Source organism: Rhinoderma darwinii, chromosome 3 (assembly GCF_050947455.1).
Source record: "Rhinoderma darwinii isolate aRhiDar2 chromosome 3, aRhiDar2.hap1, whole genome shotgun sequence".
NCBI classification, from domain to species: Eukaryota; Metazoa; Chordata; class Amphibia; order Anura; family Rhinodermatidae; genus Rhinoderma; species Rhinoderma darwinii.
Window position 1 is genome coordinate 302328298 of NC_134689.1, and position 72089 is coordinate 302400386.

Here is a 72089-nt window from a genome sequence, read left to right on the forward strand (position 1 = left end):
AAATTTCACAGTCTAGCTCTCCGGTCTCTTATATAATCTTATTTAGACTCTCCGGCTTCGCTGGAAATATTAAAATCCCAGTCGATAACTCTCCGGTCTCTTATATAATCTTATTTAGACTCTCCGGCTTCGCTGGAAATATTAAAATCCCAGTCGATAACTCTCCGGTCTCTTATATAATCTTTTATCTAGTCCCTAATTACCCAGAGGATGGTTAGCCGGGCGCGACTAAGGTCTCACAGGTTTTTTTACCCTCACAGCGGAAAATATCACCTCTGTCGCCTGAGATAATCCAGGAAATCAACAAAAGGGTTCTACAGATCGCCACAAGACTGTCCACTAACACAGATAAGACGAAGATTTATAAAATCAATTAGCTTACCGTGTTATTGCGGAGGTGATCAAATTCCTTCAGTGGGCAACTTTGAGTCCTCTGTTTCACCCTGTGATTGTCGGTTGTCCGGATTTTGATATTTCCTCGAGTGAGGTCCTGTTCGGGCGCCAAATGTCAGGTCCGTATATCAGGGAAGCTCCTTTCTCCCTGTCATTTCACACCGAATAAGCACCTCTGTAAATTGAAAGCTGAGGGCATGCCTGGAAAGAAGTGAACGAATCAGAAATGTTCGCTACACACTTTCCCTTCATCAGAAAAGAGGAGAACTGAACTTTATTCAGAACAAAGAAACAGACAGAGGAGACACATGCCCCTCCCTCGAGATGTGGGACTTGCTTAAGTCCCATTGGCTCCTCTGTTGTAAGTTTTCCTGTACATTCTTCTGCACACTCCTCTTTGCATTCCAGGGGGCGGTGTCTTCCATAGGCGTGTTATGCAGGCTCTTTGTGCTCCATGAATCCAATCTCTTTGTGTAATATACTGAAAATATATATATATATATATATATATATGTAAGGATAATATTTTTCAAACAATATACATGGTAATGATCCCTGACACTACTTTGCAGGCGGATCTTACTGGCCCCTTCCCAGGGGGGTTTTCACGGAATAGGGTCAGTTCTAGGGACTGTAGTGTCAGGGAGGGTACTTGTACTGTTTGCGCTTCTCCTGCCTTGTCTCATTTTTCTTCCGCAGTTAAGGTGAGGGAGCATTCCAGACAGGGGAAGAAACGTCGTTCTGGAAAGCATCATCGCCATGGCCATCGCAGACGTCGCAGGTCCGGTAGAGAGAGGAGGCATGGTCAGCGGTCTTCTTCTTCGTCCAGAGATGTGCTCTCCTCCTCGTCATCATCATTCTGCTCATCGGAGTCGCAGCGGGGTTCTTCGCGACAATCGTCATGGACGCAGAGACGCAGTCGACGTTGGGAGGCGCATCACTCGTCTGCAGAGCGTGATCAGCTGTACCAGGTTGTTCCTCCAGCCGGTTTGGTCGGTGAGGTCCAGGCCGTGGTTCCGGTGCCTCTGCAAGTGGGTGAATTACCCTCTGGACTCGGCGGGACCTCTGGGAAAGGTGAGTCGGCATGCGGTGACGTATGGCTTAAAAAATCTGTGTTATCCGGTGATGATTTGATTTCTGTTTTAAAAGCCGTGGTGGCTGGTTCACGGTGGCGCAGCCTGCTGGCGCTACTACGAAAAATGTTATCGTCGTTTGGCTTTGTCGTCTGATATTAGTTGGGCGTCAAAGGCAACTGATGTTTGGTTACAGCTCATTTCAGCGCAAGGTAATAGACAGCACCTCCCCTTTCCTAGTGCGGCCGCGGGGGCTGGGACCCATTCCCGGAGCTGCGGCTGCTCGACCCACGGGAGCCTGTTGGCTCTACAACGAGGGTCATTGTCGGTTCTTTGTCACATGCAAATTCCGACATGAATGATCCATCTTTGGGGGCGCTCATTCGGCGCTCAGGTGTTTCCGGAGAGGTAAGCAGCCTACCAAGGCACCTTCTTCGCCACAACGAAGAACGCCAGTGAGCGTTCTCGAGATTGGGCCGTGGTTAGAGCGTTACCACAGGAGGCAGAGGTGCTCACTAGTGGTTTTTCATATGGTTTTGTTATTCCGTTTGAGTATTCCGTAACCTTGTTATTGGCCGACAATTTGAAGTCGATCAATGAGAATGTTGACGTCGCACGTATGAAATTAGCAAAGGCAGTTGAGTTGGGGAGAATGGCAGGTCCATTCAGCGAGCCGCCTTATCCTAATCTGAGAGTCTCCCCCCTTGGCCTAGTTCCTAAAAAAGAGCGGGGGAAGTTTAGGCTTATTCACCACCTTTCTTTTCCCCGTGGGGGATCGGTCAACAATGGGATCTCCAGGGAGGATGCAGCGGTTTCGTAAACTTCTTTTGTTGTTGCGGTTAGGTTAGTGCAGGCAGCAGGCCAGGGCAAAGTCTGATATAGAGGCTGCGTTCCAATTGTTGCCGGTGCATCTGGAACGTTTTCACTTGCTAGGTTGTTGTTTAGACGGTTCCTTTTATGTTGACATGTGCCTTCCCATTGGATGTTCTATATCTTGCAGTTATTTAGAAATGTTTGGTTCATTTTTAGAATGGGTAGTTCGTTTTGAGTCTGGGTTTTCCTCGGTCATTCATTATTTGGATGATTTCCTGTTTGTAGGCCCTAGGGGCTCTGGTTTGTGCAGTGCGTTGCTGTGGGTTTTTCGCCAGATAATGGCTCGTTTTGGGGTACCTATTTCATTAGAAAAGACTGAAGGCCCGGTGACTGTTTTGTCCTTTTTGGGTATTGAAATAGATACCGTAGAGATGATTTTTCGTTTGCCCGATGATAAGTTGGCGAGTTTGGTGGCCCAAATCGACCATGTAATGGGGTCCAAAAAAGTGACTTTGAAGTAGTTACAGTCGTTATTGGGCTTATTGGAGTTTGCCTGTCGTATCATTCCCATGGGTCGTGTTTTTTCTCGGCATTTGTCTTTAGCTACTAGGGGAATACAGAGACCGGATCATTTTATTCGGGTTTAGTCTTGTATGAAGAAGGATTTATTTGTATGACATTCCTTTTTGAATTTGTTCAATGTGCGGTCGGTTTGTCAGGACACTGAGGTCTCAAATGTTGATTTGCAACTATTCACTGATGCGGCTGGGAGCGATGGGTTTGGAGCAATTTTGGGCCAGAGTTGGTGTAGATCCCCTTGGCCCTCTCATTGGAGTGATTTGGGGTTAGTACGTAATTTGACGTTGTTAGAGTTGTTTCCAATCATAGTTGCTATAGATTTGTGGGGACACAGGATGGGGAATAAGTGGATTATATTCTGGATGGACAATATGGTGGTTGTGAATGCCGTGAACGGTTTGTCGTCTAGATCCTTACCTGTGCTAGCATTATTACGTTTCTTGGTTTTGAAATGTTTGCAACTGAACGTATGGTTTAGTGCGAAACATCTTCCGGGGGTTTGTAATGTGATGGCTATAATGAGTTTGATTTTCTTTTTAATCAGGGTCTTGCCGCCCCCAGATATGGATCTTGGGGCACTCCTACGTGCATTCGACGGCTGTCCTTGCTGTATGGAGGCCTCTTGGCCGAATTTAGGCCTTTCCCAGGCCGACGTCCACTGCAAAGGTGTCCGGGGACTACGGTGGGTGCAGTTGCTGCCAAAAGTAGTGGCGGTTACAAGGCACACTGATGGACCTGTTGTCCTGATTATACATGCGGGGGGAAATTACATCGGTCAGGTTAAAATGCCTGAGTTATTGTCATTAATTTGGACCAATTTAGCGCGTTTCCAGCAGCTGTTTTCACGTTGTGTGGTGGTATGGTCCGAGATCGTGGCACGTACAGTTTGGCGGGGTGCCAGGAACTTGGCGGCATTGGACAGAGTGCACAGGCTGCTGAATGTTCGGGTGACGCGCTATATTCGCTCCATAGGCGGAGTGGGACTGTGGCATCAGTCCTTGGAAGGGGATAACGCGGATTTGCTTGCGACAGATGGGGTACATTTGAACAATATCGGGCTTGATATCTTCCTTTTGGACTTATTGGATGGTGCCGAGAAAGGACTGGCGTTGCTTTGTGGGGGTGGTCGGGGGACTGAATAGGTTTCTCAGTTCCCCTCCTTGGCGGAAATTAGGGCTATGAAGGCGGATTTAGAACCCTACATGCCTGATGGATTACAGCGAGCATCGGCATTACAGGAAGAGGAGGAAGGAGATAAAGATGTCTTCATGCCGATTTGTATATAATTAATAAAGTTGTGGCCACTTCCACATTTCCACAAAGAAGCTGTCTGCGTTTTATTATAAATTAAGTGATGGTGTAAGGTCCTGGGCAAGTAAGGTTTGGTAATGGGTCCTTGCAGTCCAGAATGACTATCTTCACAGCCCCAACAGACTTCCTAGAGATACCACTCCGGCAATGTAAAATACTCTGCCACCTGCACCGCTTCAGCAATAGCACGATAGTACTCTCCTCCATGGTCTTCCTCTCTTCATACTAGTCTATATGTGTAGTCTGAGGTTACTATCTGCTCCGTGACTCCGGCCTTCTACAGAACTCTGCACCACCGCAGTCTCTGCCTCAGTTCTGCACAGGCCTGTGTCACCCTCCATGCGGTTCTCCCGCTCTCTCCCTCTTTTAGGGGTCAAACCACCTGTATAACTTCTTGAACCCACTGACTATCTTCCCAGTGGCTGGATCCAAAGCTACTTTTTCTCTCAGCCACAGACTGCTGCACCTTTAGCGTTCAGTCTTTTTTATAACATAATACAACAGAGCCATCTAGTGGCACCAACACAAACTGCAACAAAACTTATATCTGTATACACATAGGCACATTCCTGTGTTCAGCTGTAGCAGCTTGTCATGGCGACACTGCAGAGCATCGTGATCCACCCTCCAGGCAACCTGCAAAGCAAAAGGGAGAAAGACCACACATATACAACAAATATATATATATATATATATATATATATATATATATATATATATATATAAAAGCACTTGCACATCTAACCCGTGCTTTCCCTGAATTGTAATCTAGTGCACTAATAAAGCCTATATATTTTTTATGGATGTGCCGAGTAATTCTGTTTTCGTTTTCTCTTCTACTAAATTTTCTTGCCAGCCTGCAAGCTCACTCTTCGTTGCCCTCCGGTGAGGAATCACAGACATCAGAAAGACTTATTTGGTGATCACACTGTGGCTTATTGCTGCTATTACCTATTTTTATTTACCTATTGTGGAGATAGCATGGCCTAGAAATACATAATGTCTATACACAAGGCAACAACTAGATGGGCATGAAAAATGTTGCAACTTTGCCTGACAGTCAGTTGTTGCAAAGGCAAAATATCTGCATAAAAATAATTCAATGGCATAAGAATGTTAATGGGAAGAAAAGAGGTTGATCCAGCGCTGTTGTGGTGTTTAAAAAGGAATCACGTTCCTATATTTATTGAATATCAAAATGTTAAAATCGAACATATGAACAGACGTGGCAGTAAGGCAGTTTCCAGTAGGTATTTAAAGCCTACGCGTTTCGAACACTTGCAGTGTTCTTAGTCATGGCTATCATTCAATCAGATCAACCTCTTTTCTTCCCATTTGCTGCTTACCGTGGACCATCACGGAGATCCGAGCGAAGCTGGAGAGTCAGACGTTGGACTGGTGAGCTGCAGGTTTCCTCCCCTTGTTTCTTTACCATAAGAATGTTACTTGACATTGTTTGTTGCATGTAACTTTCACATAATAAAACAAGATTCATACTAATGTTTATGCGTAAAGTAAAGCTGCAAGTTATTTTGTTTCATTACATGTCATGAAAGTCTCCAAAGTTGGTTGCCCCTAAAAAGTTTATGATTCCTAAATCATAAGATAAGTACCCAGTACTCAATTAAATGACATCAAAGTATCTCCAAGACTATGACCATGCACTGTTCTACACCTATTAAAAGCACAAAACAAGGGCAGTACCAACTAGAGACATGGCATATACTCCCTGGAGCAGACATACCACAGCATCAGAACAAATGATCTGGATGACCAAATACAATAACACATTAACAAAACATATTTGTGATATTGAGTACATCTGGCTTTATTTAAACTTTAGAAAATCTTGACGTATACTATCTAAAATTTCTTATATAAAAAAAGAAGTAGCTGAGCCCATTGACTAATTGTATGTTGTGAACAAAGTAATCCATTGTTAAAATTGTAACAACTGACATTAAGCTATACGAGAACTGGTGTTGCCGTTTAAATCTTTGGGGTTCCATATTGAGATAACGCAGTGAGTTCAAGTTTAGTTGCAGTCCTATGTAAAAAAAAACAAATAACATATTGTGATAGCACATCTACTGTATGCACACATGCATAAACACACGCATAATGCAAATGTTGCCCCAAAGATAAATGAAACCCATTTGAGGGCAAAAAATATTTGTGTCTTGCCTTTGTTTGAGGCAAGGGGATGTTGCCACATCTTTGGTTTCATCATCTTTTTAGGGCACTCTTATAACATGCCCAATATATTTTATTAGGCATCTTACAACAAAACACTCACCAAAGCAATGGCGTACACAGGGGTCCCTTAATCCAAGTAGAGCCTCCTGACGAAGCCGGTCTGTAGGGCGAAACACGCGTCGAGGCGTTCACCCATCCATCCTCTTTTGGATCTCTAGTTCCGCTTTCCATCATGTCTCAGGGTATGTGCCGACTTTTAGTTCTCTTATGATTCATTCATTGTGATCAGCCATTTCTCAGCTCTATCTATTTGGTTATTTGCATCTAACTGCTGTACTAGGATTTTGCTAGTTCACTCTGGTGTACCTCATCATTAGTCAGGCAGCACTTCATTACATGTGGGTATGATTATTTCATACGCACGTTATATTTCTTTCCCTGTGGATCTTATTAGCGTGCTCTAGTTGTCCTTGGATGGTTGACTCTGTTAGTCCATGGTCTTTTCCATCTGACCTTACTGTATATATCTCCGTGTATGATTTATACTTTTTTATTCCGTATTATGTCATTGTGCATTATATTCAATAAAGATTTTGTATTCTTGTATATCATTTAGTATACTATTTTTCTAAGGGTTATGTCCCTTTATGGTTCGCATTTAGATCATCTTACAACAAATTGCTGATAACTGATTTCCTGCTCTAGTTTGGGAAACTACTGCTCTGTATTACCTTGTAAAGAAACATAATTGAATTCTTACAACTATGTGGAGTATTGTAGATCTGCTTAGAAAAGTTTGATCCTTTATATATACAGTGAAGGAAATAAGTATTTGATCCCTTGCTGATGTTGTAAGTTTGCCCACTGTCAAAGACATGAACAGTCTAGAATTTTTAGGCTAGGTTAATTTTACCAGTGAGAGATAGATTATATTTAAAAAAAACACAGAAAATCACATTGTCAAAATTATATATATTTATTTGCATTGTGCACAGAGAAATAAGTATTTGATCCCCTACCAACCATTAAGATTTCAGCCTCCTCCAGACCAGTTACACGCTCCAAATCAACTTGGTGCCTGCATTAAAGACAGCTGTCTTACATGGTCACCTGTATAAAAGACTCCTGTCCACAGACTCAATTATTCAGTCTGACTCTAACCTCTACAACATGGGCAAGACCAAAGAGCTTTCTAAGGATGTCAGGGACAAGATCATAGACCTGCACAAGGCTGGAATGGGCTACAAAACCATAAGTAAGACGCTGGGTGAGAAGGAGACAACTGTTGGTGCAATAGTAAGAAAATGGAAGACATACAAAATGACTGTCAATCGACATCGATCTGGGGCTCCATACAAAATCTCACCTCGTGGGGTATCCTTGATCCTGAGGAAGGTGAGAGCTCAGCCGAAAACTACACGGGGGGAACTTGTTAATGATCTCAAGGCAGCTGGGACCACAGTCACCAAGAAAACCATTGGTAACACATTACGCCATAATGGATTAAAATCCTGCAGTGCCCGCAAGGTCCCCCTGCTCAAGAAGGCACATGTACAGGCCCGTCTGAAGTTTGCAAATGAACATCTGGATGATTCTGAGAGTGATTGGGAGAAGGTGCTGTGGTCAGATGAGACTAAAATTGAGCTCTTTGGCATTAACTCAACTCGCCGTGTTTGGAGAAAGAGAAATGCTGCCTATTACCCAAAGAACACCGTCCCCACTGTCAAGCATGGAGGTGGAAACATTATGTTTTGGGGGTGTTTCTCTGCTAAGGGCACAGGACTACTTCACCGCATCAATGGGAGAATGGATGAAGCCATGTACCGTCAAATCCTGAGTGACAACCTCCTTCCCTCCACCAGGACATTAAAAATGGCTCGTGGCTGGGTCTTCCAGCACGACAATGACCCGAAACATACAGCCAAGGCAACAAAGGAGTGGCTCAAAAAGAAGCACATTAAGGTCATGGAGTGGCCTAGCCAGTCTCCAGACCTTAATCCCATTGAAAACTTATGGAGGGAGCTGAAGATCCGAGTTGCCAAGCGACAGCCTCGAAATCTTAATGATTTACAGATGATCTGCAAAGAGGAGTGGGCTAAAATTCCATCTAACATGTGTGCAAACCTCATCATCAACTACAAAAAATGTCTGACTTCTGTGCTTGCCAACAAGGGTTTTGCCACCAAGTATTAAGTCTTGTTTGCCAAAGGGATCAAATACTTATTTCTCTGTGCACAACGCAAATAAATATATATAATTTTGACAATGTGATTTTCTTTTTTTTTTTATATATATATATAATCTATCTCTCACTGGTAAAATTAACCTAGCCTAAAAATTCTAGACTGTTCATGTCTTTGACAGTGGGCAAACTTACAAAATCAGCAAGGGATCAAATACTTATTTCCTTCACTGTATAAATCATATATGGGTATGAAGCATATGTTATTTTTTTCCATAGGTGTACTGTACACATCAGCTATATATTAACAGACTGGTTTGTCAAAGTGGAGGCCAAGTGCTGAAGATTTGGTTAGACAATTAATTTGACCGGCTTGCAACCTTTGTTCCAACTAGTTACAGTTTTACAAATTAACCAAACCTAGGTGCAAACTCCTTCCTCTGGTTTGTGAGGAGGTATAAAAAGGACAGCATCTCCGTTCTCTGTTCTTGTGGCAACTCATGACACAATGGCAAAAGGCTTCTTCATTAGCAAGATCGTGGCCTTTGTCGGCATCTTTTTGGCCATAGCTGCGGTGGCTACAATAATTGCTTTAGCAGTAGTTTACGCGAATGAGAAGAACAATAATAATGCAGAAAATGGAGGAACAATTCCCACCACTACAACATCATCATCATCTTCATCATCAACATCATCTTCATCAAAATCTTCATCTTTAACAACAACAACAACATCATCAGTAAAGCCTCTTACTACTCCTGCATCCAATGAAATATGGGATAAATATCGGCTTCCAGTACACCTAGTACCTGAACACTATGATATTGACCTGAGAACCATTTTAACAAAAAACAATGACGGTCTCTACACCTTCGAGGGGGTCAGCAAAGCATATTTCACCTGTATGAGTGCTACACAAAATGTCATTATTCATAGTAACAAACTTAATTATTCCAAAGTACAGCTCACCGATGAAAATGACAATCATATCTACTCAGACAAACATTTTTTCGCAGTGAAGACCAATTATTTAATACTGCCTCTCAATGAACAACTACAACATCACAAAAAATATATACTTCACACAGAGTTTAAGGGAGAACTGGCAGATGATCTAGCAGGATTTTACCGCAGTGAATATGTAGAAGACGGTAAAACCATGTAAGTAAAAATTATAATAATGACAGAAATAATAGTTACTATAATGAAATGTATTACTGCTATCTATCTATCTATCTATCTATCTATCTATCTATCTATCTATCTATCTATCTATCTATCTATCTCTATCATCTATCTATCTATCTATCTGTCTGTCTGTCTGTCTGTCTGTCTGTCTATCTATCTATCTATCTATCTATCTATCTATCTATCTATCTATCTATCTATCTGTCTGTCTGTCTGTATGTCTGTCTGTCTGTCTATCAAGTCCACCGTCCAGCAGCACCAGTCAAAATTATGGGTGGGTGCGCGCCCCAGGAGCTCGATCACAGCTCCAAGTCTCCTATAGTCGTCCAAGAATAGGCAACACTCCAAGTCACAGTGAAAAAAATGGCCTTTTTATTATTATTGCACAAGAGCTAAGAAAAATGCCATTTTTTTCACTGTGACTTGGAGTGCTGCCTATTCTTGGACGACTATCTATCTATCTATCTATCTATCTAATATCTATCTATCTATCTATCTTTTGCATATTACCAGTTTAGTACCCCTACTCTATTTGCCAAAGTAGAGAATCACGGCAAATAGCAACTCTAACATTGGAGGACTTAGCACTACTATATATTATACGGCCTCCCACTAAACACTACAGTTTGAATAATACATAAAATTAAAAAAGTCGACATCGTTCTGATGTTTGTACACCTGTCCACTTGAAAAACAACTAGCGGACTCAGGTTTAATGGTGCCGCAACCCCCTAGTGAAATCCAAAGGAAAACTTGTACCGGCAATGAAGTTTTATTATATCACAATAAACACTATTCACAGCGAGAATTGAGTTTACCCTGTATGAAAAGTGTTTATTGTGATGAAATAAAACCTTGTACATTACGATTGTCGGTGCAAGTTTTACTTTGTATTTTTGAATATTGCTACATTTCTTCATAATAAATTCATTAGATGGAGATGCCAAATGAAAGGGGGGTCGTTAAATGTTGTTTTTAACTCGCACATGAAGAGCATTTTCCTCAACATCACCAGTAGACCTAAAGGTACATTCACACACATCCAAATTTTTTCACCAATTTCTGTGACTGTTGCGTTCATCTAAATAGGACTTGCAGATATTTATTTACACGCTACAAAAACAACCACATTCAGATGTGCAGTATGCAACGGATTTTTAGCCACAGAAATTTCTGCAACAAATCTTTCTCGTGTGAACATACCATTAATGCCCTTTCATATGGGCCGATGATCTATGTAAATGGGGCTAAACGAGTGCTGATCAACTTGCTATATCTTTGATCGTCTCTCGATACGGCCAGAAAATCTGCCTGTGGTAAAGGGCCCTTAGTTCTTGCTTCTCTATCAGTTTATTAAGCATTCTGTTCTGCTGACACGCAATATTATCATTGTTACAGCTTCTAAAGACGTTGTCAATGATATTTTATAGTACGGAACAGTAAATCCGTCTAGTTATGTTGTGATACTTCTCTTGTTACCGTATCAATGTAAAGACAAGCCATTCATGACACCAGGAAAACTGGTTGACACCTTCTTAGGGAGCTATCACCCAGCTTTACCAGAAGCAGATATAAATGTGACCGTGCTGGACAGAATATTTAGTAAAGAAATAGGGGTAATAATGATTGTTTTTATTCTGGAGGGAAATGCTATTTCATAGTACGATTGGTCCAGTTTCTTTCTCACTAAAATGTCGATTTGGTGACAGGATTATAGCCACCACACAAATGCAGGCGCCTGATGCCAGGAAGGCATTCCCCTGCTTTGATGAGCCGGCAATGAAAGCTACGTTCAGCATCACCCTCAGACATTTGCCCGAATATGTGGCGCTGTCAAACATGAATGTTTCAAGTAAGTCACTGTCTCCTTTGATAAGAAATAGATAACTGTGAGTATGTATGGATAGATAGATAGATAGATAGATAGATAGATAGATAGATAGATAGATAGATAGATAGATAGATAGATAGATAGATAGATAGATAGATAGATAGATAGATAGATAGATAGATAGATAGATAGATAGATAGATAGATGAGATAAAATTCTCTGTGAATTCTGACAGGTTAAGTAATTTTCCATACCAAAACATATATTTTGAGGGTATTGAAAAGCAGAACATATATATACAAGTACAGATGTGTCCTCCATTAACTTATCGATAAACCTGACCTATATCAAGATGTGTGGCGCAAGATGTTAAACAAACATTAAAAAAAACATCAATTTCTGACAGATGCCCCTGATGGATTCCATCCGTCAGCCATCCATCTCCTATAGAAACCCATGTTAAAAAAAAAATGATACATTTAATGTATAGTTTTTTACTGGATGGTTGTGTCGAATGCCTCGGATGGATGATATCTGTCAACCATCCATCTCCCATTGACTCGCAGATTTACAAAAACGTATATGAAAACGTTTACATTTTTACTGGATGTCATGACAAATTGTATAACTTGACACAATTTAAGAAATGTTAAGGATGGACACATCTGTATTTAGATATGTTCAATCTATGTATCAGGAAACAGCAAGTTTAGGCCTACAATTATGACCAAATAAATGAATAATAAATCAATATAGTTCTTTATTTGAAAGTTGCATTTTCTGTCTGTTTTCTGTCTGACTTTATTTAATTGAAATTAATGGAAAAAATAAAATAGGGTAAATTTGTTGCTAGCTGCCTATATGTCGACTTTCATTTATTTAGGGATTCACACCTCAGTGTAGGGGGACCTTCTCCTTGGTTATAATGAATCTACAGAGGCAGGGGCAGACACAGACATCTGGGGGCTCCTGTGCAAGTACAGTATATGGGCCCCTTGCTCTCTAATATCTTAACATACATCACCCATTTATGTCTCTCTAGCAATCCATGTCTATGTCTCTCTAATTGTTAACCATAAAGTCTATTACCTCAGGCATTCACATGCAGTCTAACAGACAGAGGAATGGTGCTTTAAGGTGACAGTGGGCCCTCTTACCTACTGGGCCCCTGTGCAGCTGTATGTCCACCCTGTACAGAGACATGACTATTGGAGTAACATACACAAGACTGACAGACACGGAGAAAAGAGATGGAGGGAGAAGAAAGCAGCGAACAGATTGTTTATAATGCACTTGTTTAAATGTGAGGGACTGGGAGACCAAAGACAGCTCTCTGTAGCCTGTATAATGGGAGACTATGGTGTGTTTGGCCTATCAGTAAGGTTGCCACACTCCCCCGCCCCAGAAAATATCTGCCACGGGTAAAAGGGTATGTGGTTGGGGGGCACGGCTTCTCACAGCAGTCTAGGCATTATTTATTCTTCGTCTGGAATTTTTATAGTTATTGTAAAGTAATAAACTCCTCTTTATAAAATACAAGAGGGACAGAGAGTGAGAAAGAGGGGAGGAGAGAAAGGAGAGGGAGAGAGAGAGAGTGGTCTCACTCTGAAGGAGAATCCCCCCCCCCCCTCTACCCTTCCCTGTTCCCCTCGTTTAGGACATAGTCTGAAGGGGAGTGTAAATATAAAATCTTTCTGCCGCTGCCTACAGCCGCCGGTGAGACAGCCATCATGGATGATGCCAGAGAATTGTGCGGTTCTGACATTATATTTGGGAATGTTGTAATGAGGAACAACATTACTGAACCTTGGATTTGTTTCTTTGAGCTTCACATGATTAAAATGTCATAGATCCCAGGTCTGGTATCAACAAAACACTACAAGATTTTCTGGCCATTTCCACCTTAAATGCAATAATCCAGATGTGTGTATAAATGTGGCTCATCATCATACACACACTGCTCTGCTCTATAACCCATCAAGGGTTAAAAATAAATCATAAATTACCTTTTAATTCATTATCATGTACAGTTTTTTTTGCTAGCCATGGCAATAGTTCATGAGTTTACCACAAAGATCTATCTCCTAGCGCTACTTATACAGTAAAATGCTGACTATTGATATAGCTGGTGGCTATTAGGCGAATTAAAAGCTGATTTATTAACCTATGATGACACTTACACTATACTTTTGACCTCCGTGACCATCCCCTACACTGTCTGGCTTCCTCTCACAATCACCAACCGGTGCCGGCTGGCTGCTGAGACTTGAGGAAACACCCACACAGCGGTGTATGAGAGGCAGCAGCTAAAGACGGTTGTACAGCGCTACAGACACAGTCCCGCTCCACCACAAAGGGAAAGAAGCAGAAGTGGAGTCTAACGTTACAACATAGGGTAGGCAGGCTAAAGCCCAACTTCATCAATGCACATGCACCATCGTTTTTCTATGAAAATTACCAGCTATTGATATTACTGGTGATTTAAAAACCCGCACTGGCCTCCAGGTATCCAAAGGTTTTTTGTATTATATGGAGTTGCGTGGCATGTTACTCTATTTCAGCAATAATAGTGAACAGAGCCTTAAAACCAGTTTTCTCCAGTAATCGCTTTGAAAAAATATGTTTGTTCCACGCAGCACATTTATGATGGCCCAACCTCATTTTATTGACACAAATAGCATTTCTCGTTTGTGTCACTAAAAGGGGCGCAGCTATCTATCTGTGCCAAGTACAACCGATTTACGAAAGTTCTATACACTTGCCGGAGAAAGCATAGGAAGAAGTCTTCATATACATTATACTATATAAGTCCTAACACTGGACCTATACTCCCAAAAAGATGCTCACGCAGTGAAAGATATCACAGAATAATAAAACACAAGGCTACCGGGTAGAAATACAATGTACATTGCTCGGACTCCCACCAATCCAAACTTCTGACATGTCACTATGACATGTCAGAAGTGTGTCAAACCTTTAGCTACACTTTAAGTTCTAAGAAAAGGAAATGCAAGTATTTAATAAAACAGACATGCAGGCAGAGTTGACAGGTCCTCTTTAACATCTTAGGTGTCTAGTATTAGTTATACATTGCTATTATCTTAGGTCTTGCAACTCTGTTTCCATCCTTATTATAAGGTTTTCTGCCTAATGATCCGCAGTTCAACACGACCATTTGACCAAAATGTTCACATTTTAGGTGTAACCCCTGAACAATGGAACAACACACAATGGACTGTCACTAGGTTTGAAAAGTCTCCGAAGATGTCAACATATCTGGTGGCCTTTATTGTTTCTCAGTTTAAATCTATTGGCGATGAAAGGGTGAGTATCTGTCTGTCTGTCTGTTATTAATGACAATCAGATCTTAAATTGCTGTTTTGTTACTACTGCCAGCAAGCAGTGGTTGTGCTAGTTGACAACCTAAGTAATGCAATGCACACTGAGTGCACAATTCTGTGGCCTGTAGAGAAATGCATATTGCCTGTGACACAGATATCAGGAAATATTTAGGTAATATAACTTATATGTTATACCAATTTTTAGGTTAAAATCTGGGGTCGTAAAAAAGCAATTGAGGATGAGGGTCAAGGAGAGTATGCACTGAGAGTCACAAGGCCAATTCTGGAGTATTTTGAGAGCTATTACAACGTGTCTTACCCTCTGCCAAAATCAGGTATGTGTGTATATATATGTATATATTGCATGTGTGTCCATGGTGGCTTGTAAGACTCATTTTAAATTAGAACATTTTGAGTAAAAATATATAAAAGGATGACAGACAAAGACAGGGGAGGCTGTATACAGTTTATTTTATTCTTCTCTACAATCTAAACAAGGTTTTCTTGATTTATGTAAGTAAAGCTCAATAATCATCATGTAATGAAAAGTTAAGTAACTTTCTAATTTACTTTGTGCTTCAATACCAAACTTTTCAAGATCTTTGCTTGCTGTGAGTAAATGGAAGCATGCCTCTATACACCCAGAGGCATAACCACTTAATGACTGCCCATACACCTTTTCACTGCAATCATTAAGGGTACTTATGCCACAGCAATGTGAAAAAAACAACGCTGTGACATAAGCCGGGCAAAGGCTTATGTCACAGAAAGGCTTCTGCTCTGACAGGCAGGATCGAATTTACCTCCGATCCTGCCCATTTATCCCCTTAGATGCCATGGTCATAAGCGATAGAGAGGCTTCCTCTTTCAATAAAAAGTTGCATGAACCCCAAAATGGTACCAATGAAAACTACAAGTCGTCTCGCATAAAAATCAGCACTCATACAGCTACGTTAGCAGAAAAATAAAAAAGTTATGGCTCTTAGAATATGGTGGCACAACATTTAATAATTTTTTTAAAAAAATTTAAAAAGTGTTTTTATTGAGAAAAACATTTAAAAAACGCTATAAATTTGGTATCGCTGTAATCGGAACGATTTGCAGAATAAACGGCATAATTTTAAAATGGCAAAAAGAATGGCAAAATTTCTGGGTTTTCCCTTGCACTAAAAAAAAAAGTTAACAAAAGTTAACGAATAAATTTATATGTGCCCTAAAATGGTGCCGTTAAAAAATACAACTTGTCCCACAAAAAACAAGCCCTCACACGGCTTTGTCTACCGAAAAATAAAAAAGTTATGTCTTTTGAAATGCAGTACTCAAAAAAAATGGAAAAAATGTCTCCATCACTAAGGACCAAAAGAGGCTGGTCACTAAAGGGTTAATGAGCCTGTGTCAGTTAGATGTCATCAGAGCAGGTTTTCAGCCTCTGATTGCATTTCCATTAACTGATAGCAAACAGAGATCTTGATAATGGTGAAACACAAAGTATTTTAGGAAGTTGCCTATTTTTCATTATACAGTAATTATGTTTTAGTTACATAAACCCTGAAGATCCCTTTAAATGCAGAAGAAATGCACTTTAACATACCCTTGTTGGTCCCGCTCATCACGGCGTTACAAAATCACATATCACTAACATTTATATTGACACTGATTGTCACAACAAATTCTTGAATTATGGGGAAAATTTCAGACTTCTAAAAGATTCATAGGAGACCACAGTGTTGAGATATAGGGAAGGTTAAACTATTGCTTTTAATTACATTTTACAATATTCGACTTTTTACCATTGTTCATCAGTTTCTGAGAAGAAAATTGAAAAATAGCAACCAATATGGCGGCACTTTGGCTTACATTTTAAATAAATGGCCATCACTACAAAAAGCTGATATATCTGTATGTAAAAGAAGCATAATAGTGCTATGAATGTGCAGCACAGTGTATGATTCAGGGGAGCATCCAGGATTCATTTTTAGGGCACCAAAAAAAAAGCAGAGCGTAATGTGCGCCAATAATGTGCGCCACAGCTAAGGGCCTGTTCACATCAGCGTTCGCTTTCCGTTGAGGGGTACCGTCAGAGGTTTCCGTCGTGGAACCCCATAACGGAAAGTCAAATGGAAACCTTAGCTTCCGTTTGTATCACCATTGATATCAATGGTGATGGAAACATTGCTAATGGTTTCTATTTGTCACCGTTGTGGCAGGTTTCCATTTTTTCAATGGAATCAATAGCGCAGTCGACTGCGATTATGAAAATTGCTGCAAAACTGCTCTATTTGTGCCGTGATTACGAAAATTGCAGGAAAAGTTTGTGCAAAACAGAAAAAAAAACTGTACTGCTGCTTTATTCACAGTGCAATCAAATCATGTTTCTTGCCGCAATTTTTTCTAAAAATGTGGCAAAAAACACAATTTGACCACACTGTCTAAATATATCCTAATAGCACAAGTAGCAAGAAAACACAAGTATGAGCGCTGCAGGATGAAGCCAGTAGTCCAAAGTCGTAACATGTCCTATTTATCAATAAAGTAACCACTTAAATAAAATCAAGGACTACTGGCTTCAATCTGCAGCGATCATCATACCTGTGTTTTCTTGCTACTTGTGATATTACGGTATGGACGTAGACAGATTATGGATCCAGCCAAAGGGTGGAGCAGTGGACGCCATCTATTGTACTCTAAACTCTTTACAATATTGTGTCCTTGATGCACAATTGGCGAAGACACCAACACTATCGACAGTGGCATACCTATAGGGTTCGCAGTTGTGCCCTGGCCTTATTCACCACATGTGTCAACAGTTTCTGTGGGAACTGAGACCTATGTACATACCTCCCAAGTATTGTAAAGAGGGATCATTTTCCTTTTAAGTCACACCTCTAACCCCGCCAATACACACCTGGTTCAGCCCACACAGTATTATGCTCCCGTAGTGCCTTCCTACAGTATATTACCCCATGGAAATCCCCCACACAGTATAATGCTCCTACAGCTGCTCCCCACACAGTCAGTGGCGGATTATCATTAGGGCGGTTCGGGCGGCCGCCTTGGGCCCAAGGTTCCCAGGGGGCACATAGCCACCCGAACCCCCTCATGCCCAGTCGCGTCGCTAGCCCTGGAGGGGGCCCCGTTGCCAGGACCGCACCTGTCATCAGACGAACGGAGCTTCGCTCTTACTTAGCAGCCGTGGTCTTTGCTGCTTTAGAAGCTGCCCCTCCAGCCCCCCTTCCCTGCTGTAAACATCTCTCCTCCTGCTGCTAGCTGTCGGGACATGGGGGAGGGGAGACTGTCGGCGGGCTCTGTGTCGGGCTGTTAGCAGGAGAAGAGCTGCAGTGAAGACTCACAAATATCCTACATAAAAGGTAAGTGCATGTGTGTTTACAGTGTGTACTTTATAGGTGTATAATGTGCACACTCGTGTGTGTTTACAATGTGTACTTTATATGTGTATAATATGCATACTCGTGTGTTTTACAATGTGTACTTTATATGTGTATAATGTGCCTACTCGTGTGTACTTTATATGTGTATAATGTGTCTACTCGTGTGTACTTTATATGTGTATAATGTGCCTACTCGTGTGTACTTTATATGTGTATAATGTGCATACTCGTGTGTACTTTATATGTGTATAATGTGCCTACTCGTGTGTACTTTATATGTGTATAATGTGCCTACTCGTGTGTACTTTATATGTGTATAATGTGCATACTCGTGTGTGTTTACAGTGTGTACTTTATATGTGTATAATGTGCATACTCGTGTGTACTTTATATGTGTATGATGTGCCTACTCGTGTGTACATTATATGTGTATAATGTGCCTACTTGTGTGTACTTTATATGTGTATAATGTGCATACTCGTGTGTGTTTACAGTGTGTACTTTATATGTGTATAATGTGCATACTCGTGTGTACTTTATATGTGTATAATGTGCATACTCGTGTGTACGTGCGCGTGCGCGTGTGTGTGTGTGTATATATATATATTTCTGCAGCAATTCCGCAGAAACTAGCAGAAATTTTGCTGCAGAAAATGGTGCGTATTTTGCTGCGTTTTTCTCACTGCTGGGAGATGGTGACGTCTCCTCTGAAAAAACGCAGCAATTCTGTCCACTTTCCGCAGCAGGAATTGACATGCTGCAGTACGAGAAATACGCACCGCAGGACAAAATGTCTGGTCGGAAATTTTACGCAGCGTCTGGATGAGATTTGGTAAATCTCACTCACTTTGCTACTACTGTATTCTGCGTATTTTCCGGGCGGAAAATACGCAGCAATTCCGTTAAGTGTGGACAAGCCCTAATACAGTAGCAGCAGAGTAGATTAGATGTGAACAATTCTCATTACACGCTGCGTAAATGATAAGTGGGGGAAAAAAAAGCTCAGAAATTGACCTGCGGTGCGTTTTTTTATTCCGCAGCATGTCAATTGTATTTGCGTAAACGCTGCTCATTTGTTTCGGGTTTTCCCCATTTAATTCAATGGGGAGGTAAAACCTGCAACAAATAGCAGCTGTTATGTAAATATGCAATTTAGAAAAAATAAAAATCGTATACTTGCCCAGAATTCTGTTTCTTCGTCCAGGCCGGCCTCCTGGGATGATGTTTCACCCCATGTGACCGCTGCAGCCAATCACAGGCCAATCACAGACTGCAGCAGTCATATGGGATAAAATGTCATCCCAGGGCTGCAGTGTAGCGACGCTGTGTAGCACTATATACAAGGGGGGGAGCGCTGTGTGGCACTATATATAAGGGGGAGTGCTGTGTGATGCTATCTATAGGGGGCTGTGTGACGCTCTCTACAGGGGGTTGTGTGTGTGTGGCTCCATCCACAGGGGGGTGTGTGTGTGGCTCTAGCTACAGGGGGGGTGTGGCTCTATCTACAGGGGGGGCGTGTGTGGCTCTACCTACAGGAGTGTGTGTGTGTGTGTGTGTGTGTGTGTGTGTGTGTGTGTGTGTGTGTGTGTGTGGCTCTATCTACAGGGTGTGTGTGTGTGTGTGTGTGTGTGTGTGTGTGTGTGTGTGTGTGTGTGTGGCTCTAGCTACAGGGTGTGTGTGTGTGTGTGTATGTGTGTGGCGCTGTCTACATGGGGGTTGGCGCTGTGTCCCTGCACAGTGTGATACTGCCAGTATGTAGGGACACAGCCCTGTGAAAGGGGAATCGTAACACCCATTTGTTAATGCTTGTGCAAAAAGGTAGTGTTAGCAATAGTTATGGCGCGGCAGGGTGGCGGTGGAGAAGAGGGGCCCAAGTTTGGGTAACGGCCCAGGGCCCATGGTCTTCTTAATCTGCCACTGCACACAGTATAATATCCAATAGTGCCTCCCACACAGCATAATGCCCCCAAAGCTGCCCCATATAGTATAATGCCCCCATAGCTGACCCCATACATTATAAAGCCAACACAGATGCCCCCATACAGTATAATGCCCACATAAATTCCCCAAAACAGTATAATGCCCCATGGCTGCCCCCAAAGAGCATAATGCCCCCATAGGTGCCCCTATACAGTATAATGCCCCCATAGCTGCCCCATATAGTATAATGCCCACACAGATGCCTCTATACAGTATACTACCCACACAGATGCCCCCATACAGTATATGCCCCATAGCTGCTCCATACAGCATAATGCCCCATAGCTGCCCCATACAGCATAATGCCCCATAGCTGCCCCATACATTATAATGCCCCCACAGATGCCCCATACATTATAATGCCCCCACAGATGCCCCATACAGTATAATGCCCCTACAGCTGCTCTCAGACAGTATAATGCCCCCTGACTTTTTCTTTTCTGTTTGTGCAAATTTATTGGCCCCTTTATAATTCATATTATTCCCACTTGGGTATCTGATACTGTCATTACTGTTTAATTTAATGTGAGCACATATAACCTATGGCTTTCAACTCAAGTTGATACTCATTCAACTTTTTTGTTGCATTCTCCTCCAGGCCTAGGATTGGCTGGCCTGTCTGTCAATGACTTCCTATTTATAGGACGATTTAATGGCGGTCCCCCACCCCTAGAAGAAGCCAGAATGCTGGCGAAACGCGCGTCGGGTGCTCTATCATTTTAATTATTCCCTTGGTGCAATGCATGGCCTTAGCTGCCATATTCAGGCCAACTAATCGGGAATCTATCATTGTTCCTAATGCTTGGCTGAGAGCAGCCGGCTGACAGCTTACAGCATGACAGTGCTGTTAACATAGCGCACTCTGCTGTTGAACACGAGCGGCCGGATGTGCTGATCTATTCAGCCGTCACGGCTTAATCTGACTGCCGGTGCACTTGCCGTGCGGCTCCTCCACTGCTGCCTACCCCGTTCACCTGCGGGTCAGGGCCAGACGCTGAGCCCAAGTCCACTCACAGTGGAGTCATACTCCTGCACGCTCTTTGTGCCGCGTCTCCTCTGACAGCTGGACGCGGGCACAGCAGGGTACAACGGCTGTTCCCCACGCTGCTGCCCTGTTACACAGAGGCGGCGACGTGAGAGTGCAGCTGTCTGCTGACTGTTCAGACTACTCACGGCAGTCATGCATGGATGTGCGGCAACACAATTGCCCTGATCCACTGCACGATCACGCTATGCAGGTGTATCACTACTGGTTCTAACTGATCAAAGTTGTGCACAGATTCATGCATCTGCTATTCTTACATCGCAATTGACTCATACAATTTAATTGAACACTATACAGCCTCGTTACTACAGTATCAATTTCCACGGCCTTTAGCAAATCACAGCAGTTATATCCTGGCTGTGGTTGGTGCTGCAGCTCTGGTACACAGGGGATTCAGCGTAAGGGTGCAGTGTGTAGACTTATGTTCAGACTGCACCGCAGTGCAGCCGCTTGGTAGTGCCACAAGCTATCATTGCTCTCATCTTTGCACTCACGCAATTTGAGATCATATGTTTGCTACTTTACAAGCATAATACCATATGTGGTTCTTGTCTGAACATTTGGATATCATTCACAATTTATAAACATTCACATGGCCTTCGGTATGTGAGTTTGGGGGTCACTCACACATACCGTTTGCACCAACGGACTTTTTAATTTTTCATACGTATATCAATATTTTAATGTATATCAATAAAAGTCAAATATTAAATCAGATCACACCTTTTCCCTCTTCCCTTCCCTCATACTTATAGTTATACTGGGTGGTGTACACCAATGTGATCTGTCATAACACTTTGTGATAGGTGGTTCTCCACACATTGCCTGCCCCCTTAGTTGCCACCATACAGTATAATGCCCCCTTAGCTGTCCCCATACTGTATAATTCCCCAAAGCTGCCCCATGCAGTATAATGCCCCCTTAGCTGCCCCTAGTGCCAGAGCCCACATATAAAGTGCTAGTGCGCACATATAGTGCCACAGTGCCCATGTAGATAGTGCCACACACAGTGCCCATGTAGATAGTGTCCAGATAGTGCCACAGTGCCCATGTAGATAGTGCTACCCCCTGTAGATAGCACTATACATTCTGTAGAGAACGCCATTGGGGCTCACTCTAGGAGCGGAATCCCCAGCCATAGCAGAGGAGCCGTCAGGAGGAGCCCTTGACGTCACGGTCCATAGATCGTGACGTCAGGGGCTATGAGATGGCGGAAATCCCGGCCAGAATGTCGGCAACGCTCTGGCAGGGAAATCCGCTCCAGGAGGAGCCCCTGACTTCCCATATTTGGACAGTAGCGTCAAGGGCTTTCCCAAGACAGGAGTCGCCGGCCAGAGAGCTTGCATTGCTCTGGCCGGGCACTCCATAGTTGAAAGGCCAACATCACTGTCCATTTATGGACAGTGACATGAAGGGCTTCCCCCGGCTTAGCGCTTAAAGTAGCGTTGTGCCCAGAAAATCCTTGACGAGTGGACAGTGAATGCTAAGGCAGGGAGCCCCTAAACAGTACTTATCCCCAAATAGTAGTTAGGCCTCCATATAATAGTGAGGTCCCGATACAGTAGTTAGGCTCCCATAGAGAAGCTAGGTATCCCTATACAGTAGTTGTGCCCCCATAAAGAACTTAGGCCCTTCATATAGTAGTAAGATTCCCCCATATAGCAGTTACGTGGCCAATATAGTAGTTAGGTGTCCCCATATACTACTTAGGCTCCCATATAGCAGTTAGGTCTCCTAGATAGCAGTTAGGCCCCCATATAGTAGTTGTCCCCTCCAGTCCCCCCCCCCCAGATAGTAGTTAGTTCCCTCAGATAATAGTTAGAGCCCCATAGAGTAGTTCGGTCCCTCATACAGTAGTTAGGCCACCATACAGTAGTTAGGTCCCCATATAGTAATTAGGTGCCCCTATAAAGTAGTTAGGCTCTCAGGAAGTAGTTAGGTACCCCAGATAGTAGTTAAATTCCCATATAGAATATTAGACCTTATATAGTATTTAGGCCCCCATATAGTAGTTAGGTCCCCTATACAGTAGTGAACCAATGAAAAAGACAGAAAGAAATTCACCTAGCCCCGTTCCCTCAACGAGTTGCTGGGTCTTCTACCTGCTGCAGGTGGCACAATGCAGTGATGTAATTGCACCACATGCACCGGGATATCATGCTCTTATCCTGACGACTTCTAATAGGCCACAGGCCTAAAACAGTCTGTGGCTGGCCAGAGTAAATGGCGGAGTAGTAATAGGAAAAGAAGGCAACACTGTTCAGGTAAATGGATAAGGAGTGAAGTACACTGTAGAAAAAAGACTTTTAGGATTTTATACTATGATGAGTTAAGCAGATATGTTTAAGCATATACATCATTCAGTAAACTCTTTTGGCATATGTGTCCCTTTAACATTATCTAAAACTATTCCAAGTCTGAGGCCTCATGGAGAAGCAAATACGGATTCGCAAGTACAGATGCACTTCCGTAGCTGTCTGTAATTGCGGAAGTGCCCATTGACTTCTATGGGCGGGTCCGTGCGGACAAGAATAGGACATGTTCTATGTTTTGCGGATAAGTTCTATGGCCTGGACACGCATCCGTAAGTACTGTATATGGAAAGGTATCCGTGACCTGTAGAAATGAATGTGTCCGCAATTTCATCCGTAATTACCTGATGCGTAATCAGATGAAAACTAGTCGTGTGAATGTGGCCTAAAGCAGTGTGTATTGGACAGAAGTATAGTAACATTTTTCTCTCCCCTAGACCAGGTAGCTCTCCCAGACTTTGGTGCAGGAGCCATGGAGAACTGGGGACTTGTGACATACAGAGACACTGCACTCCTTTATGATCCTAAGGAATCTTCCATTGGCAACAAGGAAAGGGTGGTCACAGTAATAGCCCATGAGCTTGCACATCAGGTTGGTTATTTTTTTGGTATTGATGTGTTTTGTTTTGTCCTCTTACTATGAGTAATCTTAACTAGAGGGTGTTCAGTAATATAGTAGGCTGGTTGAAAACAAATGAAACATTATAATATAGGAATCCACATAATTATTGCTTTGCCTGTGATATGTTAACTCAATTAGCTGCTGAAAAACTTCTTGTACACCATGTACAGCTTTTCAGGCAGCTGTCACTCAAACCTACACCATTGTATAAGAGGAATTACATATTCTGCCATTTCTTCTGTATTCCCGTAATGTATATACAAAGTAAAGGCAATGTACAAAATGTTTTACTGGGTTTACTCCACTTTAGCGGCATGAAAAAAAGTTGCAAATTTTGGTGCTCGCTAGTTTTGTAAAAAAAAAATTTACTTTTTTCACTTTTACAAGTCCAAGGGAAATGGCTAAGCTGCGGCCCAACAATTTTACTAGAATTCACACCTGAAACGCTTATAGTTGGCAAAGATTTGACTTTCTGGTGCACAAATGGCAAGAGATGTGCTTACTTTGTTAAGAGGTGAGCGCCTCCTAATAAATTAGGTGCATTTTAATCCAACGTTCTTAGTATTAAGACTGGAGTATAAAATAACTTATTAGTCTTATTAAATCCCCCCCCCACCCCTGTGTCTGCTGATGAGCTCACAGGGAAATGCTGAGATATTTGAAATTCCTCGTAGTATCTTTATCTTTTCACCTGATCGATATCTACATTTGATGTGACTATCTTTTACATTGAGAGAATTACACAACAGGATAGTCTACTTCATACACCACGCTCACAATACAATTTGTACCCCTATTGTAGTGGTTTGGCAATCTTGTGACAATTCGATGGTGGAATGATCTTTGGCTGAATGAAGGTTTTGCCTCTTATGTGGAATATTTGGGAGCAGACAAAGCAGAACCCACCTGGAACATAGTAAGTTTCCTAAGACTGTCTTATAAAGTAGGATAATAAACTAGATGAAAGGTAACAGTGGAGACTAGAGATTGCTTCTTAAGCAATTAAATATAACAAGATATAAACTTAGTATTAGTTTGTGAGAATTATGCCTTCATATCCAAAGTAATGTGAAGCTTAGATTCTGCAAATGTATTCTCTCTCCACCATTTCTCCACATATTAGGATAGGAGGGGTTTTGTTAAATCTGTAAATACCAAAATTGAGAAGACTGTTTTCTAACAATATTTTATGTATACATACTGTATGTGTGATCCTATTCCGTCTAATGCACACGACATGTGTGCCGCCCGAGTCCCGTCCATTATCCGTGGAAAGATAGTCCTATCTTTCATGGATCGGAGAGTTGGGTCCGTTTTCACTGACCCGACTATGATCGGTAGGTGTCTGACATCTCCAATACTGGGCATGGAAGGACCGCAGGAACTTTGTGTGTTTCTGAATGAGACTGCAACACAGTCCCATTCAAGTGAAGAGGGTGGGCAGGAGCACCGCTGTGCAGGAGCAGCAGTGTTACTGGCGATGCAGCAACCCCTTTTTAACGATTGTTGCGGGTCCTGGCAGCAATACGCCATCATTTTTTCTGGTAGTAAAACAGTTTTAAAGAGGACCTGGAACATGTTTTAGTGTTTTTCAATTAACGTTTTAATTTACAGTATTTTAAAATACTAAAAGGCTAAAATTTTGTATTCTTGCACAAAAGAGTAAGTCTCTCAACACAAGATACCTGAATATATACCCTCCAGGTTTTAAATCACAATTTTGTGTATCTTTCCTATCTGCATTGACTGGCAAGTGCTGCTTTTAGAGCCTACCCTACTTTAATGTGTTCAATATGGCGGCTCACATTTTAGATAAACACTGAAAATACTGTTTTGTTCTATTATTTATTTATATTTAATTACTTAAAGGCGTCTTCTCATCATAGACAACATCTTTAATCTGAGAGTCGTGGGTCCAGCTCCCGATACCCCTAGAAAAATCAGCTGTTTGAAGATTCAGCCGACTATGTATTTCTTCCGCGGTGACTTGTAGTATTGTATGGCAGCCATTCAAATGAACGGTCGTCCATGTAATACACAGTTTTCTGAATTCCGCCAAAGTGAGAGCCACTGTTTTTTTAGTGGTTCTCTGGCTCATAGAGAGAGGGTCCCGAGCAACATGTGAACAGGGGGTGTCCTGTTGGGATAACCCATTTGAAGAATATGAGGCCACTGTACAGATACTAATTAAAATAATAAAATGGAAAGTGACAGGTTTACTTTATAGTTTTGCAGTTCTAGCAATGAATATCATGTTGTCACATTGATGTACTCACACAATTACTCTCTAACTATTACAGAAAGATCTGATAGTGCTTAATGACATATACAGAGTGATGGGTGTCGATGCTTTAGCCTCTTCTCACCCCCTTACATCAAAGGAAGAAGATGTGAACACTCCATCAGAAATAAGTGAACTCTTTGATTCCATTACGTATAGTAAGGTAAATGGTTTAACACACTCAAGCCATAGATGTCAATTGTTGGAATACCCCTTTAGGGTACATTTACGTGCTGCGGTAGTTTACTTGTGAGGTCAAAAACTATGCGGCAAAACTTCATGTGGTTTTACCACGAATTCTCTCAATTATTGTGTGTTTTTATTGGTTAAACATGATAAAAATTGCACGCCAAACTACTGCTACGTGTGAATACACACTTAAAGTGAATCTCCACCTTTTATCATCAAGTTTTTAGGTCCATAATTCTTTGCTGATTATATCTAAATATAGCTGTATAGCGATCAGAACTCTGTTTTTCTGTTGCACAGACCTGAATCCCCTGAATAGACAGATTTAAAACATGAGCTGGCACTAGACGGAGCTTGCTGCATACTGCCTTATCAAATTCAATGTATAACTGTATGCTTTAAGCTCCTAAACTCCATCTAGTGGTGGCTGCAAGTAGCCAGCATTTTATCTTTTAAACCTTTGTCTACGTAATTTAAAGCTCAGAAAAATGGAGCTCCAAACACAATAAAGATATAGCAAAAAACTTAATCAGCACAGAATTTTTTATTTATTTAAGTTAAAAAACACAAAAGGAGGAATGTATTAAGACTGGTGTTTCATACGCCGGTCATAGTATGGAGAAGGTTGGAGTAAAATGCTCCTAATTTATAAAGAGGTGCACGTCTTTTAACAAATTAATTGCACCTCTGTCCATACATATGCCAGAAAATAACTATGCCAGCTATGAGCTGACGTTGGTTTGCACTATAATTTATGCCAGTTTCTGACGTAAATCATAGCACATTTGTCGGGGCCCCGGTTGCAAAGTATTGCACAAAAGAGGTGTGCGCCAAATCTTGTGACGTTTTCTTCTCCAGCATACTGGTTCAATGTTTATTACATTTCCCCCAAAATTATAATCAATGGCAGTTTTTTGCAAATGCAGTATGTTTCCGGTGTTTCTAACGTAGAATTCTCAATAGGACTGCAAAATCGCCAGAAAAAAAGCATGTACAACATAACAGCACATAAAAAAGACCACACAAAAAAACGCCTTAAAAAACACATATTACATTTGAAGACTGCTAAAAAAAATTGACACAGTTTAAAACGCCTGAAAATTTCTCTGTATGAGTGAAGGCCATATGCCAAGTGTTGCCCAATGGCTCCACAGATAAGTCATTTATTTTTATAGAGTATGTATCAGGTCAAGAATATACATTAAGAATTAGAAAATTTTGAGGATTCTACATGGTCCTCAGTGACGGAACTAAAATCCTACTTCATATGAGAGAAACAATTTTAACCTAATTATAGGGATACTTTCTACAGTGTACTTTACACTTTAAGTTATCAACGTAGGTGTAATCGATAACAGCTCGATCGTGCTTGCCAGAGACACGCAGGACCCGCCGTCACTAAGCCCGTCCGTCCCGTGGACCTGACCTATACAGGTTTCAGCACTAGAGACATCTGCTCTGTATATAGGATAAAAAGCAGCTGCATCTCAAAAAGTAAAAATAAATTTTTATAAAAAGTATTTTAAAAGTTGCACCAATAACACTGATACAGTGTTGTATTAAAAAAAAAATAAAAAAAAAATTCAAAGGTGTACATACCCTTTAAATATATTTAAGTGATCCATGCAATTTTCTCGTCAAGAAGAAGCTGTGCATGCATCACACAGAATATACACAGTACATTATCGCAAGAACTTTAATCCTATGATAAGGCACAATGTAGAGGAAATGACTGTATCTATGGTAATCAGCTTTTATATTGGGTATTTTAAAATACGCTTCATTTTAGGGTGCATCAGTGATTCGGATGTTGTCCTCATTTCTCACTGAAGATCTTTTTGTAGAGGGACTACGTGTAAGTACCACCTGCAAATAAAATGTTCACTATCACTCATACCCAGCTGCTTTACTGCAACTGGATTTCCCAAGCAAGGAAATCTATACATAATGACTGGCATAGGTTTTATATGCTGCATATCTGTAACTGATGTCATGTAAAAAGGTTTTCTGTAGAAGGCTGTGTTATAACAACACTACTTTCAACTGGTACCATACCAATGTACAAGTAGGGCATGACCAGACGGGGCGGAATTGCTCTGGAATTCAGCTGCGGACAGTCCGCAGCGGAAATCCGCAGCGTAGACTTTTCTCCATAGCCTTCCACAGCTTTTTAGTAGGGTTCGTTTACAATTCCGCTGCGTAGCATAGGCTGCGGTGCGGAATTTGGTGTCCGCAGCATACACTGACTGTCGCGGACGTGTAGCGGACTTGTTGCGGACTCATTGCGGAATTTCTCCATTGACTTCAATCTAGAGTCAAAATTCCGCAATGAAGTCCGCAGATGTTATGTGTGTTACGTAGCGTATTTGTTTTACGAACATGACATTTCTTCATTCTGGCTGGACCTATGTATTTCTAGGTCTACAGCCAGACTGAGGAAGTCAATGGGGCTCCCGTAATTACGGGTGACTACGTGTGTGCACCCGTAATTACGGGAGCGTTGCTAGGCGAAGTCAGTAAATAGTCACTGTCCAGGGTGCTGAAAGAGTTAAACTATCGGCATTAACTGTTTCAGCACCCTGGACAGTGACTTCCGATCACAATATACATCAACCTGTAAAAAAAATAGAAGTTCATACTTACCGAGAACTCCCTGCTTCTTCCTCCTGTCCGGCCTCCCGAGATGACATTTCAGTCCAAGTGACGGCAGCAGCTAATCACAGGCTGCAGCGGTCACATGGACTGCCGCGTCATCCAGGGAGGTCGGGCTGGATGCCGAAAGAGGGACGCGTCACCAAGACAACGGCCGGGTAAGTATGATTTTTTTTACTTTTACTAGGGAAAGGGCTGTCCCTTCTCTCTATCCTGCACTGATAGAGAGAAGGGAAGTACTTTCACCTCAATACGCAACGGCTAGTCCGCATCAATTTAATGCCCATTTTAGACAGACCCGCAACAGAATCTGCAACGCAGATTCTGTGCGGCATTGATGCGGACAGTGTATGCAGAACTCCGCCATGTCTGGGCATACCCGTAAAGCTCCAATTACAAGACAATTTAAATATTATAGTATGCAATTGCATTATGAATAATTACCAGATAAAACTCTTTTTATCAAAATTGCTTCCTACCAATTCAAAAAAGTTGAAAAGTTAAATTTCAAACAAGTGTTGATACTAGATCGCAGTCCGATATCGGATGTAATGTATTCCTATGCAGTTGCATAAGATGACAAGATTGCAAAAATCAAACAAAGTTAGTTTTTGTTGCAATTATTGCAAATTGCATGCGATTATATTCCCCCATAAGGTTCTATTAAGATCACGTGATATTATGTGATCGCAATTTAACACCATATTGCAATACGATTTTAATATTTTTTAACCTTTGAAAAGAAGTTGCCTCCCCTAAATTGCTGAAAATCACATTTGATTTTACATAAAAGTGTGATGTACTTAACGCTTGTGATTTTGCGTTGCAATCTTCTGCAAGATCACATCGCAACGTATCACGTACAACAAGCAGCCATGGAGCCCCAGCCTAGTAGCCGTTTTATGAACAATCATTCAGCTTTCGCCCTCCCAAAAATGCACACAGGTTCTTCTACATGTCAGCTCTGCAAAAACATGTAACTTTTATGGCAAGATGGGAGAACGGGATTGGGGCATATTTACTTATACCAGTACTCACTTTCTACGCAGTGTGCATGCTATTTTAATGTATACGAATAACGGCTTGTCCACACATAACGGAATTGCTGCAGAAAATTTCTGCAGAAATTCTGCAGAAAGTAGCGGGATTTCCGCTGCGGAAAAAATGCACCATTTCCTGCGTTTTTCACTGCAGAAAATGGTGCAGATTTTGCTTCGTTTTTCACAATGCTGGGAGATGGTGACATCTCCTCTGAAAAACGCAGCAATACTGTCCACTTTCCGCAGCAGGAATTGACATAGGCACCGCAGGTCAATTTCTGGCTGGAAATTTTACGCAGCGTGTGGATGAGATTTGTTAAATCTCACCCACTTTTCTTCTACTGTATTCTGCTTCGTATTTTTTCCATCCGCAATTCCGGGCTAAAAATACGCAGCAATTCCACTATGTGTGGACAAGTCATAAGTGTCTTATCTGTCATATCATTACCACTTTTCTAAAAGAAAAGAAAAAAAACACGCTGTATGTGACTATAATGCCATGCTACCACTCCACAAGTGCTGGAAATAAAAAGATTTCAGGCTTAGTCAATTTGCCATTTTTTCGATTCAAGCTGGCTAAACTGCATTGACAATTATTCCTCAGTATCATAGAGCATGTATCTAAAGAGACATGTTGGTGTTAAAATAAAGCAAACGTTGCAAATGTATAATAAAATTGCAACAATAATAAACACATTTTTTAAAATGAGATGTACACCTTTGTAAGCAATTTTTTAAATTAAATAAATGTATTTTGCGGTTTTAACCAACTTTGAAATTTACGTTTATAAAAAGTAAAAAAATGTTTTACTTTTTGAGATACAGCTTTTGTATACATAGCAGCTGTATCGTTCCGTCAAAGCTGATTCTGAACTGACGGATTCGGCTGAGACAGAATGATACAGCTTCCATGTACACAGGATACATAAAAGCGATATCTTAAAAAGTAAAACTGTTTTTAATAAAAGGGAATTTGAAAGTTGGTTGAAAACACAAAATACATTCATTTAATAAAAACCCCAAAAATATTACATACAAAGGTGTAGTAATAAAAGTAATGCAGATGTCAATATTAATCCTTTTTCTTTCTTCGCTAGACCTATCTTAAACAATTTGCATATGGGAACACCGTGTATACTGACCTGTGGGAACACTTACAAGCAGTAAGTAAATATACAGCATGTGAACAGTTTAATGCATATATTATTAAATACAACACAAACAATGGATGACTCATAGTTCATAACCTGGCCACTCGTCCTGATGATAAAGGACACCTCTCCAATTTGGCCACATCCCTACAGAGCCATAGCGAGTTTCAGTTAGCTGTACCATATCTAAATCCCCATTTCAAGGCAAAGTGGTTTGTTGGCACATGCCCAGATAGCCCCACACTAGCCTCTGCATACCAAGGTTGTCAAATTGGGTAAAAAAAAAATAATTATTCACTCCTTTAGGATAAAAAGTCTGATGAAACAGAAACGGTGTTAAAACTATATTACACTGCACAGTGGCATCGTCTGGTCTCTCTTGTTGTACCTGATGGTGTCATTTGTGATAATGCAGAGAGGTGGATGGTGCATATTGATACCTGCTGCCAGCAGTACTACTCTCATCACCAAGGGAGGAAAGATAGGCACCAACTTTGGTCTGTATTTGTATAGGGGTCTGGCCTAGAGTCTTTATTTATTTAGGGGGTCTGGTCTGGGGTCTTTATTTGTTTAGGTGGTCTATTCAAGAGTCTATATTTTGGGTGTCTACTCCGGGGTTTGCATTAGTTTAGGAGGTCTGGGGTCAGTATTTGTTTAGGTGGTCTTTTCTGGGGTGAGTATTAGTTTATGGGGTATGGGGGTCTATATTTAGGAGTTTTGGTCTGTGGCCTGTATTTAGGACTTTTGGTCTAGGGTCTGTATTTTGGAGATTTGGTCTGGGGTCTGTATTTAGAGGTTCTGGTCTGGGCTCGGTATTACTTTGGGGGATCAGGAGCCTGTTTTAGGGTGTCTGGTCCGGGTTCTGTAATTATTTAGGTAGATGGGTCTGGGGGTCTGTATTTATTCAGGGAGTCTAATCTGGAATCGTAATTAATTAGTAGGTCTGATCTGGGATGTGCATTTGTTATGGTGGTCTGGTCTAGAGTCTGTATTTATTCTGATGGTCTGTATTTGTTTAGGGGTCTGGTCTGGAGCCTGTAACCACCATGAATCTCTGTGGAAGGCAAACCCATCACCTCACATGATAATGTGGCAATTGACACAATCAAGGCTATGCTGAGTTTTACCCAGCAGCTCATCACATGACCAAACCCTTTGGGACCAATAAAGGCAGTGGCACCGTCAGATCCTCTATTATAAACACAACACTCATTAAGTGCATAGTCTATATAATCATTGCAAAGACAAATAAATAAAAAAGTAAACCGTTTCTGCTACACAACTGGGTGTCCATATATGTCAGTCTAGTGCTTGGCCTGCAACTGCACTATTCTTCAAACCACTGCTAATCTAGAGAGCAGTACAAAAAAAAAAAAAGAAAAGGCTGCACCACTTATCCTGTTCCCGCACCAGGATGTAATAGCACGTCGTGGTGTGGGAGAGTGATGTGTATTACAGCTGACACCTGGGACTAATGGCCAGGAATAGTGATCACACTGTTCCTGGCCGTTTAACCCCTTAAATGCTGCGATCAATCACGATCGCTGCATCTAAGACGTTACAAAGAGGGGGGCACTGACACCTCATTGGTGCCCCCACAATGCGATCATGGGGTGCCGATGGTTGTCATGGCAGTCCAGGAGCCTAATGAAGGCCCCCAGGACTGCCTTTCTTCATCTCGTGTTAGGCCCTGCCTCTGGTCTGTAAAAATTACAATATAATGCATTGCATTAGTATTTCAGTGTATTGTACTAGCGGTCCAACGATTGATAGTTCAAGTCCCCTAGAGGAACTAATAAACTGTGTAAAAACAAGTTTAAAGAGGCTCTGTCACCAGATTTTGCAACCCCTATCTCCTATTGCAGCAGATCGGCGCTGCAATGTAGATAAGAGTAACGTTTTTGTTTTTTTTAAAACGAGCATTTTTGGCCAAGTTATGACCATTTTTATATTTATGCAAATGAGGCTTTCTAAAGTACAACTGGGCGTGTTTAAAGTTATGTACAAGTGGGCGTGTATTGTGTATGTACATCTAGCCGTTTTTACTTCTTTTACTAGCTGGGCGTTGTGAATAGAAGTATCATCCACTTCTCTTCACAACGCCCAGCTTCTGGCAGTGCACAGACACAGCGTGTTCTCGAGAGATCACGCTGTGACGTCACTTCCTGCCCCAGGTCCTGCATCGTGTCGGACGAGCGAGGACACATCGGCACCAGAGGCTACAGTTGATTCTGCAGCAGCATCAGCGTTTGCAGGTAAGTAGCTACATCGACTTACCTGCAAACGCCGATGCTGCTGCAGAATCAAATGTAGCCTCTGGTGCCGATGTGTCCTCGCTCGTCCGACACGATGCAGGACCTGGGGAAGTGACGTCACAGCGTGATCTCTCGAGAACACGCTGTGTCTGTGCACTGCCAGAAGCTGGGCGTTGTGAAGAGAAGTGGATGATACTTCTATTCACAACGCCCAGCTAGTAAAAGAAGTAAAAACGGCTAGATGTACATACACAATACACGCCCACTTGTACATAACTTTAAACACGCCCAGTTGTACTTTAGAAAGCCTCATTTGCATAAATATAAAAATGGTCATAACTTGGCCAAAAATGCTCGTTTTAAAAAAACAAAAACGTTACTCTTATCTACATTGCACCGCCGATCTGCTGCAATAGGAGATAGGGGTTGCAAAATCTGGTGACAGAGCCTCTTTAATAAAGTTTTCAGTAGTGTAAAAAAAAAAATATTCAAAGATCAAAAAAAAAACCTTTTCCCATTTTTCAGAAATATGGCGACAAAACACAAATTTTATTTTTAACAGTTAGTTTCTTCCTTGTAAAACATAAAATATATAATAAAAACTATATAAATTTGGTATCGCCGTAATCTTATTGACCAGTAGAATAAAGATAATCAGCCATTTTTACCATATGGTGAAAGTCGTAAAAATAAAACTCCTCAAAAGATTGAGGAATCTTAGTTTTTTTCCTATTCCACCCCACCAAATTTATTTTTTCCAGTTTCCTGATACATTATATGGTACAATAAATGTCCTACAATTCTTCCCTCAAAATACGGCTTTATAGACGGAAAAATAAAAAAGTTATGGCTTTTGGAAGATGGGGAGGAAAAAATGAAAACGAAAATCCAGAAAATGTCTGTGATGGGAAAGGATTAATGGCTCATACTGACGTGGCATACATAGGTCTGGCCATGCAAGTGTTAGTTCTATCATATCATCATTCTACCTTACCAACACTTTATACATGATACCTATAAAGTTTTAATTGAAAAAAAAATCTGTATGGTGTACTTTTATAACTTAGTGCATTTACGTTTGTTTTTGTTTTAGGCTATTGATAAAAATACATTGCAGCTTCCTCACTCAATTAAAGATATCATGAACAGATGGGTCTTGCAGATGGGTTTTCCGGTGGTGACAATAGATACAACACGTGGACTTGTAGATCAAAAACATTTTCTTTTAGATCCTAACGCAACAGTCACTCGGCCTTCAGATTTTGAGTAAGACATGTTTTTTATTATATTATTTTCTTTCTCTGCAGGCTTCAGTGTACTTCTTTACTTCCAATGCAGTTGTTTGTGCTAAAGTCTACAAAGTATCACATGTATCCATATACCTTGCCATCGTTATGATGTTGGGCATACTTGCCAACTTTCCCGAATGTTAGGGAAACTCCCGGAAAAAGTGCAGACCTCCTGGATTCCCAGAAGAGCAGGCAAATCTCCTGCATGCTCCGGAAAAAATACTTTCCTCTCCTTATTCCTGTAGCCCCCTCTGCTCCCGAGCACAACCGCAGACAATGCCCTGACTGTCGGGGCTGGTGTCAGGATATTGTCTGCAGAAAGTGTAGAGGATTAAAAGATGCAGGAATGAGGAGAAATGATTATCCGCAGAGTCTACTCTGGGGTAGGTATTTGGAGTCTGGTCTTGGTCTGCATTTGGTCTGTATTTAGGGGGTCTGGTCTGGTTAAGGGTACTGTATTCTGGGGTCTCTGTTTAGGGGGTCTGGTCTGGGGTCTTTATTTGTTTAGGTGGTCTAGTCTAGAGTCTGCATTTTTGTTGTCTAGTCAGGGGGTCTGGTGTCAGTATTTGTTATGGGGCTCATTTCTGGGGTGAGTAGTAGTTTAAGGGGTCTGGAATCTGTGTTTAGGGGTTTTGGCCTGGGGTCTATAATTTGAGGGGCGTGTGTGTTCCCACCCCTTCTGCTAACCTCGCGTTAATGGCGCAAATGGCACAAAAGTCTAATTATTTTTGCGCAAATTACGACTTTTGTGACGTTTGACCCTTTTCTATGCCAGAAGAGGAGTGTAATAAATTCCCACTAAGAGCAGAAACTCCATCAGTCTGGCTGTCTATGCATTATCTCTCTAACTATTATCTATCTCTTTATAGATGCAATGTAGTTATGTCCATGTAAAAGTGTGGAGCAGCCCCTCTTTGGTGAAGTTAACACTATTGCTTTGGTTGCATTATATTTATGTTTATTTGACTTGCTTTCCTATATAAGTCTAGATCCTGGAGTAGGACTGGTGCTATATTATTTATATATGTGCTTGTGATGGTTGTATTAGGCCCCATGCACACGACCGTGCCCATAATTACGGACCGTGATTACGCTCACGGCCGGCCGCGGACTGCCACGGACATCCACCTGCATTTGCGGGCCATGTTCCCATTCTAAAGTATCGGAGCATTGTCCATAAAAAGCAAAAATAGAACATGTCCTATCTTTTGTGGAGCCTTTCTAAGGCACGGACACCTTCCCGGAAATATACGGGAAGGTGTCTGTGGGCAACAGAAGTGAATGGGTCCGTACTTAAGGACCGTAATTAGGGTCCGTATTTACGGATGAATTATATGGTCGTGTGCATGGGGCCTTACTGTGTAATGTGTTCCTAATTACAGGCAATGGTGACTCACTTTGCCTTTTGAATGTGGTATTGGAAGAAACAGCCTAGACACCATCTTGTAGTGTATTTTATACGCCAACATCGGTTATGTTATTTATACCACACGGTAAACCGCGTAAATTTAGGATGCAGAAAAGAGTGGCGAATTGCTGGGTTTTTTTCTATTCCCGCCAAAAAAAGTTAACAAGAGTTAATCAATAAATTATGTACCCCAAAATTGTGCTATTAAAAAATACAACTTGCCCAGCAAAAAAATAAGTTGATGCAAAAATAAAAACTTTATAGCTCTTTAAAAGAGACGATGGAAAAACATAAAAAATAGCTCAGTCATTTAGGCCTAAAATACGCTGCTCACTAAGGGGTTAATATTTACAATAATATTCAATTCAATCTTTTCAGCTATTTGTGGTTTGTACCCATCACATTCATCACCACAACTTCTCCCCAAGAACAATTCTGGTTAAAACAACATGCAGGTAAGGAGACGTCTGTTGTACATGTAAAGCAGGGATTACTCTATGTGTATTGCTGTACATATTTCTCAGGAATATATGGATATATTTAACGCAGCTCTTGACATTCTATTACAAGAAATAAAAAAGTGATAAATCCATTTCTAAGGAATGCAAAAATATTGTTCCTTATCATTTGTACAATATTATTTTGTGTAATGACTATCTTGTTCGCTCACCTGTGCGTGCTCCAGACTTCTCCTTCCTTTGGAGCTACTGTCACATAAATCAGGGCCCTCCCATCAGTTCACTGTTAAGAGACATGTCTAATTGGCTATGCTTGGAGATCTGGGTTGTCTAAGGCTGGGTTCCCACATAGCGTAAACGGTGAAGAATTTACGAACAGAACCATCATTTGAACAATCATTGAACTGTATGGGGAGGAACGAGATACTTCGTCCCCACAAAATTGGCATCATTCTGGGCAGCACATCCCTGGTTATCACTGGGAGACATGCTGTTCACAACTAGGATTTTCAGGACAACATGATTGACAGGACTCGCTTGTCAACTGATTGTTGGGCCCTTTTCCACGGGCCGAATATCACAAACGAGTGTTACGTTCCCCAAATCATCAGCCCATGTAAAAAGGGCCCTGAAGGGGTATTCGCAGAATCGACAATTATCATCCCCTCTATCACCCCATCTATTGCCGCTTTATTCAAAGTCTATGGGAAAAATATGAGTACAGTGCTTGACTGTTTCCGTCAATCCCATAGACAATGAATGGAGCGGCGCGCTGCTCCTCCTCACTGCGGAGGGTGCACTGAAGAGGATCTGGGGATTAAATTTCCCGTTCTCACGATCGGTTGGGGTCCCAGCTATCAGACAATCGTCGCCTATCCTGTGGAATGGTGATAATTGTCCATTCTGGGAATACCCCTTTAAGTATAATGTAGTGTAAATGTGCGATGACCGCTTTAATTACAGACACCATTAGGTGCACTTTCCTTCTTTTACTGTATCACTCTTTATCTAACAGATTATACAGTTGCCGATGCACATATATAATACATATATAGTACATCCAACAGTATGCCCAGTCTCTGAACAGGTGAACAGTATTAGTTTCTTCGAGGTCCCTATACTTATATTCACAATAGTGAACCGCTTGACTTGGGGATGCTGCGATGGCCACACACACGCCACTACTGTGGACCGCACTTACGCTCTCACGATCTCCTGACCCATACTGCTTCCTCATGGATCGGCTCGGTGCTCTTACTTGCGCTATTTTCTGCTCAGCACGCCGCTTTTTCCACTCACAGCCCACAAGCCTTCACAAATCTTGCCAAACTGCTCCTTCAGGAACTAGGTTCCCTCCTGTCATAAGGTGCCCTCTATTACTACATAAGAGTATGTTCACATGCTGCAGATTTGTTGCAGCAATTTCTGAAAATCCATTCCATATCTGTGAATGGGGTTATTTATGCAGCATGTGCATGGATTTCTGCAAAATCATTCAGATGTATGGAACAGGAGCAGAAATTTCTGCAACAAATCTGTCGCATGTGAACATACTCTGAAGTTCTATTTAGACTTATACCCTGCCAAGAGTGTGTGCTGATGCAAGAGATGCTGTATTAGTCCACCAAGCCTACATTTACTGTCATCTACTGAGTAATATGATTTAATGTGAAATATAATACTTCTTTTAAACATTTTGTTCATTACAGACATACATGATCCATTTAAATTAACTGGTCAAGGAAACACCTGGTTGCTTGCAAACATCAATGTGACTGGATATTATAGGGTTAACTATGATGATGGAAACTGGGACAGACTGCTTCAGCAGCTGAACACTAACCTTTTAGTAAGTTTTGGTTATTGGTCTTTCTGGAACTTTATGAAACAAATCAAAATGTGAAAAGCATGGAAGCTAATAGACTCTATTGACACCATGCTGGTGGTGTTCGTTTATATAGCCCCAACACATGCAACTGTATGCTATGTATAACTTGCCCATTGGCTCCCATTGTAAAAAAAAAACGAAAAAAAAGTATACCATGCAAATACATAGCTCCCAACTTTAAAGTATTGCAAAGAGGGACAACCGATGTGGCACGAGTAGCACGTCCATATATTTTCCTATTAAGCTGCGCCTCTAACCCCATTCAATTCCCGCCCAAACATACCCGGTTCAGCCCACACAGTATCATGCTCCCATAGTGCCTCCCCACAGTATAATGCCACTATAGCTTCCCCCCACATAGTATAATACCCCCATAGTGCCTCCCACATTGTATAATGCCAAATAGCTACCCCCGCACAGTATAATGCACCCATACAGTATAAAACCACACAGATGCTCCAATAAAGTATAATGCCCCATAGTGCCACAATGCCAACTGCATAGTGCCCACATAGATGGCGCCAGTGCCCACATACCACCACAGTGCCCCCTGATGTCACTGTTCATATATGGATAGTGAGGCCAGGGGCTTCTCCAGGAGCGGAATCCCTGGCCAGAGCGTGCGGCAATGATCTGGCCGGGGATTCCTCTCCAGGAGGAGCCACGGACATCACTGTCCATATATGGATAGTGATGCCAGGGGCTTCTCCAGGAGCTGAATCCCCAGCCAGAGTGTCGCGATGCACTGGCCGGGGATTCTGCTCCAGGAGGAGCCCCAGACATCACTGTCCATATATGGACAGTGATGTTAGGGGCTTTAAGATGTTGGAATAACCGGCCAGAGTGTCAGAAACATTCTGGCCGGGGATTGTGCTTCTGGAGGAGCCACTGATGTCACTGTCCATATATGGACAGTGACGTCAATTGCTTTTCCAAGACTGGAGTCCACAGCCAGAGAGCTTGCACTGCTCTGGCCCGGGACTCCATAGTTGAATGCTGATGTGGGGAGCTGACTGTTCCCTGCTTCAGCATTGGATTCAACAGTATCTGCGTCCTAAGGTACAGTTGAAACCGGGACATACTACCAGCCACCCAGGATAGCGGGACACCGCCCAGAATCTGGAACTGTCCCGCTGAATCCAGGACGGTTAGGAGGTGTGACCATGCAGTTTTTTGGGGAGGCCCTTTGTATTGAAAAGCATAGTCAACTACACTCAAACCCCTAAATTAATCGGACACCAGATCAGACCCCTAAAATTAATTTAGACCCTGGACTAGACCCCAAAATTACTTCAGATTCCAGATTAGACCCCTATATCCAGACTTCAGATCAGATCCCTGAATTAATACAGACCCCAGAGCCAAAATTAATTCAGACCCCAGACTAGACCCCTAATTTATTTCAGATCCCAGACCCCTAAATTTATTTGAGACCTTGGACACAGACTCCCAAATTAATTCTGAACCCAAACCCCTAAATTAAATCAGACCACAGCTAAGACCCCAAAATTAATTCAGACCTCAGACCAGAACCCAAAATATATTCAGACCCCAGCCTAGACGCCGTAATTAATTCAGGCCCCAGACCAGACCCCTAAATTAGGCCCAGATTAGACCCCCAAAAATCTGATTTAAGATTGTACTACAATAAAAAATATTTCAAAGAAGATAATTTTTTCCTCAGCACATCCGCAAAATATGGTTCAAAAAAAGAGCTTCATTTAGTCATCTTTAAAAAGTCCATAGAGGACAGAGGTAAGCTGTGTCACAGCTTACGCGTTTCGAACAGAATAGCATACATAACAGATTCGATATATGTGTTTTAGAATCACAGTTAGCCAATCCTGACACATTCAATTAAAAGCAGTTGTACACACCATTCTTGAAAAGAAACAGATCTCACATATGACAGAATCACACAATATATGAATGTGCATCTAGAAACCTACAATGAGCTTACCTTTCAAAAAATATACAAAAAGAGTATTTTATGTTCTAATAGCATAAAGCAAAACAAACAAAATATGTCCTGAAAAATATCCTCAAATGGAGAATGTGTCAGACTTTTTAAAGATGACTAAATAAAGCTCTTGTTTATACCATATTTTGCGGATGTGCTGAGGAAAAATGTCTCTTCATTGAAATATCTAATTTCTTGCCTGCCTACAAGCCCCCTTCCAACTGCACTCCATTGAGAAACTACAGATCTCAGAATGAATACTGGGTGAGCACACCTGTGGCTTTTTTGCTGCTGTTTTTTTCTCCTTCTTACAATAAATAATCTCAAGTATTAATTTACCTCTCTTCACTTCCGGCTTTTCTTCTTGTCAGGAGACACAACGTCCTGATGCTGCCCAGTAATTCACTTATAAAAATGCCTCTGCCACGGATAATGTCACCGATTTGCCACAGATCTTGCCTTTTGCATTGCAAAAAGTAAAATTTGTAGTCAAAATCCGCAGCATGCCCTGAATTCTGAGCTGATTTTTTCACTATGTGTGGATGGGGTTTCCATTTCATTGTCCTGAATCTGCACTGAAAATTTGCAAGAAATCCACAATGTTACAGACGTTACCCTAAGACTCAGTCATTTCAAAGTGAAAGTGACTGAAAAATGAAAGGGACACTAAATAGTAAAAGATGTCCGTTATCTAAAATTAGTATAAAATACCTGGACTGCTTCCTTATGCCCGATTCCAGCAACGTTTATTTGATGTTTCTAGGTGTCTACGTTCCCCCCGCAATCAGCCCCTTAATTTCAGCAGTTGATATGATAATTTATTAATAAGTTCACAACTGGGCGGTCCAAACCATCCAACATCAATAGGGCGTAAAACGTATGGCTTTTTTTTTTTACTTTCTCCTGCTCCCGCACTGCTATTACTGATTGGTAATAACATATTTCCACCTTCTTTACTGGGTATCTGGTTGTCTCTGCCAGCTGGGAACTCGCCCTACAGCTCCACAATTTCAGTGCAGCCAATATTCTAGAGCACCAAAAAATGGCAAACCAAAAGGTCATTAAGAGGTTAAAGTAAACTGATTATAATTAATTCAAAATAATCTTTATTGTAATAAAATAATCCTAGCGCTGTGAACATTTCTTACCTAAAGTATAACTAAGCTTGATATATTACATTTAGCCTTGGTTAAAGACACATAAAGGGGAAGACTATAACTGTACATTACAGTAGTTTATGACCAAACTAAACAGTGTAATAAAGCATAGTCAACTGGTGGTTAGTACGTGGGAATAATATGTACAGCAGTTACTGCTATGTGGTTACTAGTGGGCACTTCTTCATTACTTTTCGAATGGTAGAAAAATGTACAGCCTAATGTTATTGTAGATTTACTCAAACTCATTTTGTTTTGCAGGTCATTCCGGTTATCAACCGAGCTCAGATCATCGATGACGCATTTAATTTAGCCAGGTAAGAATAAATATCTCAGAATATTACAAATTATATTCTACTGGTTCTCAATTATTGCATGTACACCCTGTATTTTGTCTTGAATATTATGTGCAACATTTTGGAAAAAAACAATGTATAAAATAACAGTTTGGAATTAATGTTTCTTTAAAAAATATTTACTATTTTCTATGTTTAGTTGCACTTACATACCATGCTTCAGATTTTATTAAATACATCGTTGTCAATATATGTTGTGATTTTGTACTTTGGATCACAAAAGGTAGACTCGAAGTCTAATAGGATAATGTTAGAGGGGGCAATAGCATTCACTGAATGTCCCCTCGGGGTGGGGGGAGACAGGGGAGAGGCAAGGTGTATGCGTACTGGTGCATCCCTCAGCTGACTGGCAGGCTCCGCACCATTTTACTGTAAAATATTCTGCCTATGCCCACAATGCTACGTTGATCAAATTCCACTCCTTCTACTTCATTTAGTTACTTATAAATCAATTATGATAAAAATTAAATGTACAATCTTTACAACTTTGTGAGGCTCTGTTCACATTGGCGTCCATGGGTTTCATCTTTACAGGTCTTCTTTTTTCCCGTGCAAAATAGCGCAACAGACTATATATACTATTAGGGACAACAGAAACCTGATGCAACTGAACCATGATGCCAGTCACAACAGACCCTAACTTGATTTACTTATTTTGCAAAATGTACAGTACCACAAACAGTCAAGTGTCTCATATTTCTTATAGTTTATAAACTGAGTTTTTAATAATGTATTAATTCTGTCATTGATTGCATTTCAGAGCGGAGATAATAACCACTGCTAGAGCACTGGAAACAACTAAATTCCTCTACAATGAGGTGGAGTACATGCCTTGGCAGGCAGCAATCACCAGTCTCAGTTACTTTACACAGATGTTTGATCGCACGGACGTGAATGGACCAATGAAGGTAATACACCGGGACTTTAGATTTCTCTTTCTTATTTACTTATGACCATACCTACCAACTTTCAAAGATTGAAAAGAGGAACTATGCATGCAGTGCCGTGGCAATTTTTTAAAACATTATGCCACGCCTCTGACTCTACCTAATCCCTGTCCATGCACACCCAGTTCCCTTTGGTACCCACACAGTATCATGCCCTCAAAGTGCCCCCAAACAGTATTATGCCCCAGTAATGCCCCCACACAGTACTATGCCCCAGTAATGCCCCAACACAGTATTATGCCCTCATAGTGCCCACAAACAGTATCATGCCCTAGCAGTTTCCCAAGTATTACGTCCTATTGTGCCCCCACACAGCATCCTGCCTTCATAGTGCCATCGCACAATTTAGTGCCCCCACACGGTATAATGCATAGTGCCCCCTCACACAGTAGAATGCCCCGTACTGCCCCCACACAGTATAATACCCCACAGTGCCATCCCCATACAGAGTATAATGCCCCTATAGTACCTACATATATATATATATATATATATATTTATTTTTATTTTTTTTATTTTTTTTATTGTTATTATTTTTAAATTTCTTTTTTATGTTACTAACCACACAAAATTAAATTTTTAAACATATTCCAGTTTTCACACTAACCACTAGAGCAGTCACAATAGGCTTTTTAGGGTGGACCTTAGTGGTATACAGCCCTCTGCTTGTGTGTCGCGGCAAAGATGGTATAAAGCAGAAGATTTGTTTGCAAACAGGGCAATGTAAGTTGCACTGCTTGCGTGTACTCAAGTGAAAGCTATTACCTGTACCCGCCACTGCTTACATGACTCTTGCACACCACAGGGAGGTTCCAGGACTAAAGACTCAGGCCCAATGATAGTGCCGTTGTAAACATACAGCTTCCTCTCGTCACACGACTCTGCAGTAGCTCTTTTTCTCAGTAACGCAGCCCAGGTTCCTCCTCTTCAAACTGAACACAGCGTCAGGATTTGGCGTAGCCATGGTGCGGTTATGGCGCTGCATGAAATTTAGCAAAGATGACGTCTGGGCCATACATCCCGGTGCTAAGAAATTTAGCCACCAGCGAGCCAACCATCATCTCACCTGTACATATAAACGTAACCTTACAGTGCAACAAACATCAGTACAATATAACTGTATGATGCACTGGGAAACTGGAAAATAAATCTTAGTTGGTGGAATTAATACGTTTACAGCGATACCAAATTAATATAGGATTTTTATATATTTTACCACTTTTACAAAGAAAAAACGAATTGCTTAAAACAAAATTTGTTTTGTGTCTCCATATCCTGAGACCTATAACTTTTTTAATTTTAACTGAACTTGAGGGATTGTTGTTTTGTGGGATGAGCTGTAGTTTTTATTGGTAACAATTTCGGCACATGCAACCTTTTGTTCACTTTTTTCCCATTTTTTTGTGGGAGGCGTTGTGACCAAAAAACAGCAATTCTGGTATGCTTTATTTTATTATTTTTCCTTTACGGTGTTCACCACATGGATCACATAATGTTATATGGTAATAGTTTAGACTTTTGGCGATATCAATTACGTTTTTTTTTTATTTCTTTATTGGAAAAGGGGGGTTTTATAAATTTTATTTAAGTGTTTTTCCCTTTTTTTTAGTCCCCTCAGGGATAATGAAAAAGTGATCATTGGATGGCTTGCACAATATACTGCAATACTGTTAAACATGTGTATTCCAGTATGTTGTGTTTTCTTCAGTGCACAGTTTGCCATATGTATGCACGACTGGAGCCGGAGCTCCAGAGTGAATACGTCTGTGGAAGATGTGAGCATGTTGTTCGCATGGAAGCTCGCATTAGAGATCTGGAGGATCAAAATGCAACACTGAGGGCGATAGACAATCTTGAGTGGAGAATGCTGCTGACTGAACAAGCAATTAGTAGGGTAGAACTGGAGGGTGAAGACATGGGTCAGCAGGATCAGGCAAGTAGCTGGGTTAATGTAGTTAGGGGCCGTAGAAAGGGGTCAAAGAAAAGGAAGGCCAATCCTGTTTCTGATATTCCAAGCAAAATTGTCAAGTTGGGTGATGATGTGAGGGTGTCGGTTTCAGAAATGGTAGCCCTAGTGGATACTGATCTCCCTAACAGCTGGGAGAACAGCCCAGCTAGTAGTTGGCGGGATGGAAAAGCAGGTAAGGCAAGACGATTACTAGTTGTAGGGGATTCTATTATCAGGAAGACGGATAGAATAATTTGTTGTCAAGACCGCCTCAACCGAATGGTTTGCGGTCTCCCTGGTGCCAGGGTTCGGCATGTGGTGGAACGGGTGGATAAATTACTGGGAGGGGCCATGTAGGTACCAACGACAGAATAAATAGTAGGTGGAGGAGCCTTCAGAATAATTTTAAAGAACTGGGCTGCAAGCTAAAGGGAAGGACCTCCAAGATTGCATTTTCAAGATTACTGCCTGTGCCATGCGCATCACAGGAAAGATGGCTTAAGTCTTGGTGTGGAGGAGTAGGCTTTGGGTTCCTAGAGCACTGGGCTGACTTTTCATTGGGGTACAAACTGTATTCTGCAGATGATTTGCACCTAAATGGAAGGGGGTCCGCTGTGCTGGGGGAGAGAATTCTAGCTGGCGTGGCGGAGTATTTAAATTAGGCTTGAGGAGGGAGGTCAATGTAGAAAAAAAGGGGTAGTCAGGTTAGAGAGGGGTCAGACTATATTGGTGGGGGGGGAAACAGACTGTGGGGAGAGGACTAGACAACAGGATAGGGAGTTTCTTTTGTTACAAAACAGCAATGAAAATAAAAATGCCCAAATAATGTAAAATAATCACATTTCTGACAATGAAAGTGAAAAACTGAAAGGCAAGTTAAAGTGTATGTTCACAAATGCCAGAAGTCTAGCAAGCAAAATGGGGGAGCTGGAGGCCTTGGTACTGGAAGAAAATATAGATATAGTTGGTGTTGCTGAAACATGGCTGGACTCTTCACATGACTGGGCTGTAAATCTACAGGGCTTTACACTTTTTCGGAAAGACAGGACAAATAGGAAAGGCGGTGGTGTATGTCTGTATGTGAGAAATGATATGAAGGCGAGTGTGAAAGAGACAATATTGGGTGAAGATTGTGAGGAGGTTGAGACCTTGTGGGTGGAATTACAAAGGTGTAATTATTCTGCCTGTCTAAACGTTTAAAATAATTGTTTATTATCAAAATTATTAAAATTGGTAGGGCACAGAGTGCCAAAAGATCCAGGTACAGGCGTTGGCAACCAGATCAAGAGCGCAGACTGAGATGTATGTGACAAAAAGATAGAGAATCAGCAAGCACCCATTCATGGATGCCTGATTGTATCAAAGGTGAAATGATCACATAAAAACTGACTCAGAGTGCTTGGCAAATATTGATGAGATCTGATTGCCACAGATTAGTTAACAGGCACACTCCCAACGCGTTTCTGCACCTTGTAGGGGAGCGTCCTCAGGGGTACGAGTTGCCTGAATTTATTAACGTACAGTTGCCTGTCAGCTGATATTCAGCTGTTCGTTTTAGTGTAACGGCGCATATGAGACATCTGATGGTGGTCTGACGCGCGCCGTGGAAACTCTGAAGTTTTATTCACCCAAGCCCCACCCATAGGGGCGTTGCGTAGTATCGGGCCGTCCAATGAAGGAATAAGGCGTGTGAAAACACACGCCCCTACAGGGGGCGGTTCCATAGTAACCACGCAGCCTATGAAAGAGATGCATAGAGCATCAGTGGTAACAAGGGGGAGCTAAAGGTGGCCAGAACATACAGCGCCGATACCAAGGCTGGAATAAGCGCTATGTATGCAAAACAAGGGATCTAGTGAGCAAAACAATGCACAAAATCCAACAAAGTAGTGTATCAATAGTCAGGATCAGACAGACTATGGATCATCAGATCCAATATAGGTAAACAGTAGAGGAATGAAAGCTGAAAACAGTACAGGAATGAGCTCTTAAACAATCCCATAACATGTCAATGAAAGATAAATGCAGAAATACAGTAATTGGGCAATGCAAATTATAAGAACGGAAGGTAGGATATAGACTCATTGAGGCCCAGTGGCTTGATGGTTTGCATCCTGAAAATCCACTGGGCCTCCTTCTGTAGAACACGTCTATCCCAATTACCTCCCCTGGCAGGAATACTGACAAGTTCTATACCTTGGAACTTAATAGAACTTAATAGAACTTAATAGAACTTAATGGGGCTTGGGTGAATAAAACTTCCGAGTTTCCACGGCGCGCGTCAGACCACCATCAGATGTCTCATATGCGCCGTTACACTAAAACGAACAGCTGAATATCAGCTGACAGGCAACTGTACGTTAATAAATTCAGGCAACTCGTACCCCTGAGGACGCTCCCCTACAAGGTGCAGAAACGCGTTGGGAGTGTGCCTGTTAACTAATCTGTGGCAATCAGATCTCATCAATATTTGCCAAGCACTCTGAGTCAGTTTTTATGTGATCATTTCACCTTTGATACAATCAGGCATCCATGAATGGGTGCTTGCTGATTCTCTATCTTTTTGTCACATACATCTCAGTCTGCGCTCTTGATCTGGTTGCCAACGCCTGTACCTGGATCTTTTGGCACTCTGTGCCCTACCAATTTTAATAATTTTGATAATAAACAATTATTTTAAACGTTTAGACAGGCAGAATAATTACACCTTAGTAATTTAAACGTATACCTCTACACAGTAATCTCTTGTATTATTTCTTTAAATCTCATTCTCTAAGGGGGATGGCAGGCTTTCTCACAACTGATATCAATGTGGAAAGATGGATGTGTGATGCGAGAGAGGTGTTCTCTGAGAGTGAATTACTGCCACAATCACACAATTTAAGTATCAATGGTACATTTAAACAGCTCACCAAGTCATACAAGCAGGGCTGCCATCAGGAATTTCTGGGCCCCATACTGCCAATGAGTCTGGGCCCCCGCCCCCCTCGTTATTAGGAGGGGGTGTGAAATGTAAAGGGGCGGGAGGTAGGGCACATTAAAAAGAAAACTCTTTGGAGGAGCAGGGCAGAGACAGGAGGTGGGTGTCGGAGGGCAAAGGGGAGAAACTAAGTGCCAGGGCTGGGAGAACTGAAGGTAGCAGTGGTAGCCAGGGGGGAGACGCAACCTCACAGGGGCTCTGTGGAGTGACAAGGAAGAGACAAGAGACAGCGGCTCTGTGGGGGGCAAAAAGGGAAAGTGAGTGTGTGTGTATGTGTGTGTGTGTATGTAGAATCTGTCTGGGTGTAGGAGGGCACTATAAACAAAAATCATTGCACTGAAGCCCTATACACAGCAGAGTCACTCACCAAAATGTAGTCCCTAAGATCTCCCACCGCCACGGGCATGTCAGGATGATGCTTTTGCATTCTCTTCACACGCTGCACACACGTTATCTGTGTGTAGCGCTATCTACAGGGGGCTGTGTGTGGCGCTATCTGCAGGGGTGGGTGAGGCGCTATCTACAGGGGGGGTGTGTGGCGCTATCTACAGGGTGGGTGTGGCGCTATCTACATGGGATTGTGTGGCGCTATCTACATGGGATTGTGTGGCGCTATCTACAGGGGGCAGTGTGTGACACTATCTACAGGGGAGTGTGTGTGTGGCGCTATCTACAGGGGGTATGTTCGGCGCTAACTACAGGGGAGTGTGTGGCACTCTCTACAGGGGATTCCAGTCCAGGAGGAGACCCTGACCTCACTGTCCATATATGGACAGTGACCTCAGGGGCTACCTCTAGGAGAGGAATCCCCGACCAGAGTGTCGGCAACTCTCTGGCCGGGGATTCCGCTCCTGGATGGGTGAATGGCAGAGCAGGAAGCTGATACTTTCCTGCTCTGCCATAGTATTCAATTGTATCTGCATCCTGTGGACGCTGATACAATTGAATATGGCAGTGGCTGAGACACGTCTGGGACAGTAATTTGCCGGGACTGCCTCTTTAGATTCAGGACAGTCCCTGCAAATTCAGGACTGTTGCTAACTATGCCTCCGGTATAAGCTTTCTCCCCCTACCCAGGTATACTCTCTCCTTCCTCTACCCCTCCCCATGTATAATTTCTCCCCTCCCTTCAGATATCATCACTTTTCACCCAATTATTACCCCCCCCCATTGCATAATGCCTCCTCCAGTGGAGGGATGTCACGATACCAGAATTTGGACTTCGGTACCGATGCTTTGTGTAGTATTGCGATTTCGATAACAAAGCGATACTTTGCCAACAGTAATAAAAAAAAAAACAGTTCTTCCATTTCTGATGTGAGGCGCGAGGTGTGATGCTAAATGTAACCTCCATGTGCCTCACATTAATAGTAATTAACCCCATCATGTACCTCAATTATAAAGGGTTAATGTGTAAGGTACATGATGGGGTTAATTACTATTAATGTGAGGCACATGGAGGTTCAAAATTCATAATACCTCGTGCCTCACATTAATAAGTGAAAGAAGTTTTTATTTTATTCTTTACAACGTACACATCATAAATGATGCAAAAAAATTGTTGTGCAGGTTATTACGGCCGCGCCAATACTGAATGTGAATATTTTATGTATTGAGACTTATTTTAATGTGTTTTGTAAAAAAGGTGTATGTGTATTTTTTTTTAATTTAAAATTACTTTATGTTTTTACTTTCTTTTTGAAACTTTAATGTACTGGTATATATATCTATATACGGATAGTACACAGGCAGTTGTTAGGACAGACCTGAGTATGCCCTAACAGGAAATATGGTAAGACAGCCCTGGGGTCCTTCATTGGACCTTGGGCTGTCTGCCCATATATGGTATGTCCCTCAATCGCGTCACAGGGATTCCTGTGACGTGATCCAAGGGGCATCCCCCCTTCTTATTTTCCCCTGAATGCTGCAGTCAGCTTTGATCGCAGCATTCAGGGGAATAGCGACAGAGATGAGAGGTTTCTTTGATCTCTGCCTTTATAGAGTGGGACTGCGGCTGTGTAATACAACCATTGCCCCGCCCCGCACGCGGTCAGCACGAGGTGATGCGGGCGGCGCTGCACTAATGAGCGGCGGTTCAGGCACTGAAGACAGAACATGTGGGGGTGTTTTGTAGTGCGCCCGCCATGTTCTGTTTTCAGTGCCGCCGCTCATTAGTGCAGCGCTGGCCGCATCACATAATCCTGGCGGCGCGCACATGTCAGGACTCCGGAGCAGGGCCGTGACTGTGTTACACAGCCGCAGCTCCGCTCTCATACATTCATGTATTACAATATTGAGCTGTGCGGCCGCACAGCTTAGTATCGAAATACATGAAATAACGGTATTGAACCGTTTGGGGGTGCACGGTATCGAAACCGTATCGAAGTTTTGATGCATCGTGCATCCCTACTCAAGTGCCATCCGCCCTCCATTATTATCTCCTTCCCACTCTAGCATCATTTCCCTCCCTACCCAATGCCATCTCACTGCCCCATTATCATCTCCCTGCCCCCATTATCATCTCCCTGCCCCCATTATCATCTCCCTGCCCCATTATCATCTCCCTGCCTCCATTATCATCTCCCTGCCCCCATTATCATCTCCCTGCCCCCATTATTATCTCCCTGCCCCCATTATCATCTCCCTGCCCCCATTATTATCTCCCTGCCCCATTATCATCTCCCTGCCCCCATTATCATCTCCCTGCCCCCATTATCATCTCCCTGCCCCCATTATCATCTCCCTGCCCCCATTATCATCTCCCTGCCCCCATTATCATCTCCCTGTCCCCATTATCATCTCCCTGTCCCCATTATCATCTCCCTGCCCCCATTATCATCTCCCTGCCCCATTATCATCTCCCTGCCCCATTATCATCTCCCTGCCCCCATTATCATCTCCCTGCCCCCATTATCATCTCACTGCCCCATTATCATCTCCCTGCCCCCATTATCATCTCCCTGCCCCCATTATCATCTCCCTGCCCCCATTATCATCTAACTCTACCCCCATTATCATCTCCCTGCCCCATTATCATCTCCCTGCCCCATTATCATCTCCCTGCCCCCATTATTATCTCCCTGCCCCATTATCATCTCCCTGCCCCCATTATCATCTCCCTGCCCCCATTATCATCTCCCTGCCCCCATTATCATCTCCCTGCCCCCATTATTATCTCCCTGCCCCCATTATTATCTCCCTGCCCCCATTATCATCTAACTCTACCCCCTCCCCATAGAAAGCAAAAATCTTCCCCACGTCTGTATTAGTTCACACTGCAGCATAGGATTGTATCACTATCAGCTCCAGGACGGCTCTTTTCTCCTGTCCTGTGTAAACAGAGGGAGAAGACAGGTTTATTGTCACATGTTACACAGGACGGGAGATAAGAGCCGCAGAGCTGATACAATCCTATGCTGCGGTGTTAACATAATACAGAGGGGGGTAAGATATTTACTTTCTATGGGGGCAGGAGGAGATCTTTTCAGGAGGCTCCGGGCAGCAGCAGCCGGACACAGACATAAGTTAGTACTCACTGTGTCTGAAGAAGAAGACGACGACTGCTGCTGCTGCTGGACGTATCCTCCGAGGCTGAGCTCATAACTCCCGCTGCTGTGATGTCTCCACCCCTTGTCTCCTCCCCACACGCTGTCACGCTGTTGCGGAGGAGGAGGGGCAGGCACATGTCACTCTCCAGCGGGCCCTTACGGTTTTATTCTGATGTAATGAACGGGCCCCTGCTTCGTGATGGGACCTGTTCCTTTCACCGAAATGAAATCGTAAGAGTCACACTGCCGTGAGAATATTAATTCCAGCGGCAGAGTGCGGGCCCCTTTTTTTTTAATTTATGCCCGGGCCCCTCACTGCAGTACCCCCAGTCCCCCCCTGATGGCGGCCCTGCATACAAGGATCACATCAGATCATGGTGGGAGGTCCAGACCATTGAGACATATCTCAAGAATAGCATTGTCCCAAGAGGGCTTAGAATTTCACTTACCCCTGCAGCTAGACTGCGTTCAGTGGATTTACTCAAGAGATGGGAGAAAGAATCGATTGATTCGTCTCTCAGATTTATGGGTATTCTATTAGAAGAGGAAAAAAATCTGCTCTCACGTAGCTCCAAGGATTTGAGGGACGGTATTGAGCTTGCCCAGAAGTTCTCTGGCACTGCTGAATTTGAAAGAAGAGAAACTACTCTTCAACAAACTGTAGAAAAATTCACCGCACACATTAAGGAACGCAAGCATTTCCAATACGTTCGTGACACAACTGATTTTAAGGAGGGCAGAATTTTTGAGTTTGGCCTGAAACAACCGGGGCATCAGGAGGTAGAGACTGAGTTATCCTCCTCTGAACTAGATCTATCAGATACGGACACTCAGAGATATCCTCTTAGGACAGCTCGGAATAATAGGACCCAGGGTAAAGTGTTTTCCCGGGGTACCCCAAGAGGGAGAACTAGGGGAAGAGCCCCCACTAGGGATGGTTTTTTAGGCAAGAGCCACCCCATCCTCGACTACCTACACAGGGACCCCAGGGACATTTAACGCTGGGTGCTCCTTGTTTTGATGAGGAAATGCAAATTATCAATGTGTCTGGGAGAACCTTATCGCACTATGAGACTGTCGTTCTTAAAAAGGGTCTATCTTTTATTCCCACTAATCGTTTTGATCTCTTTTCCTGGGTGAAGGATCTTAATTTATTTATTAGGAAATTGAAGTGGAGGAAGTTCTTTTGTACACATGATAGAAGACAATGTGCTGAACTTGGCATTCAGGAGGAAGATCTTGCAAATGTCAGGGTACTGCAGGAATTATTGGATGAGGGGCAACGGGGAGTGGGTGAGGGCCCCTTCACTGACCTGAGGGCTCCCTCAACCTCCAATCCCCCAATCAATGACAACACTCTGCTGGATGTTTTTCTCACGGTTGTTACAAATCAACTGCAGAAACTAGGGGCAGACCAACATCCACATTTTAATCTGTCACGGGATGAAACACTTGCACTCAAGGCACTGGAGAATGACACGGGGATCATAATTAAACCCTCGGACAAGGGGGGTAATGTTGTTGTGATGGACCGTGCGCAGTATGTCACCATGTGTCATAACATCCTGAAGGACAGACTTTGCTATAGCATCCTGTGTGCGAATCCAACAGCAAAATACATGGCTGAACTCAAAGAGATTGTGGGGGAGGCTAAACAAGCGAAGATCATTGATGCTCGAGAGTTGTCATTTATTGTGGGACAATGCCCACAGATAGCCACTTTTTACAGTCTTCCCAAGATTCACAAGGGTCTTAGTCCATTTAAAGGAAGACCCATTGTTTCTGGGATTGATAGTGTGTCTCAGAACGCTAGCATCTATTTGGACAGGATTTTGAGACCCTTCGTGACGGCACTTCCGTCCTATGTGCGTGACACAATGGAGGTCCTCAGGAAGCTTGAAGGGATCAAAGTTGAATCCAATGTCCATTTGGCAAGTCTTGATGTAGAGGCCCTTTACAGCTCCATCCCCCACTCTTTGGGATGTGGTGCTGTTGAATACTTCCTCAATGAGAGAGGGGCTCAGTTTGGTGCGCATAATCAGTTTGTGCTCATCCTGTTGCGTTTTGTGTTGGAGCACAACTTCTTCATCTTTGAACAGAAGTTCTTTCACCAGCTCAGAGGAGTTGCCATGGGTAGCCCCTGTGCTCCCACCTATGCTAATCTCTATCTGGGCTGGTGGGAGAGAGAATTTGTGTTTTGTGACAGAATGGAGAAATATGTCTCTTCCATTGTGTTATGGTTAAGATTCATTGATGACATTTTGATACTGTGGTCAGGTACAACAGCAGAATTTGGAGAATTTGTCTCTATTCTGAACATCAATGACCTGGGTCTTTACTTTACCTCTGAAATCAAGGATAATCATATCACATTCCTTGACATCCAAATAGAGAAGACTGACCAGGGACATATCCAGACACAAATCTTTAGGAAAAGCACGGCCACCAATAGCCTTCTCAGATGGGATAGTTGTCACCCTAAACCCCTGAAGATGGGCATCCCAAAGGGTCAGTATATTAGAGCGAGGCGGAACTGTACCACACTGTCAGACTTTCAAATGTCGGCCAATGGTCTGAGAAAGAGATTTGAGCACAAAGGGTATCCCAGTGGTGTCTTGAAATCGGCATACCAACATGCTATTACATCAAATAGGGAGTCCCTACTGAACCCTAAAGTATCTCCAGAGAAGGACAACGTTATGAGGATAATTGGTACCTACGATGTTGCGCACGCTGAGGTTAGAAATATTCTTACCTCATACTGGGACATCCTTAAAGCGGACCCGGACGTAGGTGGTTTAGTTGGGGACCGTCCTCAGATCACTTTCCGGAGGGGCCGTAATCTTAAGGACAGATTGGTGCACAGCCATCTGAAGACACCTGCTGTCACCACTTGGCTCTCGACTAATGTCACTGGGTCATTCCAGTGTGGTAGATGCAAAGCATGTAGCTCTGTTTGGAAAAGCAAAACATTCAAAAGTACTGTGACAGGAGTCACGTTTTCCAATAGGTCGTTTATCAACTGCCTGACCAAGGGGGTGGTGTACCTGATTACGTGTCAATGTGGCATGCAGTATGTCGGTAAGACAATAAGGGAGTTCAGACGCAGGATTCGGGACCATATTTGTGACATTCAGAATAAAGCCGACACCTCTATTTCTCGACATGTATGGGACCACCACAAGGGAGACCCCTCCTCTATTAAGTTCCAAGGTATAGAACATGTCAGTATTCCTGCCAGGGGAGGTAATTGGGATAGACGTGTTCTACAGAAGGAGGCCCAGTGGATTTTCAGGATGCAAACCATCAAGCCACTGGGCCTCAATGAGTCTATATCCTACCTTCCGTTCTTATAATTTGCATTGCCCAATTACTGTATTTCTGCATTTATCTTTCATTGACATGTTATGGGATTGTTTAAGAGCTCATTCCTGTACTGTTTTCAGCTTTCATTCCTCTACTGTTTACCTATATTGGATCTGATGATCCATAGTCTGTCTGATCCTGACTATTGATACACTACTTTGTTGGATTTTGTGCATTGTTTTGCTCACTAGATCCCTTGTTTTGCATACATAGCGCTTATTCCAGCCTTGGTATCGGCGCTGTATGTTCTGGCCACCTTTAGCTCCCCCTTGTTACCACTGATGCTCTATGCATCTCTTTCATAGGCTGCGTGGTTACTATGGAACCGCCCCCTGTAGGGGCGTGTGTTTTCACACGCCTTATTCCTTCATTGGACGGCCCGATACTACGCAACGCCCCTATGGGTGGGGCTTGGGTGAATAAAACTTCCGAGTTTCCACGGCGCGCGTCAGACCACCATCAGATGTCTCATATGCGCCGTTACACTAAAACGAACAGCTGAATATCAGCTGACAGGCAAATGTACGTTAATAAATTCAGGCAACTCGTACCCCTGAGGACGCTCCCCTACAAGGTGCAGAAACGCGTTGGGAGTGTGCCTGTTAACTAATCTGTGGCAATCAGATCTCATCAATATTTGCCAAGCACTCTGAGTCAGTTTTTATGTGATCATTTCACCTTTGATACAATCAGGCATCCATGAATGGGTGCTTGCTGATTCTCTATCTTTTTGTCACATACATCTCAGTCTGCGCTCTTGATCTGGTTGCCAACGCCTGTACCTGGATCTTTTGGCACTCTGTGCCCTACCAATTTTAATAATTTTGATAATAAACAATTATTTTAAACGTTTAGACAGGCAGAATAATTACACCTTAGTAATTTAAACGTATACCTCTACACAGTAATCTCTTGTATTATTTCTGGAATTACAAAGGGAGGTAAACACTGAAAAAATTACTTTTGGTGTAATCTATAGACCCCCCAATATAGCTGAGGAGATGGAAGGTCAGCTATATAAACAGATGGCGCAGGCTTCACAGGTGGGTACTGTAGTGATAATGGGAGATTTTAATTACCGGGATATTAAATGGTGTCATGGTTTGGCTTCAACTGCAAAGGGGAGACATTTCCTCAACCTGTTGCAGGAAAATGTTATGGGCCAGTTTGTGGAAGACCCGACTAGAGGTGAAGCTCTGTTGGATCTGGTCATTTCTAATAATGCAGAGCTTGTTGGGAACGTCAATGTTCGTGAAAACCTCGGTAACAGTGATCACAATATAGTTACATTTTACCTATACTGTAAAAAACAAACACAGGCTGGGAGGGCAAAAACACTTAATTTTAAGAAGGCCAATTTCCCCAGGATGAGGGCTGCAATTCAGGATATAGACTGGGAAGAACCAATGTCAAATAATGGTACAATTGATAAATGGGAGCTTTTCAAATCCACTTTGGGTAATTATAGTGAAAATTTATTCCTATAGGTAACAAGTATAAACGACTAAAATTAAACCCTGCATGGCTTACACCTTCTGTAAAAAGGGCAATACATGACAAAAAAAGGGTATTTGAAAAATACAAATCTGAGGGTACATCTGTAGCCTTTTTAAATTATAAAGAGCGTAATAAAATCTGTAAAAATGTAATAAAATTAGCAAAAAGGTCTGAACATGTAGGACCCTTAAATAGTGGTAATGGGGAGTTGGTCACAGGGGATCAAGAGAAGGCAGAGTTACTAAATGGGTTATTTAGCGCTGTATATACAACAGACGAAGGAGAAGCTGATGTAGCCGGTGCCAGTGCTGTTAATATATCAGTTGATATACAGAATTGGATGAATGTAGATATGGTCCAAGCTAAATTAAATAAAATAAATGTGCACAAGGCCCCGGGAACAGTTGTGTTACACCCTAGAGTTCTTAAAGAGCTTAGTTCAGTTATTTCAGTCCCCCTCTTCATAATATTCAGAGATTCTCTAGTGACTGGTATCATGCCAAGGGACTGTCGCAAGGCAAATGTGCTGCCTATTTTCAAAAAGGGCTCTAGGTCTTCCCCAGGTAATTAAGGATTAGTAAGCCTAACATCCATCGTGGGGAAAATGTTTGAGGGGCTATTAAGGGTCTATATACAGGATTGTGTGACAAAAAATAGTATTATAAGTGACAGCCAGCACGGTTTACTAAGGACAGAAGTTGTCAAACCAACCTGATTTGTTTTTATGAAGAGGTGAGCAGAAGCCTAGACAGAGGGGCCGCTGTGGATATAGTGTTTTTGGACTTTGCAAAGGCATTTGACACTGTCCCTCATAGACGTCTAATGGGTAAATTAAGGACTATAGGTTTAGATAGTATAGTTTGTAAATGGATTGAGAATTGGCTCAAGGACCGTATCCAGAGTGTTGTGGTCAATGATTCCTACTCTGAATGGTCCCCGGTTATAAGTGGTGTACCCCAGGGTTCTCTGCTGGGACCACTATTATTCAACTTATTTATTAATGATATAGAGGATGGGATTAATAGCACTATTTCTATTTTTGCAGATGACACCAAGCTATGTAGTAATGTTCAGTCTATGGAAGATGTTCTTGAATTGCAAGCGGATTTAAACAAACTAAGTGTTTGGGCATCCACTTGGTAAATGAGGTTTAATATAGATAAATGTGAAGTTATGCATCTGTCTAGCAATAACCTGCATGCATCATATGTCCTAGGGGGAGCTACACTGGGGGATTCACTTTTTGAGAAGGATCTGGGTGTACTTGGAAATCAAAAACTAAATAACAGCATGCAATGTCAATCAGCTGCTTCAAAGGCCAGCAAGATATTGTCACGTATTAAAAGAGGTATGGACTCGCGGGACAAGGATATAATATTACCACTTTACAAAGCATTAGTGAGGCCTCATCTAGAATATGCAGTTCAGTTCTGGGCTCCAGTTCATAGAAAGGATGCCCTGGAGTTGGAAAAAATACAAAGAGGAGCAACGAAGCTAATAAGGGGCATGGAGAATCTAAGTTATGAGGAAAGATTAAAATAATTAAACCTATTTAGCCTTGAAAAAAGACAACTAAGGGGGTGACATGATTAACTTATATAAATATATGAATGGCACATACAAAAAATATGGTGAAATCCTGTTCCATGTAAAACCCCCTCAAAAAACAAGGGGGCACTCCCTCCGTCTGGAGAAAAAAGGTTCAACCTGCAGAGGCGACAAGCCTTCTTTACTGTGAGAACTGTGAATCTATGGAATAGCCTACCGCAGGAGCCGTCACAGCAGGGACAGTAGATGGCTTTAAAAAAGGCTTAGATAATTTCCTAGAGCAAAAAAATTATTAGCCCCTATGTGTAGAAATGTTTCCCTTCCCTTTTCCCATCCCTTGGTTGAACTTGATGGACATGTGTCTTTTTTCAACCGTACTATGTAACTATGTAATAATGTGCTTATGTATTTCAGTATATTGTGTTTTTTACCGGCTCCTAAATAATGTGACAGTGGCAGGAAGGGGATCACAAGCTTGTAGAAGAAGGTCATGCCACCTGCTAAGTAGCCTAGCCAAGCTTCCTCAATTGCTGATTTCCAGTTCTAAAATTAGCACGTGTGGGAAGTGCTTCTGAGTCCCCAGATTTGCAGTGCTGAAGACACTCTGCTACGCTGCTGATCACTATTGAGGGGGGCTCAAAAATTGAGAGGAATGAACGGATGGCCAAGGGATGGAGAGTTGGGTTTGGACACCTAGTTAAGTGCCCCTACCAAAAGGGGTTGTGAAATATTGCCTTTAACCCCTTCCCGACATTTGACGTATCCATACGCCAAAGTCGGGTACCGGAAGTATGGAGCGGGCTCACGGAGTGAACACGCTCTATACGATGCGGGTGTCGGCTGTCTGTTACAGCCGACACTTCGGAGTAACTGTCGGCTGTTTGTTTAACTCGTTAAATGCTGCGGTCAATAGCGACCGCAGCATTTAAATCGTTAGAAAGAGGGGGCGACCCCCTATAACAGCTCATCGTGCCCCCCGCAACGCAATCGCGGGGGGGCGATGGTTGCTATGGCTGCCTGGAAGCCTAATGAAGGCCACCAGGTCTGCCATCTTTGTGCACCTATTAGTAGTTGCCTGTCAGAATCACGATCTACTGCAATACATTAGTATTGCAGTATATCGTGCAAGCGATCTAACCATCGCTGGTTGAAGTCCCCTAGGGGGACTAATAAAAAATAAAAAAAATTAGTTAAACTTTTTTTTGTGTAAAAAAAAATATATATATATTAAAAGTTCAAAAAACCCCCCTTTTCCCATTTTCCCACTAGAGAATAGTAAAAAAATAGATAAATAAACATAATTGGTATCGCCGCGTCCGTAAAAGTCTCAACTTTTACAATATATCGTTATTTAACCCGCACAGTGAACACTGTAAAAAAAATATGTAAACGCCAGAATCTCCATTTTTTGGTCATCTAATCTCCCACAAAAAATGAAATAAAAAGTGATCAAACCGTCGCATGTACACCAAAATGGTATTATTAAAACCTACAGCTTATCCCGCAAAAAATAAGCCCTCATAACACTTAATCGACGGAAAAATAAAAAAAGATATCACTCTCGGAATTTGGCAACACAAAATAAATTTTATTTTTTACACTTAGGTTTATACTTGTAAAAGTAGTAAAATATAGAAAAAACTATATATATTTGGTATTGCCGTATTCGTATTGACCCACAAAATAAAGTTAACATGCTGTTTTAATTGCACATTGAATTCCGTTAAAACGTCGCGCAAAAAAACCATGGAGGAATCGCTGTTTTTTTCATTTTATACCCCACAAATACTTTTTGGCCCGTTTCCTAGTACATTATACGGCAAAATAAATGGTGCTACGAAAAACTACAACTCGTCCCGCAAAAATCAAGCCCTCATAGGACTATATCGACGAAAAATAAAGATGTTATGGGTTTTGGAAGGTGGGGAGGAATAAAACGAAAATTAAAATCTGAAAAAGGGCTGCGGCGGGAAGGGGTTAAGATTGAAATGGCAACAATACATATAAACAAAAATAAACAATTCCATAGACAAACAGTAAGATGATGGTCATAGAATTATGTATAAATAATGTGATTCAGGCCGTTACTAAATATGCAGAATTTCTCCATCAGGCTTACATGAGGAAGCAAGTGACACCACTATTTGAATATTTTAAAAAAATGACAAATGATTGGACGGTCAGACCTGTAACTCTAACAGAACAGTGAGTACAACTTATGTGAAGCCATAGTTTGAAAGGGGTATTGCCATCATAGAAAATGGTCACTTGGAGTACTTACATTTTAACAGTGCGCTGCTAGAGATGAGTCTGGCATATTCATTTGCTGCCGCTCCCCTGAGAAATCTGTAAATCGGCGGTGGCTGGGCAGGGAGTGGCCGATTACATATACAGCGAATTTATCTCTAGCAGCGCACTGTAAAGATTAAAATTAAATTTTCCAAAACAGCTTCACGCTAGCACATACAGTCATGGACAAAATTGTTGGTAGCCTTCTGTTAAAGAAGGGAAACCCCACAATGGTCACTGAAATAACTTGAAACTGACAAAAGTAATAATACATTTTAATTTACTGAAAATCAACTAATGTAAATCAGACATTGCTTTTGAATTGTGGTTCAACAGAAAAAAAAACCTAATGAAACTGGCCTGGACAAAAATGGTGGTACCCTTAACTTAATCCCTTAATGACCGGGCCTGAAAAGGCCTTAATGACCAGCTAAATTTTTCTGTTTTTGCCTCTCTGCATTTCAGCAGCCAAAACGTTATTTATTTTTTCATTGACGTGGCTGTATGAGGCCTTGTTTTATGCAGGATAAATAGTATATTTTTTTTTTTCACAGTTTGGGGTAGGAAAAAAATATTTTTACGGCATGAATATAGGAAAAAGCGATTATCTGCATCGTTTTTCTTGTTTATTTTTTATCCCGTTCACGTTTTACACTAAATAACCTGTCAAGTTAATTCGTCAAGTTACTACGGTGGTGTAAATACCTAATATGTATAGGTTTTTTGTTTTTATGTAATGTAGGGGAAATAAAATATAATTTATGCTAAATAACAACACTTCTTTTGGGACTTTTTTTATTTATTTTTTTGTTCCTTTTTTTTTTAAATCCCATTAAGGTATAACTTTACTTACAACTTTATTTTTTTACTTATAATGGATTAGCATACTCCTGTATGCGAATGCATTATACTGTGACACAGGCTGCTGTTAGGGCAGCACATAGTGTGCCCGAACAGCAGGCAAACGGAACAGACAGCCCTGGGGTCCTTTGTAGGTCCCCAGGGCTGACTGCAGAGGGATTCCCTGCTCTTTCATCATGCCACCGGGTTTCTGATGATTAGATCAAAGAGTGGAGTTCCCTTTGATCATGCCGTGGTTACGGACCGCGGCGATCAAAGAGTGAAACAGCTGAGGTTGGAATGTTTGCCGACCCCAGCTGTATTCAGCCGGCTGCTCTAAGATCAGGAGCTGTTAGTTACAGCACCTGCTCAGAGTATGAGCGCTCACAGGAGCACTCAGCAGCCTCTTCTACAGCAACGACAAAAGCTGTCGCTGTAGACTAAGCACATGCACCGCCTGACGTCAAAAGACAGTGGGCGGTCGTTAAGGTGTTAAGATTTTGTCGCACAACCTTTTGAGGCAATTGCTGAAAACAAACGATTTCTGTAACTCTCAATGAGACTTCTGTACCTGTCCACAGGTATTTTGGCCCACTCTTTTAACAGAAGGGTACCAACAATTATGTCCACAACTGAAAGTGACAGATCGCTAACATTATCGTGTCTGTCACTACATTATGCTGCCCTAACTGAGGGCAGCATAACAAAAGAGGACAAGTTCCACTTAAAGGAACAGTGTCATCACAAATTTTTTTTTAATATGTTAAAGATGTTAGTGCTTTATTAAAAACTTTTATATTTATTTGTGTGTTTGTGTGTTACTTTTTCTTATTTTTACACTTTTTCTTCCCTATGGGGGCTGCCATTTTTTTTTCCATTTCTGTATGTGTCGATTAACGACACATACAGACATGGAATACGGCAGCCACAGTCCCATAGGGACTGCGAACGGGTCCCGTCCCATCCACTTCTGTGTACGCCGTCTGTGTGGGAACTCCCACACAGTCCAATTTGAAATGCGAGCCGTCCGGCGCCATTTTCCTGTGGACCGGAAGTCGCGGCCGGACAGTAAGATTACTACTTCCGGTCGCGGCTTCCGGACTTGTGCACTTGGACCAGCGGCAGCAGACGGAGCGGATGGGCCGGAGGGAGCCGCGGCGGCAGGAGCAGATAAGAGATTTCTATGTATGTTCTTGTTTGTGTGTGTTTACTACTGTATGTAAACCTACTACACTGTGTGTTAGCTCAAAAAATGGCGACACACAGTGTAGGAGGTTAGACCGTTCAAACCCCTCGTTTATCCCGGCACTAGCCAGGATAAAGGAGGGGGGGATTCTCAGAGCTCGCTAGAGCGAGTGCTTTTTTCCCAATTTTGCAGCAAAAAGCAATGTGGTTGCTTTACCACATGCAATGCTGCAATTTTGGGGAATAGCTCCATCTAGTGACCAGCAATGGGAAATATTATAAATTAGAATCTAATTTATAATATTTCCTGACTCGTGAAAAAAATAAAAAAAATTTGAACAATGTTTAATCACCTACACACTAAATGTTTAATTTAAAAAAAAAAAAACATGTTTTGCTGGCAACACATTCCCTTTAAGCATTCTGTGGGATTTATATTATATATCCTTAACAGCATAATAATCAGATATGTACACAGACAATTTAATAATAATCATCGCCTTTATTTCATTTTTATTGTAGAGTTACATTCAGATAAAGTATATTATAGATATTTAAGACATTTTAATATTTGGTTTGCACACATAGCTGCTATGATTATAGTTTCTGTCTTTGTCTACAGATACAATGAAATAAATGCAGTCAGTATGGCCTGTAGCTATGGAATCCCAGAATGTGGACAACTGGCCATCAATCTCTTTAATGACTGGAAGAATTCTAAAGTCAATGGGTATGTGTGTTCAGTCAATGTTTTATTATGTACACCAGCCCCTATGTTTACAGAGTTTACCGAGAATTTACCGAGGGTTGGCAACCCTTGGTACAGGAGACATTATTATGCCATGTTTAAGGTATAGTACGGACATATTCTGCAGTGCAATACAGTCACATTCATGTACATCTCTCCCTGATTTATTAGATATCAGACATTGGTGTCTCTGACTAATACATAAGGCAACTCCTCTTATCTGCGCCATCTATACTGAGATAGTAAATTGAATTTCCTGCTAAAGCTGTGATAATGCTCAGTGATGTTATTTTCTGTGTCTATGTGAACAGCATTCATCCAAATCTGAGGTCCACCATTTACTGCAATGCCATAGCTCGAGGGGGAGAAGAAGAGTGGAATTTTGCATGGGAAATGTTCAAGAACACCACTAACGCGCAAGAGGCCGACAAACTCCGTGCAGGTCTGACGTGTAGTAAGGATCCCTGGATCCTGAATAGGTAAATATGTTAGAAAGAATTTTGGTTTTCCCGGTTTTTCTTAGTAAAAGATGGCATTCTAGTTTGGGGTGGCCGGGAAGAGTGGCAGTGCCTAAATGTCTACTCTTCTTTACTATTTACTTACTATTTGGATTCATAATCACATTTATTAAACATTTAGCTAACCCTTGGTACTCTGGTTTCTGATATTCTAAAGTCACCTACTGCCTGAAACAAAGTGTAACCCTCCAAATGCAATACAATCATAAGACTTAAAGGTTATCTCCACCTAAAGCTAAAACATGGTTTTGGGTGTATTTGGATGAGTAAAATAAAATGGAGTTTCCTGTACCCTTTTTGTTTTTTTAAGATCAGGGGAGTGACATTCACCAGAACACCCAGTCCAGATTAATTTTATTTTTTTGGGGGGCCTGTGTTGCATTTAATAAACTACTAATTACCTAGAACAAAGTAACTTTTACACTTGAAGGGATTTTCTCATTAGAGATATTTATGACATATCCACAGAATATGTCATAAATGTCAGATAGATGCGGGTCCCACCTATCTCTGGAACTCTGAGCTACACTGTTTCCTTAAGTCCCATAGAACTGAATGGTAGTCACGGCAACAATGTAGCTCGCATGCTACGCTGCTTCCGTAACTGCCATTGACTACTATGGGAGTTACGGAAACAGCATAGCTCAGCGAGGCGGGACCCACATCTATCTGACATTTATGGCATGTCCTGTGGATATGTCATAAACGTCTCTGATGGGAAAACCCCTTTAAAGTACAGATAATTCAATGTGACTATCCAAAGATAGTGAAATTGCAAAAAAGGCAAAGAAATTAAGGAGGACCTCTCACCATTCCCCTCTTATTCCTGCTGAAAATATATGAATATATTGACAACTAGGTGTGACCATTCCCCCTAGACAATAGGGTGTGTCACTGCACAACCTGGTACTGTCAGCACTGATTAGATATTGTCAGCGTGTAGAGCATGTCAGGAGAGCAGAAAACTCCTCAGTCACTAGTTAATTAATTCCTTATCTCCAAATTAATCTAATAGGCGCTGTGATGCTGGTAACTGCAGTGTAATTTTTTTCCAAAAACATTTATTAGCAAAGTTATGAGCATTTTACTAAATATGCGAATTTGGCTATATGTGCCAAATGGGAGGTTACTTGTTCTTTTCTCCCTGGGTGGAGTAATGTTTTCTGTATGACGCTGTTAAATCAGCATCATACAGTTCTCCTCTTCCGTTCCCGACTTTGTTTTCACAGAACTGCGACCCTGGTGCCATATGAAAGACTAGAATCTCATCTTTCATATGCTACCAGAACTGCTGTTCTTGGTGGTCCACAGCCGGAGATATGGCTATTTGAAGTTATTCCCCTTCCTTCCAGCCTCGGTCTCTCACACTGTGTTAAGCAGCTTCATGCTGATAGGACAGCGTCAGAGGCTGTGACGTAGCTCCGCCTCAGGAGAATCGCTGCTGTTGACACCCATTTGTCTAGTATAGCCTAATTTGCATATTTAGAAAAAAAGCTCATAACTTTTAAAATAATAAAGGTTTTGGGATACAATTTGCACTATTATTGCCAGTGTGGCAGCGCCTATTAGATTAGCTAGGAGAAAGGGCATTACTAAACTAGTGAAAGATCCTCTTTAAGGAATTAGGAAGACCTTTGCCTGTCCAAAGTTGCATTGCAAATAACATAGTAGATATAAAGTATATGCTGTATTTAATCTCTGGGATGTTATCCAATTTCTGCAAATTCATTCATCATTTTCAATTAACAGACTATTGGAGTTTTCCTTTGATCCCACGAAAATTCGTAGACAAGATACGGTTTCCACAATTACCAATATCGCTAATAATGTGATAGGCCAAAGTCTTGCTTGGGATTTTATCAGAGCCAATTGGGTGCAAATCCGTAACCAGTAAGTGTCTACTTTCCTGAAGGGAAATATCAAAGAAATCTCCAATACGCTAAATGTTTATTCATTGTATTTTCCTTGGTAGATTTGGAGATTCTTCCTTCTCTTTTGGTAATCTCATTACTGGAATCTCTAGACGATTCTCGACAGCATTTGAACTGCAGCAAGTAAGTAAAATCATTTTTAAATGGCCACTAACTTTTGAAACAACTTAGTGTGAAATAACAGTATATTTGATCCTGAACAAATCTGCAAATCATTTTGATTAAAGATTTTTACATTTTTTACTGGAAAACCTTTTTGAAATCCCTGCCACTAGGGGTCTCTGTTCTTTGTAACTTGCTGTCCACTCACTGTTGCTAAGGCAAACCCGTCTTTAGCTGCAAGGATGCCGAGACGGAAAATATATCGGCACACTGAGAGACTGAGGCTGGAGGGAAGGGTCTCACTTCAAATAGCCAGATCTCGGGATTTGGACGACCTAGAACAGCGGATTCTTATCTTTAATATGTCACCAGGATCGCAGTTACAGCTGTGACACAACCGGAGATATCACCAGTTAAAGACACAGTCTCGAATGGGAACTGTATATGCATATAGTCCACAGCTTCAATTCCCAACTGTATTTTGAACTGGTGATATCTCTAGTTGCGTCACAGCTAGATCTGCGATCCTGGTGCCATATGAAAGATAAGAATCTTAGTTTTTATATTCCACGAGAATGCGCGTCTGGGTGATACACAGCCTGGGATATGGCTATTTGTAGTGACCCCACCACCCGCGATTAGTGAGGCATTAGTCTGTAGCAAAGTGTTACTGCCAGATTTGTACGTTTGGTCCAGGACCCAAGCCCCAGAGAGGAACACAAGTTGGGGTGCAGACAGAACAGGGCAAATTACAGCGCTCATAAAGGGTTACACAGGTACAGAATAACGTACCAATGAGGTCTCTACATTTTACTGAACTCATCAAAACTCAGGTACCCTTTAAGTAAATCATTGCCTAGTGTCAGGAAAGAAGCAGGTGTAATCTTTATGTAGTGCCACAATCTACACAATGTCTGAGCAAACATTAGGAGATTTCAAACCCATATAGTTCATGCCGAGCTAGAAACAGCGCCGAAACATGAAACCTAATTTATATTTGTGTAGTATATAACTACGACTAAAGGGCTTCCTTCAGAAAAGCCATCTAATTGATCTTGTTCCCTCTCTCACCAGCTTAACCAGTTTAAAGAAGACAATAAGGCAGTTGGTTTTGGCACAGGAACTCGCGCTCTGGAGCAAGCTATAGAAAGGACACAAGCAAATGCCAGATGGGTAAATCAGAACAAAGCTGTCGTAAGGGAATGGTTTGAGAATGCAGTAAAACCTTAAAGGACATAAAAAATCTCCACCGCGTGCTTGTGAATTTACAAACCGTGTGTTCACTGTAGAAACGACTTGCAGTTCTTGGGTCTTTACAGTGGGAAGTAGAAAGTGATACCACAGAGATCTGAAGAAAAATCTATCGGAGTAGATGGAACCAGCACTCGTCTGCTAAAAAATCCTTTTTACTTGTAACAAAGTAAAAAACCATCAATAAAAAAAAGCACAGAGCACCCACAAATAATTAATCCAATTAAGAGATCTGATGTATGTCCTGACATGATTCCTTCCTCTGCATTCTCTTCATCAGGTTTTGATGAATTTTCTTTTTGAAGTGACTGAGAAACCCCTATTTGCCAAAATGTATTCCCATATCTATGTGCTTATGTCCCAAAGACTTTTCTATATAGACAATGGGGAACTTCTATCTACTGCTCAGGGTTTAAAGGTGTTTACTATGCATTGCCTGTTGTACCAGACTTCTGATCATGTTTACGATGTGACCCCTGAATAAAAGTGAAGGAAATTGTAGTAAAGAAGAGATGTATATTTTCCTATAAGCAAAGCCAATATACCTGTATTTAAACCTTACAGTATCAGTGTAAATAACTTAGATTATCAGCAAAAGTAAATTAAGACAAAGAAATGTGAAAATAACTGCTGTTTCTTTCGTTTTTCATTAGGGAAAATAAAAATAAAAACTGATTTCACAAATTTGCATCTGGGAATTTGCCTCTTTTAGGGCCTGTTCACCTCAATGTTGGGCTTCCAATCATTGGTTCCATTCAACCTTTACGTTGGTTTGATGAACGCAAACCTGAACAGAAACTATTGATTCCGTTGAAATCAATGGTAATGCTTCCATTTCGTTGGTTTCAGTTTGTTTCCGTTCTGTAAAGTTTCTGTTTTTTTAACAGAAACAATAGTGCTGTCAACTGCGCTATTATTTCAGTGAAAAAGCGTACAATTTTCAGAACGGGAACAAACTGAAACGGAAACATCCACGGGTATAAAGGGAATCGAGCTCAGTATTGGACAAACTATTGTATCTCTTCTTCTTAGACGCTCTTGTAACAGGATCAGTGCCACAGGATTGGAGGACGGCTGATGTATCAATATTTAAGAAGGGTAAAAAGGTGGAACCGAGTAACTACCGTCCAGTAAGTTTGACATCTGTGGTATGCAAAATATTTGAGGGTATTCTAAGAGATGAACTACAAATGTATATAGCAAAGAAAAGTCTAATAACTGATAACCAGCATGGATTCATGAAAAACAGGTCGTGCTCCACCAACATGCTCGGTTTCTATGAGGAGGTAAGTGCAAATCTAGATGTGGGTCATGCGGCGGATTTGATTTATTTGGATTTTTCAAAAGCATTTGATACCGTTCCACACAACATTCTTGTTCTGAAGCTACAGACACAGCGACTGGGGGACCATATATGCAAGTGGGTAAAGGGACAGAAACCAAAGAGTTGTTATAAATGGAACTTACTCAAAATGGGTTGAAGTCAGCAGCGGGGTACCACAGGGATCGGTGTTAGGCCTAATTCATTTTAATCTCTTTATTAATGACCTTGTTGATGGGATTGATAGCAAGGTGTCAGTTTTTGCTGACAATACAAAACTTTATAGGATACTTAAAACCCAGCTTGACTTTAAAATATTACAGAAAGACCTAGATAAGCTGGCAGCATGGGCAAAAACATGGCAGATGAAATGTAATGTTGATAAATGTAAAGTAATGCACCTAGTATGCAATAATAGCATTAATTCATATACATTAAATGGAATAAAACTGGCATAACGGAACAAGAGAAGGACCTGGGTATTCTGGTAACAAATAAGCTAAGCAGCAGCACTCAATGTCAGGCAACAGCTGCAAAGCAAATAGGATTTTAGGGTGTATAAAAAGAGAGATAAAAACTTGTGATTCAAATGTAATATTACCACTCTATATATACCTGATAAGGCCACATCGGGAGCATGGAATTCAGTTTTGGGCTCCACATTGTAAAAAGTACAAAGGAGAACTCAAGAGGGTTCAAAGGCGGGCAACTAGATTATTAAATGGGATGGGAGGTGTCGCTTACAACGAAAGGCTAGAAAAATTGGGCTTGTTCAGCTTGGAAAAAAAACGCCTTAGAGGTGATCTTATTAATACGTATAAGTATATGTGTGGTCAATACAGAGAACTAGCAGATGATCTGTTCCTTCCAAGGTCTCTACAAAGGACTAGGGGACATTCATAGCGTATGGAAGAAAGACGTTTCAGACATCAATATAGAAAACGTTTCTTTACAGTTAGAGTGGTTAAGCTATGGAATGCCCTACCCCAAGAGGTAGTGATGGCAGATAGTATGTCAGCATTTAAAAAAAAGGCTAGAAGCTTATTTATTGATGAATGGCATCGAGGGTTATAATTAATCAAGCAATGAATGATGGGTAATTTATTGAGAAAGGTTGAACCTGATGGACCTGTGTCTTTTTTCAACCTATGTAACCAGGGGCGTAGCTAAAGGCTCATGGGCCCCGATGCAAAAATTCTTACTAGCCCCCCCCCCCCCGCAAACTCCTCATGGCCGACGGTCCGCAGCTTTCAGCTGCATCGCTGGGTCTCCTGAGTGACCCAACAATGCAGCACTAACAGCCGGGGCGTCACTAAGGCTGGGTTCGCACACCCTATTTACGGACGTAATTTGGGCGTTTTAGCATTGAATTACGTCCGAAAATGCAGCTCAAAAGCGTCGGCAAACATCTGCCCATTCATTTGAATGGGTCTTACGATGTTCTGTGCCGACGGTCATTATTTTTTACGCGCCGCTGTCAAAAGGCGGCGCGTAAAAAAGACGCCCGCGTCAAAGAAGTGCCTGTCACTTCTTCAGACGTAAATTGAGCCGTTTTCCATTGACTCCATAGAAAAACAGCTCCAATTACGTCCGTAATGGACGCAGCGAAAGACGCCTGCACATGCCATTACGGCTGAAATTACGGTGCTGTTTTCTCCTGAAAACAGCACCGTCATTTCAGCCGTCACAGACGCTGCCGTGTGAACATACCCTCAGGGCTTAAAATGTCAGGGGAAATAGCCCCAATACATATGTGTCCGCCCCCAAAAAAATGTGTGTATAGGAGACAGCATATCTATAGCACTACGACCCTATAAACTATGGATAGGATTAGATACAGTGGCTCAGCAGACTGTATCACACATGATAGGATTAGATACAGTGGCTCAGAAGGCAGTATCACACATGATAGGATTAGATACAGTGGCCCAGCAGACAGTATCACACATGATAGGATTAGATACAGTGGCTCAGCAGACAGTACCACACATGATAGGATTAGATACAGTGGCTCAGAAGGCAGTATCACACATGATAGGATTAGATACAGTGGCTCAGCAGACAGTATCACACATGATCGGATTAGATATAGGGCCCAGCAGACAGTATCACACAAGATACGATTAGATACAGGGCCCAGCAGACAGTATCACACATGATTGGATTAGATACACAGCTCAGCAGACAGTATCACACATGATTGGATTAGATACAGGGCCCAGCTCGCTGACATTGCGGCTCCAGCGCTGGACCCAGGATAGGTAAGAATAATAATTTTGCTTCTTTATGTGTTACTGATTATTTTTGTGTGTTTGTGTTTTTTTTACAGGTTCGGTTGTTGGACTTCGGATTCGAGGACTTCAATGACGGCGTTTTTTTATTCTCAATAAAATGGTTAATGAGGGTTGTTTTTTTATTTCAATAAAATATTTTTTCTATGTGTTTGTATCTTTTTAAACTTTATTATCACCGCCTTAGTAATGGCCGCCGGCTGATTGACAACCTCCATTACTAAGGTGGGGCTTAATGTTAGCAGGCGCAGAGGCTACACTAACCCCCATTATTACCCCGATACTCAACCGCCACCAGGAGTACTGGGAAGAGCCGGGTACGAACCAGTACCCGACCATCTATAGTGACGGGCAGGCACCGGGGTTTGGCAGTATTAGGCTGGGGAAGGCCAAAAACAGTGGCCCTTCCCACCCTTGTAATGCTGCCTGCTGTGTTGCATCTGGCTGGTTATGAAAATTGGGGGGGACCCCACATCGTTCTTTCCAATTATTTTTTTTTAAATGACGTGGGGTCCCCCCCATTTTTCATAACCAGCCAGATACAATACAGCAGCAGCAGCCTAGCATCACCAGGGTAGGAGGGGGCCACTGTTTTTGGCCTTTCCCCTCCTGATAATACCAGCCTGCAGCCACCCCAGTGGCCGACCATCACTACAGATGGTCAGGTACTGGATCGTACCCGGCTCTTCCCAGCACCCCTGGTGGCGGTGGGTACCGGGGTAATAAAGGGGGTTAGTGTTCGCCTCTGCACCGGCTAACACTAAGCCCCGCCTTAGCAATGGATGCTGTCAATCAGCCGGCGGCCATTACTAAGGCGGTAGTAATATAGTTTAAAAAAAAACACAAAGACATAGAAAAAATATTTTATTGAAATAAAAAAAAAAAACACACAGCCCTCATTAACCATTTTATTGATAAAAAAAAAAAAAAAAGCTTTAATCGAAGTAGTCCTGGAATCCGCCGTAGTCCAACGACCGAACCTGTAAGAAAACACACAAAAAATGTAGTAATGTAGTAACACATGTGTTAGGCTTAGATACAGTGCCCATGTGTGATACTGTCTGTGGAACCCTGTATCTAAGCCTACCACAACGTAGGCTTAGATACAGGGTCCAGCAGACAGTAATCTTATACAGTATAAGATTACTGTGTGCTGGGGCCCTGTATCTAAACCTACAGTGTGGTAGGCTTAGATACAGGGCGCAGCAGACAGGATCACGCATGGGCCATGTATCTAAGCCTACCATGTGATTGGCATAGATACAGGGCCAAGCAGACAGGATCACGCATGGGTCATGTATCTAAGCCTACAGTGTGGTAGGCTTATATACAGGGCCCACCAGACAGGATCACACATGGGCCATGTATCTAAGCCTACCATGTGATTGGCTTAGATACAGGGCCCAGCAGACAGTATCACACAATCTGTGATCCTGTCTC

At 42.0% G+C, this 72089-nt stretch overlaps 3 protein-coding genes across 3 annotated transcripts; all 3 read left to right on the plus strand.

Moving 5' to 3' along the window:
• The first annotated feature begins 9055 nt into the window (after positions 1–9055).
• LOC142750453 (aminopeptidase Ey-like) lies at positions 9056–35256 on the plus strand. The gene is made up of 11 exons (XM_075859454.1): positions 9056–9708; positions 11445–11587; positions 14766–14890; positions 15113–15242; positions 24071–24225; positions 25058–25171; positions 26556–26699; positions 28515–28580; positions 31515–31580; positions 34917–35027; positions 35131–35256. Exons 1-11 carry the CDS (start codon positions 9056–9058, stop codon positions 35254–35256), a joined length of 1833 nt encoding a protein of 610 aa, XP_075715569.1.
• A 202-nt stretch (positions 35257–35458) lies between these two features.
• LOC142750454 (aminopeptidase N-like) lies at positions 35459–44910 on the plus strand. Its single transcript, XM_075859456.1, has 5 exons — positions 35459–35495; positions 38688–38827; positions 42245–42300; positions 43100–43247; positions 44896–44910. Exons 1-5 carry the CDS (start codon positions 35459–35461, stop codon positions 44908–44910), a joined length of 396 nt encoding a protein of 131 aa, XP_075715571.1.
• Positions 44911–60290: 15380 nt separating this feature from the next.
• On the plus strand, positions 60291–67222 carry LOC142749746 (aminopeptidase N-like). Its single transcript, XM_075858147.1, has 6 exons — positions 60291–60378; positions 63110–63217; positions 63547–63714; positions 65503–65643; positions 65726–65807; positions 66861–67222. Exons 1-6 carry the CDS (start codon positions 60293–60295, stop codon positions 67014–67016), a joined length of 741 nt encoding a protein of 246 aa, XP_075714262.1. The 5' UTR covers positions 60291–60292; the 3' UTR covers positions 67017–67222.
• The last annotated feature ends 4867 nt before the right edge of the window (positions 67223–72089 follow it).

Bases quoted from the DNA above. Each gene is read 5' to 3' on its own strand.
- LOC142750453 (XM_075859454.1), top strand. From the start codon at position 9,056: ATGGCAAAAGGCTTCTTCATTAGCAAGATCGTGGCCTTTGTCGGCATC. The intron at 24,226-25,057 runs GTTGGTTATTTT...CCCCTATTGTAG, and splicing joins CCCATGAGCTTGCACATCAG to TGGTTTGGCAATCTTGTGAC. The intron at 31,581-34,916 runs GTAAGTAAATAT...TTTTTGTTTTAG, and splicing joins TGTGGGAACACTTACAAGCA to GCTATTGATAAAAATACATT.
- LOC142750454 (XM_075859456.1), top strand. From the start codon at position 35,459: ATGAGGAGAAATGATTATCCGCAGAGTCTACTCTGGG. The intron at 35,496-38,687 runs GTAGGTATTTGG...TGTTCATTACAG, and splicing joins TCCGCAGAGTCTACTCTGGG to ACATACATGATCCATTTAAA. The intron at 42,301-43,099 runs GTAAGAATAAAT...ATTGCATTTCAG, and splicing joins GACGCATTTAATTTAGCCAG to AGCGGAGATAATAACCACTG.
- LOC142749746 (XM_075858147.1), top strand. From the start codon at position 60,293: ATGAGGAAGCAAGTGACACCACTATTTGAATATTTTAAAAAAATGACA. The intron at 60,379-63,109 runs GTGAGTACAACT...CTTTGTCTACAG, and splicing joins CCTGTAACTCTAACAGAACA to ATACAATGAAATAAATGCAG. The intron at 63,218-63,546 runs GTATGTGTGTTC...CTATGTGAACAG, and splicing joins AAGAATTCTAAAGTCAATGG to CATTCATCCAAATCTGAGGT.